The following is a 72,089-nucleotide window of genomic DNA, read 5'->3' as shown; positions in this document are numbered from 1 at the left end:
TTTATCAGTATTATCATGTGATAATAATAAAAGTAATACTAATTAAGTATTAATTAATATGATAGTATATTGTTATGAAATTAATTAACTTGATCATATTTTTAAAATTTCTACTTAAAAGTTACATAATATATTATTAATTAATAAAATTATAAATCTATAAAATCATTTAATATAATTGGATAAATTAAAATAATAAAAATAAAAATATAATTTTATAATAAAAGGTTAAATTGGAAAAAAAGTCAAGAGCGCTTAGAAACAGTGACTGTTGTGGCTAGGGTGTAAAAGGGTAGTGACTTTTTCAGGAATGGGGAGGGACGAGATCTCTCTTTTGGAAGAGTAGTTGGTGAAATTGTCAATTAAAAGTTCGCTTGTTGTTTCGAGTGATAGCCCAACGTTGTTATGTTCTGTTTGGACGAGTCAGTTTTACAATGTATATAGTTTTAGAGCACAAATGAAAAGTATTTGGAAGACAACAAAAAAGCTTGATATTCAATTGGTGGGGAAAATTTTATTTTTCATTACTTTTGATGATGAGAACAATTTGGAACTTATTATGAAGGGATGCCGTGGCTTTTTTGTAAACAAATTGTTATTTTCTTTCGATTGACTGCTCCCATTGAGCGATCCCAGATTTGAGTTGTTGTGTCCCCTATATGGCTTAAAAATCGGTCCATATCCATCGGATTGTGATAAAAAAGATCTTCTGCATGTGATTGACATGACTTTTAGGGGAGTTATCATATCTGAATTCAAAGGTGATTTCTATCGGGTCAGGGTTCAAAATGATGTGCAGAAACCCTTGAGAATAGGAGTTTTGTGGTGGTGGATTCTGAAGAAAAGGTATGGGTACCTTTCAAATATGAAAATCTCCCTATCTTTTGTTTTGGGTGTAGACATATGGGACACGGGGTTAAGGAGTGCGAGGTTTTATCCAGCATTGAGAAAGAGAGATCGGATGGGGATTTCTTATATTCTGTGGCATTAAAGGCAGAATCAAATTTGATAGGGAAAGAAAGTCTACTCTTTAGCTTTTCACATAAAAAAAATCTATGAAGCAGTGCCAGTACACGGGTGGGGTGGAGATGGGTACTAACGGTGAGGTGAATGATGGCAGCAGAGACTTGGTGGTGTAAGATTCGAGAGATGGTAGAGTGTCGAATGGAAGGGTGGGGTCTAAGAAGTCCTTGTTGGAATTGGGTCCTTTTAGTTTGCGACAAAATTCTAGGGATTTTGGATTATCTTTTTCTCCATCTATTCAGGGTTAGCTGGGGAAAGGATAATTCTGGTAATTCTAGATTGAATGAAGATTTGGTCTTTGATAGTGGGTTTCTAATTGTGGGCCTGAGAGTTCAATGTGGGTATTAATAGAAAAGCCGAAAATACTCAGTTGGAAAAGATTGACGAGAAATGTAATGCTTGATAAGAAGTATACTGGTAGTATAAGGGGTAAACATAAATGTGGAGTAGAGAGCAAAGAGGATTATGATTTTGCATTCTTGATAAGACTGATTATAAGAAAGCAAGAAATATGGATAGCATCTTTGATTAGTTCAAATCGATGTTGGGCTGTTGGGAAATTTGGAATGTTACTCCACTTTTTTCATTCCAAGACCGAATTATAGAGTCAGTATAGGGGTTGATGGTAAGGAGAAGTTGCGAGAAGATGGGGATAAAATAGACGAAAGATAAGAGGTGGATTTTTTTGTGATTAGAAATGGGATAGATTTGTATAATACTCAAATTTTATTGGTGACTGCCAAGGGGCAAGCCGGTCGAACTCAATAAAATTCGTAAGTTGGAGCGTCTGTGGTTTGGGGAGTCTACAGGCCGTTAGAAGACTTTGTCATGTACTGAAGGTGTATAATTATCAATTAGTCTTTTTTATGGATACTAAAATTAGTGTTATTCAAATGGAAAATGTTAGGAGAAGTTTTAGGTTCTTTGAGGGTATCGATGTGTCAACTATGGGTTCTAGAGGTAGACTATGCATGGCATGGAGGGGGAATGTTTCGGTTAGTCTTATCACTTACTCGGGTAATCACATTGACGTTGAGGTGAAGGAGATTGATGAGGGATTAAGGTGGCGGCTGACAAGGTTTATGGTTCACCATATAGTAGAAATAGAGGAGAATCGTGGAATTTGTTACGTCAATTAGGGTAGGATCAGACTTTGATTTGGCTTTTTTGTAACGATTTCAACGTGATCATGTATGCTTTTGAGATGGTTGGAGGTGCTTCGAGGGATGAACGGAGGATGGAAGCTTTTAGGGAAGTTTTAAAGGATTGTCAATTAATGGATGTTAGTTATTATGGGGTTTGGTATATTTGGGTCAGGAGGAATTTATCGGAGACTAATATAAGAGAACGTTTGGATACAGACGTAACTAATAGTAAATTGATGGAGAGGTTCCCCAATGTGACCATACATCATCTTACTCACTCTTTCTCTGATCATTGTCCCATTCTTGTTGGTTTAAAGCAGGATGTAATTAGGTAGTTTGAAAAAAGGTTTTAGTTTGAGGTTTGGTGGGTTATGAAAGAGTATTTTAGTGATGAGGAAAATCGGTTATGGTTATCTATGGATAGAGAATTTTTGGGTGGACTTGACCACCTGAAGATCAGTTTGATGAAATAGGCAGATGAGATTCGTCATAAAAGGAACGGGCTCAAAAATTTTTTACAGAAAAATTAAAAGAATTGATGCAAGCTGAAGTTGATAATGAAGGTCTTGCACAAATGATTGACACTAAGATTTAACTTAATTTAGAGGTTGACAATGATGAATTGTATTGGTTTCAAGTGAGGGAAAAAAATACTAAGTTTTTCCATAATGTTGCTACTAGTCGGCATCGAAAATTTTTTATTATATGCTTAGAATATGTGTCTGGCAGGGAGACTTGTGAGGAGGGGGAAATGGAAGCAATTGCTCGGAGGTATATTCAAAATCTTTTAGTGTCGAAAGGTGTTGGGAATTCGTCCACATCCTTTCGGGGATAAAGATGTGTATTACAAATGAAATGAATGAAAGATTATTGGCGAGGTACACAGAAGATGAGGTTGTCTCGACCTTCAAGGGTATGAGGCCAATGAAGGCCTTTGGTAAGGATGGATTCCTGATTTTGTTCTATCAAAAGTGTTGGTTCATCATGGGAGGTGACGTTTTTGCTTTTTACTTAGAATTCTTAAATAAATTATGGATATTGGGCCTTTGAATGTTACTAATATTGTGTTGATCCCTAAATGTGCTCATCCAAAAAACTTGGCCAACTTTAGACCTATTAGTTTGTGTAATGTGCTTTATAAACTAATTACTAAGATGACTATGAATCGGTTTAAAGATGCGTTAGAGTTATGTATTGATAGTGTTCAAAACACTTTTGTCCTAAGAAGGTTGATTTTGGATAATATGCTCCTTGCCTATAAGCTTTTGCATACTTTTTGTTATAAAGGATTAGGGAAAATAGAGGTTCATGGCTTTAAAGCTAGATATAAGTATGGTTTATGATAGAGTCAAGTGGCAATTTTTTAGGGAGATGATGACTTGAATGGGATTCGATGGTAGATAGATTGAGACCATTATGCGGTGTATTTCTTCAATGTCATATTCGAATATAATCAACGGTAAATTAAGGGAAATATTTCTTCTTAGTAGGGGACTTTAATAAAGTGACCCCCTAAATCCTTTTCTTTTTTTGATTTTCAATAAAGGTCTATCTACCTTTATGTGATTAGGGGTGGAGGATAGTTTGATTCGTGGGCCAAAGGTGAGTCGAAGGGTTCGCAAATATCGCATTTACTTTTTGCGGACAATTGTATTCTTTTTGGCGAGGTTATTGGTAAAGGTGCGTACACTTTGAAGGTATCCTTAAGAAATATAAAAGAGTTTCTGGTTAATGAGTGAAATTTGATAAGTCGACAATTTTTTATAGCACCAATACTCTCGATGGTAATAAAAGAATGGTGGCTAAGATTCTTGGGATGAGGTCTTCAACTAATCCCGAGAGGTACCTTAGATTGCCCAATGTAGTTGGGAGTTGTAAAAAAACTGCTTTCCAAATTCTTAATGACCATTTTAAGCAATGGATTGATGGATGGAGTGTTAGATTTCTATCTCATGGTGGAAAATAAGTGTTTATTAAATCTTTTTTACAAGCTATACCTACTTACTCTATGGCATGCTTTCTTCTTCCTAAATCTTTTTTGTGATGAGTTGGAGAGTGTTATGGGGAGATTTTGATAGCAAAAAGGGGCGAGGATAAACGGGATCTATTAGTGTGGCTGGAAAAACTTGTATGATTCGAAAGAATTTGGAGGGATGGGGTTTCAAAGTCTAGCAAGTTTTGTACTGCTTTATTGGTAAAGTAGGGTTGGTGAATTCTTAATTATTCTAATTCTTTGTTAGCTCGTGTCTTAAAAGAAAAATATTTCTCAAATTCATATTTTCTTAATGTAGGGTTAGGTAATTTACCTTCCTATACCTGAAAGAGCGTTTGGGCTGCTAAAGGGCTTTTGCAATCTGGTCTCTGTTAGAGAGTGGGCTCAGGGGAGCAGATATCTATCTGGGAAGATGTTTAGTTGTCAGGTTCGATCTGTCACAAAATAAATGAGCCTCTCTAATTTGGGTTGCAGACTTAATTGATAGTCAAAATAAAGAATGGAAAGTTGAGTTGATTAAGGCTACCTTTTCTGAGGCAGTTTCGGCAAAGATTCTCCAAATCCCTTTAGCCCAAGAAGTTCACGATAACGTGTTGGTTTGGCAAGATAAATCATCTGGGAAATTTATTGTCAGGAGTGTAACACCCCTAACCCATATCCGTCACCGGAATAAGGTTACGAGGCATTACCGGACTTATACACTAACATTTATACAAAACCGAGTCATAAATTTGCATTCCAGATCATTTCTTTTCAAATTTCACTATAAAGTCCCTAATACAAGCCTTTGGGGCCTGATACATGCTTTGGAAGTGATTCAGGACTAAATTGGCAACTTTGAAAATTTTTCCTTGAAGATAGGGGCACACACCCGTGTGGCCTGGGACATGGCCGTGTGGCCAGCCCGTGGGCAGATTTGACTCGTAAATTCTTAGGCATCAAAGGGGCACACGACCTAGGATACCCCCATGTGGCTAGGCCGTGTGGTAATCTAATTTTTCACCATTTTTAGGCCATTTTCACATGATTTTGACACACGACCGTGCTTAAAACACGTGTCCTTCACACGACCAAGACACACGGCCGTATCTTTTGCCCGTGTACTATCCTGAATTCACATTTAAGGATGCAGGGGACACACCGATATGCAAGTCGTGTGTCTCACACAGTCTGATCACGCACACGTGTGTTAGGCCGTGTAGACTCAAAATGAGCCTTTTGTCTCAAGTTTACCAACCCAGCATAACTTAAGCTTCAAGCTAATAATTTCCTCAAGTTTTAATTCAACCAAAACTCAGTTAAACACACTTAATACATGTCCAATTAAACATTAAATCATCTAAGCAATGTACCCTCATGGATACCACAATTCATATTGAAATTATACTACATTATCATACTAAACAAATTCATGTAAATTTAATTTCTAAAATATGCATATTTCATACCATGCTTCAACGTCTTTCATGTTCATTCACTATCATGTACAAAATAACACCTTAACAACCTAGGTACATGCCCCATTTTACCAAAAGAGAAGTATTCACCACTTTGAGTCCGGGATTGGCTTAGATGCTAAGTCCTTAGCTTTTTTTCGTACCTAGTCCTTCGCACGGAAACAAACCGTACGCTGAGTATGTATCCAGTGGCATTTCTATAAACCAATACTTAATTTATGCATTTATACTTAAACATTAGATTTCAATAAATAAACATATCATGAACATTCAATTAATTGTCTTCATTTCATAATAACATTTATCATTAGAATCGAAACCAGTAAGATAAGATATACAATTCAGTCAGTATCATTCAGTCTTCAGTGCAGTAATTTACTCCTATGAACATAACTCGAACCTGAACAGATACACGGATCCAACCCACACACCGGAATAATATATAGTGTTTCATCGGCCGAAGCTGGAATACACCGTAACAGTAATAATAATGATAATAAAGATAAAGATGGCGTTACAGAGTACCTCATTAGAACGAATCGAACAAGAATAAAGAAGGCAACACTCATAGTGTCTCATCGACACAAAGTCGGAATATCCTTGAACACTTCCAATCCTATGGCATGTCAATTATATCAGACTAGCCCGATACTGTTAATAGGGTATTCAATTCACTTTCAATTCATCATAAAAAATAACTATACATTTCAATTCAAATATTCATAAATCAACACCATACCACAATATATATACTTACCTTAATTTCAATAGCCATAAATAATATCAATAATATGTATCAAAATAACTATTAAGTTTGGTTATAGAAGTACAAACCGTAATTCTCTAGTTTATTCGTTATCTTCACTCATTTTCTCTTTTCCCTTTTTTGATGACGTTTTTGGTGCTACTTTAGCAATTAAGCTTCAAACCTCAAAACCCTATTTTTCCTTTTCTTTTTCTTTCTTTCTTTCTTTTTTTCCCTCAATTTTCATTACTTCTCTGTTCTGTTTCTTACTTTTGTTTCTTTATTCTTTTATTATTTCTTTTATTTATTTTACTTTATATTATTATATTATATTTTTAATTATAATTATTATTTATTAAATAATAAGTAAATACATATATATACATACATTTATACCAATTAAAATAATACACATGTATTTATACTTACCACACACTTGTCACATAAGGCTTATTTGCTAATTTAGTCCCTTTAATTTTCTTTAGTCTATAATTAAACTTTTACCCTATATTCAATCTAGTCCTTTCACTAAATTAGCCTTAATTCAAGCTAATTCACTTAACCAAAGTCTAATTAACTACACTACTCTTCGTAAATATTTCTAATAAATATTTACGAATTCATTTTATGGAAATTATGATCCGAAAATTTAAATTTTTGATATCCGTAAATTTTGGGTCGTTACACAGGAGTGCTTACAGACTTTTACATTAGAAGAGAGTTCTACCTAGTACAGACATTTTGCAAAATAACATTACAAGTTTTTACAAAAAATTATGGAGACTACATCTCCCCTCAAAAATAAAGATATTGATATGGAGAACAACATGATATTATTTTCCTACTCTGGCTAACTTATTTCAGATAAGGTTGGTGTCGGATGCTTAATGTCCTAGATGCAAAGGAGCAGTGGAAAATCTAACCCATGTCTTTAGAAAGTGTCCTACTGTAATAGAGGTCTGGAAAGAATTAAATTGTGACTGGGTTTTATCTCACTCAAAATCGAAGTATTGGGATTGGATTACCTAGATTTTCTAGAGTAATACAAATGAGCAAGCACGATTGGTTTGTTGTTCTATCTGGTTCTGCAGAAATTAATGGTTGCATGATAAGAAACAAAATACTGGTAAAAGTATCGCTGAATGGATATGTGAGTACCTTAAAGAATAAGAGTAGGTAAGTGCATGGAAATCTACTATTGTTAAAGGCATCGATGAATGGCGTCCTTAGGTTGTCCCATATGTTAAATTCAACTTTGATGCGGCCTTTAATCAATCTTTAAACATTTCGAGTTCGGGGATAGTGGTGAGAAATCCTCGAGGTGAGATTGTATTGATTCAATTTAAAATAATATTTTGTAAATCAAAATACACTTAATAGCATACGCTTTTTACTAGAAACAATTTGAGATGAAATTTTGGAAAAAAAAAGAATGTACTCAATTTAAAGTTATGCCAAAATCATCTTTTATTTTGAAAAGAAATCCTCCTTTCACGTCTCATGTTTAATTTTAAAAATTTTGCTCGTTTTGGAATATTTTTTTGAATTTAATCTTTAATATTTATTATAATATTGAATTTGACATTTTATTTTATTTTATTACTTTTATAAGATTTATCATATTAATAAATAAATAATTTAATTTTTATTAAAATATTTGATTAAAATATTTGATTAAAAATTTACTTGATAAAAATTCCATCATACTTATAAACAAAAAATTTGTTTCTATTAAAAACTTTAATTAAATGAATTTATATAATAAATAAATTTAGATTTTATATTGTATTTAAATTATTATGTCTCCATTAATAAAATAGGAAAACTTTTATATTACTTTATTTTTAAATAAAAACTTTAATTAATTATTTAATTTAATATATTATCTATAAGCTATTACGGTGAATTTTTCAACTATTAAACGTTTTTTATAGTTAAACAAATGCTTTAATGATGAATATAATTTTTTATTAGCATTATATTTTAATTATCGATATAGTTTATATACGTAAATTAAATTTATTAGATATTATTTTAATTAAGATCTCTTTGCATCAGTTACATCAAGAAAAAACTATATTGTAAATGGTAAAAATATTATTATTATTATTTTTACACTAATTACTATAATTTAAAATTTTAAATGCTTAAAATCGTGTATAATATTAGGAACAAATTTATAATATATGTAAAAGCAAAAGTTTTGGAAAAACTTTTAAACTAATAAGAATATTTTTATTGTTAATTATATTACTAAATTGACATTAGAATAATAGTTTGTCGGTATTATTATGTGATAATAATAAAAGTAATACTAATTAAATATTAATTAATATGATAGTATATTGATAGGAAATTAATTAACTTGATCATATCTTTTAAAATTTCTACTTAAAAATTACATAATATATTATGAAGTAATAAAATAATAAATTTATAAAATCATTTAATATAATTGGATAAATTAAAATAATAAAAATCAAAATATAATTTTATAATTAAGTAAAATTAAAAATGTAAGATTAACACTATATATATAAAATATAATATCATATATTGGTAATCTAATTTATGATGTATAAATTTATTATCACTTAGAATTTAAATTCATATTAAATTACACTTATTATTTTAGATTTGTTACCTGTATAAATATATACATTAGTAAGGCATTTTCATTCAAAATAACATCTAACTAATTTTGGAGAAAAAATCATATTTTAGCACAATTTAGTAGACTTTCTTGTCATCACCCAAAAAAAAATATGATTTTCATTATTATTAGATTTGTTGAAAAAAATAGAAAGAATTGCTGGATGAAATCCAAGTTTGTGGATAAATGTGGACAAAAAAAATTAAGGGATTAATTAAGAAAGATTATCAAATTGAAGGACTAAATATTAATTTATCCTAAAATCAAATTTCAATATATTTTATAATTTTCAACTTTTTAGATTTTTTATATTTTGAAAAAAAAAAGTGATGTCGTGAACGAAATAATTGAAGTAAATCTAAAGTTGAAGTCAAATCGAATTAGGTATAATGATTTGTATGCTACCATGAATATTAAAAGAGAAAATAATTATAAATAATAAAATTTGAGGTTTATTATGAGTTTAATTAAGAAATTTAAAACTGACTCCATTAATTAAACAAATCTGAATGAGTTTAAAGTAATTTTATTATATTTATTTGATTATCTCGAATGGATGGAAACCTTAATTTGGAGTCTCAAAGCTGGAATCAATGTCGAGCCTTTTGCAGTTGAGTTGGAACATTAAGTTAAAAGAAACATGGGACCCTCAATGTTCCCGGAAACAAAGCCCATGTTGCTTGCTCTATCACTGTCTTTAATCTTATCAAACACTTTTACTTTCTTGTCTATCTCAAATCTTTGTCATTTTTTTAGGTCCCATCTCACCCTCCATTGCCACCCACCTTCTTTTCCCTTTCCTTTTATTTTATTCTATACAATTTAGAGAAACAAATTGTTCTTAAAAAAAAAACAGTGATCAGCTTTGATTTCTTTCATGTAATGTAGATAACATTCAATATACAATTTATCAACTAATTTTATGCATATTATTTCAAAAACTTTTTTCACTATTTTATAAATTACTTTTATCCATCATTCCTTTCAACTCTTAAAATAGAAAAAAATACATTTAAGCACGCTTAAATCTACATCCTCTCAATTGATAACAATACGTCAAAACTTTCTAATTGAATTGATTTTATAATCTATACTTATATATAATAATATTCTGTACACAACCAGTTAAGTTTTTAGACTCCATAAATATAGTCAATGAGTTGGCAAGTGCCTATATGGTATATTAAATATATATATATATGAAAAATAAGAAACACATGTCAAATTTTTAAGGTTATTTGTGGAATTAAAAAAATATAGTGCCAATATATCAAACATTAATTCTACTTATATTTAAGCCTCTTAACATTAATTTAAGCGTGCATTTTATAAAATAAATTTTTATTAAAAAATAAATAAGATTTAAAATTGAGACATAATAAATTTTAAAATTTTAATTCTATCATTTCAATTAAAATTACATTTATTTTTGCTTGAACAATAAATATAATTATTATATAATTTTTTTCTAAGTGTGTTATAATTTAATATTATTTTATAGATTTAATTAAATTTATAATATATATTTAATGTGGAGGCAGTTGATAATTAAGATATGATTCAAAACGCTTGTCTCTTTTGTAGCTTAATTATAATTAAGGTTGTTTTAAAATCAATCACTTCTCATTGTAAGTAACTAACAACAATCACAACACCGTTTTACTTTTACCGGTAAATTGTTCGGAAACAGTTGGGAAAGCACATCCAATATTGTTATTTTCTCACTGTTTTAGTTTGAGGCACAATTAAGTCTTAATTTGATTGTTATTGATTTTATTATTAACATAAGATGGTGTGGATTCAAGTGCGTTAAAATGAATTAATTTTTTTATTTAAAGGATAGGAAGAGTTATGATTACGTAATACACTTCATAAATTTAAAATTTAGTCATTATACTTTTATTTTAAAAATTTAGTCTTTTCTACTTTTTAGATTTCAAAATCTAGGTCCAATTGTTATTTTTTAGTTAAATTTATTAGTGTAACATTTTGAAATTAAAAACAAAACTCATTTAGTATGTAATGGGCTTGATTTTAAAAATAATTTTCACAATATTAACATTTTAACTTAAATTTAAAATTTTAAAAATAAAAGGACTAAATTCAAAATATACCAAGATACATATTATTCTTTCTTTTTGAACTTTAATGGAGGGCTAGTAGCTCTCCACTTATAAAGCCCTTCAGATGATTTTCATTGTCCCTCTGGAAGAGAATTTATTTACCCATTAGTGTATATATTAATCTTAGGGTTAAATTAGTATTTAGTCCTAAATTTAATAATAAAACTTAGTCCTTGAAGTTTTTTTAATCCAGTAATTTTCGAACCTGGATTTTATTAAAAAAGTTAATTTATATTAATTACAAAATTCAAAGGTTATTATTAAAATTAAAACTGTTGATTAATTAAAAATGAAGACAATTGATGATTCCTTTATTAATGTAATAATCAACCATAGGATTCCTTGCCTCAACATGATTGCATTGCTCACTAGTGCATCATCATGAAGTAGTAGTACTGGCTCATTTCTCAAAAAAAGAAGAAAAATTAGTGTGGGCCTTTTACTTTTACTTTTACTTTTTACTTTTTGCTTTTATTTTTATTTTTATCCTGCTACATTTTTACTTTTGCTTTTCAGTATCCAACCTTTCGGATTCCATTTTCTTTTTAACATTCCAATTTTGGCATTTTGTTTCATATTTTTCTTGTATTTAAAAAATTATTGTTTTAATCCTTTATATTTGTGTTCAGATACAAACTCATTAATTATTTACCCGATTTGTGCACAAAGAATGTTTTTGAAGTTTAAAACAACTTTTATTTAATACAACTACACTCTCTTATTCATAAACAAATAAATAATTTTTAAAAAAAGTTAAAATCATAAGTTATTGTATTTTTAATTTAAAATTTAGTTTTTATAAATTTAGTATTTCTACTTTTTAGATTTCAAAATTCAACTCTAATCGTTAAAAATGTTAAAATTATTTTGTTAAATTCAAGTCCATTACAACGTTTTTTTTAGTTACATTACTATTAAGTGGATATTTTTTTTATTTCAAAATGTCACACTAAATTTAACCAAAAAATCAATATTAGCAATCGGACTGAATTTTTAAAATTAATATATATATAAACTAAATTTCAAATTTGTGGATAATACAGGAATAAGTAGCATATTTTAACCTTTTAAAAATCCTAAAAAAAGTACAAGTAGCTGGTTTCATGTGGCATTAAAAATAAATTTTAAAAAATTGTAAAAAGTTAATGACACTTTATTTTGCTTTAAAGGCATAATAATAAATTTAGCTTTTATTTATTTTCTTAACTAAATTTGACCTTAAATTTTTTAAAAGAGTCGAATTGATCATCAATCTTTTAAAAAGAGTTAGATTACTTTGTTTTAACGGATATATTGACTAAAACGATAAATTTTTAAACATGACAGCTCGCATAAAAATTCATGTGTACTTCAAACTATTTGTATTTGAATTTTTATGATTTTTTTACATATTTTATAAATTTTTGAATGTTTTTATATTTTTTAAATTATTTGTTGACATTACATAAGCATGAAGTAAAAGTGGATTACCACGCAAGTTGCCACACCAATCTCGTTAAAAAATTAATGTTCTACTCAACATTTCCATTTAGAAAAGAAAACATGATTGAACTCTTTTTAAAGGTTAATGGCTAAATTTAATTAAATAATAATAAAAAATAATTGACAAAACAATATAAATGTTGAAGATTAAATTCTATCATAATTTTTAACTTAAAATTAATATTAACCGATGAATACCAAAAGAGTGGTGTGTGATAAATGTTAAAAGATGGAATCAAAGTGGAAACAATAGGAGTGAATGGAGGAAGAGAAGAGCAATAAATGAGATTGGAGTTGAATTATGGGGACAAATGGGGACTATGTCTTGGGGCCTTGTCTGAACAAACACACTGTCTAACTCAAGAATCATGTGGTTTTGTACTTGGAATTTTGGTTCCAAGTTAAAAAAAACACAATACAAGTTAAAAATGTTTTATTCAAAAACTACTATAGTTGAATTTTGAAAGTTGAAACTTGAATCACTAATTATTTGCTACTCATTTTGCCTATACTTTGTTACTGATTTTGTTCATAAATCTCCATGGTCCACCTCTCTTGTTGTTTACCTATTCTTTTCCTCTTTTTCTTTCATTTCAATTTTGTACGTCAATCATATTTTCATATTGTTGGGTCGTATTTATTAAATATAATTTAATAAAATTTTATTTATAAAGATTGTACAATCTCTATACTAGAATAATTCTAGACAATATTCGTATATAGCGAGATTTAAGTCAAAAATAAATTTGAATAGAGATTATATATGCTTTATGCATTACACAACTTGAATTTAGATGCTAAAATTCTTAAAATCTCAACGTTATCGACTAAATTATTAAGTTTCTAATTTTGCATGGACATGTTTTCTTTGCTTTCATATTATATATGTATTATTATTTTATACACAATAGTGAAATCTTTTTAATGATAATAGTAGAATTAAGGGATTGACAAGTGTCTCGTATATATATACTTGAAATACCAATTAAGAACCTTTGTTAATATCTTAAACTCGCTTGTACAGCGTAAAAAGCTCCATTGCTTGTATATTAAATTATTGTATTACATATTATATATGTATAATTATTTACTATACCGATAGATGTGGTTAAGATTTTATCACATCTGACAGACCAAATAATTATAAAATATAATTGCATTACATTTAAATATGAATTATTTGACACATTCATAATAAATAATACACACAATATTTGTTACCTCACTAATTTTGATTGTGGAAATACTACTGTGAATGAATATCGACCGTTTAAACATTTAATTAAATTTATAAGTGCACGTGTTCTGGTAAGAATCGAATTTGCATCTCGCATTTTGAAATTTTATTTGAAGGTTTTATTGGTGTGAATGGACAGTTGGATAATTGATTAAACTTAAAAACCAACTATTTATTAATCAATTTTTTGGTGGAAAAATTAGGTACAACTTTTGTTAATGTACATATCGGTTTCTTCCATTGTACCCTAAGTCCAATATTTTCACCAACTTTTATAACGATTTTAGAAGCTATAGTCATGTCCATATCAATGCCTGTCGGTTACAAATACCGGCCAATATTTGATACGAATACGATTCAATATAAAAGAAAATTTTATATAGTAAAAATACAATAAAAATATTATTGTTAATACAGAGTAGAAAAATATAGAGGGGAAAGTAATGATTCTAGGAAGATCAGTTTATCTATAGTAATAGAGAGTCGAAAAGGAGTAAGAGGATAAACTGATTGAGATCAGAGATAAGGGATTTGTTCAGAGTAACTTTTAGGTTGAAGAACCAGTCCTTATTCATCGGTGTGATATGATAGGTTTTTATAAGAAAAGTTGTCATCATGCAAAGCATGAAAAACATACATCGTGAAATTCATTTTATTATGTATTCAATTAATATGAGGTTACTATGCCCAAATAGACCCCTTATTGGATTGAGGACCTAAATGCAAATCCCTTAGGAGTAAGTGTTCATCTAATTATCGAGGAGGGAGAGGGCTTGTATATCTAGTGGATGAGATGGGCTTAATAACAAAAAGGCATTCTCCTCTTATTGAGATGGGTGGTAAATTAAAATATTATCTCATATGGAATATGGAATAAGAAAGAAGATTAACACCTTCTATCTTACTAACATGTACATAAGACAAAAATAATTACTATAAAGATAACTTTCATACATAATTAATCACAGCTTACTAATATGGTTTTTATTTTTATTTAGAGGTAACAGAGTTTAAACTTTCGTTGACAGTAAAATTTGACCACTATAATATGTATAACTTAATAATGCAATTCAAAAGCACAATCTTCTTTTTAAAATCCTAGCCAACCAAAAAAATGCCACGTACCATGGGAAGCAAAAAACCCCTTTATATGCAATAAAATTTAATATTAAAAAATGAAAATAAAATTCCCCAATAGGGACAGGCTTGTTAGTTTATAAATCTTGGGATAGAAGAAAATAGGGGAAGAGACAAAGCAAAGAAGACACATGAAGAGGAACAGTCTTGTTACTTTAATTAAACCCTACTACTATAATACCCCATTTGCCATCGCCACTTTCTTTTTCCTTTGTGGGGATATTGAGAGGTGAAGGAAAAGGGGCAATTTATGTAAATTGGCCCTTAATCTCTATCCCCCACCTATTTTTGTCATTTATTTCTTATAATGAATGATTTCTTTTTATACTAGAATTGTAGTGTAGGTCAAAATGACCCGGATTACAAGTGATTTTATCAAAATAAAATCTAAATGAATGAAACGAATCTTTTGAGTTTGGTTAGATTGGTTTTAATCATATATTTTTTATATAATATTTAGAATTATATATAATCTCTCTTTAATTTATAAATAAAAAGATATATATTTTATTATACTCAAATTTATGTTCTTTTACATTAATAATAATATTTATTAATCGAACTAATAACAAATCGACCAACTGATGGTAAAATTATTTGTTTGCCTCATCATGTCTTAAAAGAAGAAGTGATTTTGTCCAGTGGTTTTCGACGAAATTTAAATTAAAAACGCACCGTATTGCATGATATAAGTGAATGATTAAATATAAATGCACGCGCGATGAGTGCGTTTGAAATAGAGATGAAGAGAGTGGCATTGGCAGCTTTTGCTTTTAAAAGTTTACTTCTTTTTTCGAACAGTGTCATGAAGGAATGACTGTCTGCTGCCTGCCTGAATGTTAAATTAAATAAAAGCAAAAAGATAAAAAAGATAAAGATAAAAGTGGTGGAATCTTCAATAAAAGCAAATAATAATATATTCTCTTTTTTTTTTAAATTTTTATAAAAATGCAAATATTTTACAATTTACACATCATTTACAGCTCAAAAGTGAAAAATAAAAATAAAAATATAAAAATGGTTGGGTGACCAAATTCTCTATACTCATCAATCTCGAGCCACCCAACATTGAGATCCTCACATTCTTAATTCCTTTAAGAGATTTTAAAGAATAATTAAAAAAATATTATTTTTGGGACTTTTGCTCAATGGCCAAACTCAGGGAATGTTTGATTCTCCATTCTCCCAAGCTTACCCAACACATTTTCTTTTCTTTTTTAGGTATTTTTAAAACTTTTATTATTCAATATATATTGTAAATGATAAATAAAAACAAATTATAATGTTGATATTTGGAAGTGTGTATTAATTATTTTTGGAAAATAATATGAAATAGTTCAAATCAAAGTGCAATCGATTTTTGTAAATAAACCTTTTAACACAAATGGGTCTTCATTTAAAATAAGGTAATTATTTAAATAAAAGAATTTATCTGAAAACTGGAATAATTCAGGTTTTATTCTCAGTAGTAGAACCTATTTCTTACGTATACACTTTTTTCTTGCCCATTTAATGCTGCTTTTAGCTTGAGAGTTTGCTATCAGCTAAACCGTGAAAAATTAATATATAAAACCTGGGAAATTACCTAATGTGTCCTTGTCTTTGGAATATAAACAATGGATTTGGTTTAGTTTTGTTGTTTTTAGATTGTGGGTATTATATATTCCTTTTTTCTTACAGCTCTCATGTCTGTCCCTGTGACAGGCAAGGCATGCCACTTCACTTTCTAGTACAACCAATAAATCTATGTCTTTTTCTTTTTTCTTTTTCTTTTTCATTTTAACTTGAATTTTTTTTTTCTTTTGCTTTGGGGTCTGACACAAGATTTTAGTGAATGGATTTCTGGCATGGAAAGCAGGAAATAATGGGGTTTTTCTCTGATCTAACACTTCCAATTCGAACTTAGTTTTTTTTTTCTCTTCTGATAGCACTAGCAGTTGAAACTTGAAACTCAACCTTAAAAAACTGTCTTGTTCCCTTGGTTTCTTGTTTTTCTCTCTGTTGAAGTTCAAAATAATAATGGGAATGAGGAGAAGAGAAATGGGTTTTTATTTCCTGGCTTTCTTATGGTTTTGGGTTCCTATAAACGGATTGCTTTCTCCTAAAGGAGTAAACTATGAAGGTAATTAAACAAGGAAAAAAAACAATTGCAGTTCTCTGTGTTAATCATTACTGGAGATATTCTGATTATCAATTTTTTTTTTTGTTTTTACAGTGCAAGCTTTAATGGCTATAAAGGATGCTTTGCATGATCCTCATGGTGTTCTTGACAATTGGGATGGCGATGCTGTTGATCCATGTAGTTGGGCAATGGTTACTTGTTCACCTGAAAGCCTAGTCATTGGCCTGTAAAAAGATTTTCTTTTTCTTACAACCTTAAGCTTTACGAGAAAAGTTAAGTTTCCATTGTTTGAATGAATGAAACTGGTCTTGTTTCAGGGGAAGTCCAAGCCAGAATCTATCTGGTACGTTATCTCCAAGCATTGGGAACTTGACAAACCTCCGGATTGTGTGAGTAATAAAATCGAACAAATTGAAATGTACGGATTTTGTTCTTGGTTGTTTCTAATATGGATGGTGTTATGAACCTTTTTTTCTTGGCAGGCTGTTGCAGAATAATAACATAACTGGACCAATTCCTTCAGAACTAGGGAAGCTCTCAAAGATTCAAACACTTGATCTCTCTGATAATTCCTTTACTGGGGAAATTCCTACATCTTTAGGCAACCTAAGGAGCCTTCAATACATGTATGTTATGCTTCTCCAAGTACGATTCTTCGTTTTTCTTGAAGTTCCATGTATATTCGGATACGAATATAGAGATATGGCTCTCTGAAAGAACTTGAAAGAAAAATTGAACATACTTTGGGTTCAAATTTAACACAAGGGGGTTGCAAATTTTGATTACAGGAGGCTAAACAACAACAGTCTCTCTGGTGCATGCCCATTGGCTTTGGCTAACATGACTCAGCTTGCCTTCCTGTAAGCCTTTTTAAGTCCTATTTTTTTCCTCCTTTTAGATACAAATATTCTATGTATACATTTATATATTAAATCTTGTGTGTTTCAGGGACTTGTCATACAACAATCTGAGTGGACCAGTGCCCAGATTTGCTGCCAAAACCTTCAGGTATGTTCATCCATCTAATCTTCTCTTCACTCTCAAGTCCTATGGTACTTGCAATTGGGTGTGAATTGCATGTCAGATATGAATACGTGCTCAGCACGGGTATAATAGGATTTTCTAAGTTTTTTCATGTATTTGATCATAATTCCATACCCATATGTCGGAGATGCGTATCTGACACCAGTACTTTCTAGAAAGATGAAGAGTTGACACAACATTAGCCCGAGTCCCGAACATTATGTTGATAAACATTTCTCCTTTGTTATGCTATTGCAGCATAGTGGGAAATCCTATAATCTGTGCTACTGGAGCTGAACGAGAATGCCATGGGATGACATTGATGCCAATGTCCATGAACTTGAACAACTCACAAGGTTTTGAATTTTATTTTTTTGTAACTTAGGAAGCTGAAATTTCTATTTTTACTACTTAAGTACTCTTATGATTTATCTGACTTCAACCTTCTTTCGGTTCTCAAGATGCTCAGCCTTCCAGCCAAACCCGAAGTCATAAAATAGCCATTGCTTTCGGTTCAAGCATCGGGTGCGTGTCTCTGATGTTTCTTATACTTGGGATACTATTATGGTGGAGACGAAGGCGGAACGAACAGATGTTTTTTGATGTTAAAGGTTTGAAATAGTTGAACTTTCTGTGTAAGTCTTCATTGATGGCTAACTTAGTACTTATGATCGTAGTCTTTCGGTTATGGATTTCAGATCGGCATCACGAAGAAGTGTCCCTCGGAAACTTAAGGAGGTTCCAATTCAGGGAACTTCAGGTTGCAACACATAACTTCAGCAGCAAGAATATACTAGGCAAAGGCGGTTTTGGGAATGTGTACAAGGGAGTTCTGCAAGACGGAACAATAGTAGCCGTTAAGAGGCTTAAAGATGGTAATGCCGCTGGTGGAGAGATTCAATTCCAGACTGAAGTTGAGATGATTAGCCTTGCAGTGCACCGGAATCTGCTTCGGCTTTATGGATTTTGCATAACTCCTACAGAGAAACTTCTTGTTTATCCCTACATGTCCAACGGTAGTGTCGCATCTCGTCTCAAAGGTAATATAAGAAGGGTTTCCCGGATTTTGTATAAGTCATAACTTGACAATGATGCATTTCAGTAGTTAAACTGAACATGTGTTGTTCGTGACAGGAAAACCGGTGTTGGATTGGAGCACAAGGAAGAGAATTGCTCTAGGAGCTGGCAGGGGATTGCTATACCTTCATGAGCAATGCGATCCGAAGATAATCCATCGGGATGTCAAAGCAGCAAATATATTGCTTGATGATTATTGTGAGGCAGTGGTTGGAGATTTCGGGCTAGCGAAGCTTTTGGATCACCACGATTCACATGTTACAACCGCAGTGAGAGGCACCGTGGGACATATTGCTCCAGAGTACCTCTCCACAGGCCAGTCTTCGGATAAAACGGATGTGTTCGGATTTGGAATTCTCCTCCTTGAGTTAATCACAGGTCAAAGAGCACTAGAATTTGGCAAGGCTGCTAACCAGAAAGGAGCAATGCTTGATTGGGTTAGTATAATTTCTCTCAACCTTCAATGGACATAATTCGTTATTTTCTATGCTTTTCCATTCAATATATGAAAAAAAACACTGAAAAATCTAACCATACTTGTGTCAAACATCATATCCGACACTCACAAATCCGAGTAACATTCTATGACTTGAGCACTAGAATTTGACATGAATACCATGTGCAGGTAAGGAAAATTCATCATGAAAAGAAACTTGAAGTGCTAGTTGACAAGGATCTTAAGAACAACTACGACCGGATCGAGCTCGAAGAGATGGTTCAAGTAGCATTGTTATGCACACAATACCTTCCAGGTCATAGGCCGAAAATGTCGGAAGTGGTCCGAATGCTTGAAGGTGACGGCTTAGCGGAACGATGGGAAGCTTCACAAAAAGTCGAATCAACCAAATGCAAGCCTCCTCATGAATTCTCATCGTCGGACCGATATTCCGATCTCACCGACGACTCATCATTACTCGTTCAAGCCATGGAACTGTCTGGACCAAGGTGAACCAGAACCAACCCCTTATAAAACGTAACTATAAATCTTTTCTTTTTTTTTTTTCCGGAGATTTCAGTGAGACTTAGAAAATTATAGCTAAAACTCCTATAGTTGCATAATAGTGGGATAGCATAGGATCAAAGGGCTTTGATTTTTTTGGTTTTGTTTTTTTACTGCAAGTGTACAGAGTTTATGTGTAAGAAGGACATTATTGAAGATCTGAGAGACTGTATTGTGGATTTTTTGTGTAAGATCAAACATTCTTCAATGGGGTCTTTGGCTGTAATTTTAAAAATTATATTGTAGAGGTTCTTATGCTTATGTAACTTTATTCCTCCCTTTAATCTAATTACGGTATTTAGTTATTTTTATGAAGTTTGGTATTTTAGCATATACAATGTTGTATATGTGTGCTACCACCCTTTCAAATTTTACCACTACTAAGGGAAATAAAACAATTGTTGTGAAATAATAATTTTAGAGTATTTGCAGTTTGTGTTAAAAAATTGCCCCTTTAAAATATTAAATGTTCACAACTGCGAGTATAATAAATTAATTATCCAAATCTCAGATTTTAAATTCCTCAAGTTTTAACATTTTGGATTTTACTGATATAGAAATTATTTTAGTTGTAATTATAATTTTTTAGTGGTTAAAATAATTTTTATCATTTCATCAATTTTAAAGGATATTTTTTTCAATTTTACAGAATTAATATTTAATTTTACCATATATTAATTTATAATTTATTATTTATAAAAGGATTAAATTATGAATTTTCTATTTTTGGAGGTAGAAAGTTGTTGTGTACACCTAGATTCGGGGTCACCGTTCAATCAATTGATGAATCCTATTCTATCATTCTAACTTGATTTGAAATTTTCTCGAATCGAGTCAAGTCAGACGGAATTCGAATTGAATATATTTGTTCAAGTTAAATTTAAAAAAATTACTTTGGATCCTTGTAACCATTGTCACCCACCATAATCAAATTTGTTATTAACTTTCATCTCCTTATAATTTATTTATTAATATTTTATTTACGGGTTAACTTCTTTGCTTACTTAGTTGATTTAATTATATTCTAATTTTGCCACTATATATTTTGAAATTAAAAATATATTAAACATAAAAATGTGTGATTTTTAATAAAAGTAATCTTAAAGATAAAACGTGAAATTGATACCAACATAAAATTTTAATGCAAATATTTTATGGCATCATCAATAATTCAATTTTAACATAAATTTATTAAGATTTAATATAATTAAACAATTCAATAATATAAATAGAACAAAATGTGAAATTTAATTTAATAATATAAATAGTAGATATAAATAAAATTATTACTATTTAAGTTTAGAGATTTTTTTGGATGATTTTGTATTTTGGGTAAATGGTGAAAAGTAAAAGTTTAGGGGAGAAAATAAAGAGTTTTGAGAGTTGGGGGAGTAAAATTTTGGAGGGAAATTAAATGGGAGAAAATATTTACAAAAAAATTAGGGGGAAGATGAGTTTGGGGTAGATGGTGGTAGGATTGGATTGGATGGGATGGGAGTAAAAGTATTAGGAGGAAAGTAAAAAGGTTTGGAGGCTTAGGGTAAAAATGTAAGATATTATAGTTTTACTCCTCCGATTTTTTTTTTCAATTTTTTTGAGTCGAATCGAGTTTTACTCACCTTAAAGATATTGTTTTACTAGACAGTAAATTGGATCAATAAAATAAAATTTAAAGCACTTAAAATTGCACTAGAAATTTTTATCACATATGTATACATGTGAAAATTATAGATTTAAAATACATATGTGTGCTTAGAAATAATAATAAAATAAAATTTTGGTTGAGTGATAAATTTAAGGTTTTATGAATTTAATTGGCGTGAGTTCAAGTCCCATCAAAAAGATATTTTTATAATTTTCTAACTAAATTGGTATCCGATTAACCTGTGACACCAACTCAATCAGAGGTTATAAATTATTGAAAGAGAAGATTTTCTTCCTCATTAACATCACTAAACTATTCGAGTGTTATAAGAGTTAATTGCATTAGACATTCTGTAACATCTCTAATACGTATCCGTTATTGGAATAGGGTTATGAGGCATTACCGAACTTATACATTAGCATTTGTACAAAACCGAGTCATAAATTTGTATTTCAAATCAAAACTTTTCAAATTTCATCAAAAAGTCCCTAATATGGGCCTACGGGGCCCAATACATGCTTTGGAAGTGGTTCGGGACTAAAGTGGAAACTTTGAAAATTTATCCTTGAAGATAGGGACACACGTCCGTGTGACTTGGGACATGGCCGTGTGGAATTCTGACTTGCAATTTCTTAAGTACAAAAAGGGCACATGGCCTGGGCACATGCCCGTGCGTCTAGGCCGTCTAATACACTGATTTTTCACCATTTTTAAGCCATTTTCACACGGTTTTGACACACGACCATGCTTAAAACCCGTGCCTTTCACACGACCAAACACACTGCCGTGTCATTTTCCTGTGTACTATTCTGACTTCATATTTAAGGATATAGGGGACACACGGTCATTTCACACGCCCATGGGCTGTCTGTGTGTCACACACGGCCTAGACACACGCCCGTGTGTCTTACCCGTGTGGACGAAATAAAGCCATTTCCTAACCCTATTTCTCACCCAAGCTTAACCATTTTCCTGCATAAAAATTTACATACATATACCAACCAATTTAACCAATTTCCATCATTCAATCTAACATTTCCAACTCTTAACCATACCTTGAAGCTTACCTTTACTTTGATTTGTAAATCATGTTTTATGAAAGGTGATTTGTATCTTGTTGAACATTAACATACCATATTACCTCAAAATACATAGTACTAACCATTCCAATGGCTAGGTTGTAAACAAACATGTTACTTCATCATTTGGCCTCATTAGCCTATACATGCCATTATATAAAAATGAGTTTATTGTTTATACCAAAATTAAGGAGTTGATAGTGTGATGATAGCTCCGACCCAATCCAACCTTCACAAGCTTCGAGCACTATAAAACAAGGAAAAATAAACCTAGTAAGCATTATATGCTTAGTAAGTTCATATAACTAATTACACTTACCATTCATATATATAACAAGTAAATCATACATAAGGCAATTTATCCATCAATTTAGCAGACTAGCAAATATGACCTATACACAATCATTCAACCAAATTGGTTAGTACAAAAACATTATTATGCATAAATGAGCTCATCATGTCATTTCTTCTTATTTAATTTGTTAATACATTTCCGTTGAATCTTTGAATTTCCGATGGACCTTTCCTTTTCTAGTTGTACATTCATAGTGCACATTCCCTTTTCAAGTGGTATACACGAAGTATACATACCCTTTTCAATTTGTACACACAAAGTGCATATAAACTTTTCAAGTATACACATATAGTGTACCTTTCCTTTTCAAGTGATATACACAAAGTATACCTTTCATTTTCATATGGTATACACAAAGTATACCTAACCTTTCCAAGTGTACACACAAAATGTACATAGCCTTTTCATGTGGTATACACAAAGTATACCTTTCCTTTTCACATTCAATAGTCGAAGCTATCCCTTTTCACATTCAATAGCCGAAGCTATCCCTTTTCACATGGTACACACAAGGTGTACATTTCCTTTTCATAATGAGATCAAAATATTACCTTTTCAGGACAACCTTTCTGCAACATATGCAGGATCTCATATACACGGTAATCACCTGTCCAATCTGAAATCAATATTCAACGGATTCATGTAATATTTCATCATTTTCATGTAAATCACAAATCAACATTGGTTTATTACATGTACATACCAATTACAAATCATAATGCACATAATTCAACAATCAATTCAACACATTTATATGCTTAATTTAGTTATACGAACTTACCTTGACAATTGATCGTATTTACTATTCCGAGACTTTTTCTTTCCCTCGATCTTTTTCTTTATTCAACACTTCCAGATCTATATAAATAAATTTAATCATCAATTCTATGATTTTTACATTCAATCAAGCCCATTTCACATTTTAGGCAAAAATACCATTTTGCCACTAACTTTTTAATTAAATTCCAATTTCGTCGCTAGACTCGGAAATTGAAATTCATGCAATTTACTCCTTATTCCAAGCTTATTCAAAATTCCAATATAACTTTTACAGAACATGTATTTCATAAATTTTAGAATTTTTCTAAGAATTTCATTACTTTGCAATTTAGTCTCTACACATGTTTTCACTAAAAATCACTTTGTAAAAGTGATTTCTCTATCAATAACCTTTCATTTCCTATCATAAAATTTCAATTTACAGCATATTCATCCATGGGTAATTTTCTAAACTTTGATTTCCTTACAATTTAATCCCCCAAATAGAGAAATTAAGCTTTCCCGATCATAAAAATATCATTAAAAACGGGACATAGAACTTACCAAATCAAGCTTTCTCTCTCCTAGGGTTTCCATGTATTTTATGAAGAAGAAGATGATATAAAATGGGTTTAATTCTATTTAATTATTTATCATACTTTATTTAATTCAATTTTCAATTTAGTCCTTAACCTTTTCAATTTTTCCATGGATGACTCATTAAAATATCTACATATTTTTCATAAATGGTCTAATTTCTATATTAGGACTTATCACTTTTAATTTTATAACTATTTAATCCTTATAACTTTTAGAATTCAACTTTGACATTTTATTCAATTAGTCCTTTCTCGCAATTAGACACATAATTGATAAAATTTTTCAATAAAAATTTTCATGTAATATTCCTATCATAATACCTATCATTTTATGAAATTTAAATAATTTTATTTTTCGGACTCGGATTTGTAGTCCCGAAGCCACTATTCGATTTCATTGAAATTGGTTGTATACATCCCAGATTATGATTCTTATTCTCAATTAGTCTATTGATTTTAAAATATTCTAATTACATTCATAAACTATCAATGTTATATCAGTCAAGTCCTTTTATTATTGAAATCATTAATTTAACCATTAAATGATATGTAAAATCTTACATGACAATTTAAAAGAAAATTTTAAAGAAAGTAAATTGTTGTTGCATAACTTTTAAATTAAAACTAATAAAAAGTAAATAAAAAAATAGAGTAATTGATAATTTCGTAAAAGTTACAAAAGCTCAAAATTAATATTTTTACAATATTCATTTTTATAATATTCATTTTTCTTTAAAAAATTTCATTTTAAATTATGTCACATAAAATCGACGTTTCATTTAGCACTAAATTAACGATTTTAATAATGGAATGATCTTATTGATATAACATTGATAGTTTGATGATGTAATTAGAATGTTTTAAAGTTTGATGACCAATTTAAAATAAGTCATAATTTGGGAATGTTTGGTGGGCTAAAACTAAAGAAAAGGCCAAATTAAAAAAAATTAAAGAAATAAGTCGATTTCTAATATATTTAAAGAAATAAGCCGATTTTGGAGAAAGAAAGCTGATGTGGCTGAAAGTGTGCCTTGTAAGACATGCTTTCAAGCAATAGTAAAATTTCCCCAATGGTCAAAAAAGTCAAACGGGCAAATTATTTTCAACGACTAGTTATTTGCTATATAAACCCAAGTCATTTTCCCCCTTTTGCATTCAAATCTCATTCTCTCAGTTCATCCATTCTATCAATTCTCTCAAGTTTTTAGTTTTCAATTTTTCATTAAATTTCTCTCAAGTTCTTGTTGTTAATTATCTATTTCTTAATTTATTTGTTTTAATTGATTTTATAATGACAATTCCTCTTATTCATTTCGATGACAACCACATTTTTGGCGTCCAATTGAAAATGATAAGAAAATATTTTATTTTTTAAAATTTTAATTAAATTCATTATTAAGTTGTTAACATTATTAAATTTATAATTTTTTTTATAATTATATAATCAGGTCAAAGATCGAATTTTGGAGACGTACGTACACAATCTATCTGCAAGGGCACTGGGTGTAATTAAATAAGACTTGCAAGAAGCGACATTTTTGCACATGTCTCGTATGCTTGGGGGTGTAAAGTGGATCCCACACTTTTTAGCGCATTGGTAGAAAGATGGAGATATGAGACAAACAAATTCCATCTTTCATGCTGTGAGTATACAATCACATTCAAGAACGCATCTTTACGACTCGATTTACCAGTGGATAAGTCAATCGTTACGGAATCAGCAGTCATTGGCAGTTGGAGCGGCACTTGCAAGCAACAATTAAAGAAGGTGTCAGGCAAGTTTTTTCATAGCCAGATAGTTATGAAATGGTTGGAACAAAATTTCAATTATCTCGACAACTTCGACAGTGCCCCTGAAAGACAACAGTATGCCTGAGCATTCAACTTGAGGTTAATCGGGGGTGTTCTAATGCTCGATAAATCTCAAACTTTGGTACATTTAAGATGACTACTATAACTCGTCAAATTAAAAGAAGCGAGCCGACTTAGTTGGGGATCAGCCATGTTAGTTACGTTGTACTGAGAGAAGTGTCGGGTGACACAACCACAAAAAATTAAAATTGGTGGTTGCATACTCCTATAGTCATGATACCAACTACTATTTTTACGTTCCCGAGTCGACGCCCCTTATACTTTTATACTCATAAAAAAGGTAAAATTCATTTGATAATATAATTATCATAATATTTTGTCATTATTATATTTTTGTAATAACATTATTCGAATAGGTGGAACAATCGCACAAGTCATATGGGATTAGCAAAGGAGCTTGAAGATATTCGACTATTGTTATATTAACGATCGGAAGCCAATGTTAGTTTTTGAATTTTTCAATTATATAATATTTATGTAAGGATTTGAAATTTAATATTATATAGATAATAATATTTATAATTTCATACTATAGTTTGAATAGATGCCATACATTGATCCAAAAATTAAAGAATGCATATCGACCGAATTTTTTTACCAATCGCAATATCTGGTACGTCAAGGTAGCATTGATAGTTTACGTGTTAGGATCGACCCGATTAAGCAACGAACAAGAAAAATAGCAGAATAAATTGAGAAATTGAACACACAAATTTAACGTGGCAAAACCCCTCCAAAGAGGATAAAAAACCACGGGCAAAGATAATTTTACTATAATGGCAAAAGAATGAAGAGTACAAAAGATGGAGATAAAGACTAAACCCTGAAAACCTGAAAACAAAAAACTCTCAAAACGTAAACACAAAATTCTTTAAATGTGTTATGAGTTAAAATCTCTAATGGGTGTGTTTTTCTAAGGTTGTAAAAGAGCCTATTTATAGGCTAAATTTATAGGTCAAATAATAATAAAATAATCTAAATTAATCAATGTTTGATTGAAACATGTAAAAAGAGTTTAACTGAAAGATTTTTTTTCAAATTTGACTGAAAATAGGAGTCATATTTAACATTATGCGATGATAGAGATGCACGAAATTGATTAAGTGATGCGACAATACGGGCTTAGGCAAACTATTTTGCTGTAACCCCAAGACAGCGAAGACATGCACAATGTTAATTTGCAGGTGATAACTAACGAAGATTAGCGTAAATTCCATGAGCAATATATCAACATTTGAGAGCATAGGTATGATTTCATACCTATGCGTGAACCAATTCTCACACCGGAATTGGCAACCTATTCAGACTACATGCCATGGTTCAGACATCACGACAAACCATATCTATTACCGGAGGAGACAAGGAATAGGCAACGTCATACTAGGAGGCTAAGACGATCTCACATCAATCCTAGGTCAGGAATGCATGCCTTGACAGAGTTATCATCAGCTCCAACCTAGTACGAGGCACTAGTGGTTATACCACCTCCCCGTCAATATGGTTCATTTTCTTCTGGTGCTTTCGCTAACCCTGTTACTTTTACACAAGCACCACACTATGCACTACTGTACCCTACATCAACACCTTTTGTAAGAATGTTTTCTGCACTAACTCTATCTCCAGCACCTACAGGGCGCATTTTCAGTGAATATTTCTGCTATCTCAGCTAAAAACGTGCCTTGTAGGGCATGTTTCCCCCTTCTATTTTCAACCCTGACTAGAATCGTGAAAGTTTTCTATAACCCAAGAATCCCGGGATAATTTTTAGATTTAGCTGGTACATTGTTTGTTTGTTTTTTCAATTCTTTCCCACTAAGATGCCAATATAAATAGGGATTTTGCTCCCCTACTACATCACCTTTCTAGGCCACCATCCCTCAATCCTAAAAAATTCTCTCTTAAATTTTTTTTTTGTTGAGTGTTGAAATTTTTGGACAAAAAGATTTATTTGTGTTTGAGGGAGATAGTGTGATAGTTTTAAATTATGTTTGAGTTGACGATGATGCGGTGGCGTTCGAAGACCTACACATTTCATTTGTCGTGTCAAGATGGAACCATTACCTTAAAAGTCCATCACATTGCAACTCAAGCTCTAAGATCACGGTACTTATACGGTCATGGGTTAGAGTATAACTCGGGAGCTAGTTGACGGTGGTTATGTGATCACGAGTTCAAGTTTCATGATACCAGAAGAGGATGCTTTATAAACTCGATACATAAGTTTCAGACCATAATCATAGGGAAAAATTAAGGGGCTTTCCAGTATAATCAACTTATTCTTTTTCTACATCTCCACCTAAGTTGTATCCTTAACCTACGTCTTGCCTAAAACCTGTGATAAAGTTGGATTGAAAAGGGCTCTCAAAGGAAGAGTGATTGTGATAGTTGAGAAAAGGTGAAGGTCTTTTCGGGGTGACAACGATTGTTGTGCTTAAAAAACTCATTAATAACTACAATTACTGTCACTTCAACGTGAGTTTTACTTTCTCTTCACTGCCATAGTCACTCCCTCCCCGAGAGTCCTCTTGCATCAAACTCTGTTACTGGTTTCAGATAAGACCGAGGTTAAGGATACTGCTTTTGTTCGAGATAGAGAAATAAAATATGTTGATTATATTGGAAAGCCCCTTAGTTTTTCCCTATTATCATGGTCTGAAACTTATGTATCGAGTTTATAAAGTATCCTTTTTCAGTATCATAAAACTTGAACCCATAACCGCATAACCACTGTCAATTGGGTTATTATATAATAAGAAGTATTGTTAGAGAATAATATACTAGACTGATCCGTCATGAAAATGCATATTGTATTATTATGTAATTATAACGACATTTCTCACAGTGATAATCATATGTATAATCTTTAGACTTGAGATCATCATTAGTCTAACATCGTGAGTCGTATGTTTTAAAATAGTCAAAATTCTTCCATAAATGTTTAAACATCGTGAGTCGTATGTTTTTATAGTTAAAAGCAATATATAAAATTTAGTTATTTTGATAAATATTTAAAATCCATCAAACATTAAAATTAATAATCGAAATTTATTTTGAAATTGCAGGCATCGCAATGGCTTCATTAGTTATGAAAGATCCTCACATATCTAACACAGTTAATAATATGGTAATATGTTGTTATTTGTTAACCAAAGGTTCTATTAAAAAAAGATCTATGTAATTTACGAAAATAAATTATGTTATTATAACTATTTTCTATAATTTAACATTGTCAGGGCCCGTACTGCGCATTAAGGGGCTGGGTTAATAGTTTAGGATATTCCCCAGATGCACGACTGATGCCCCACTTGGAGTTAGCTGGATTCGGCTAGCAGCATTGATCCGGACGTTTGATTTGCGGTACGATTTAATATCTGTATTGGTCGAGTGTTAGCGCCTGGAGACCCACACTTTTCATTTTCCGTGTAGGAGACTGTTGCTCTGGCCGAGTGTTGAATTACAACTTGGGCTTCCAATCAACGGGAGTGCCATAACAGGCGTAAGTGCGATAGCTGAGCCGACTACACTTTGTTATAGCCTACTTGGAGCCTCACCCAGCGATGATGAGTCTAATTTTTCGGGTTTGAAATTTACATGGCTGAAAGCCAATTTTGAGCATTTATCAGTTAATGCCATTGAAGAAGAGTTGATGTGCGCAGCTCAAGCGTACATTATGCATATTATAGGGGGTGTACTGATGCCCGAAGCGAACAACAATAGGGTTATCAATTTTCATGACATGTAATTACTTTGTATATCTTACTCGAACCGTGTTAAATTTTAACCATGGTATTAATCGTGCATTTTATATGGATGCCATATCATAGACCAGAAATTGCTGCTATTATACCCTCGTATGCCTACATTCATTCTCAATTGTGGTGCACTAACACACCAATTATCAATTTCAATGAAGTCGAGTGGTACCACAGGGATCGAGTACTACGACAGTTTAGTTGCATCCAGTATATCCCGGATCCACCAATGTAGGTGGGGAAGGTTCACGACATCAACAAGAGAGGAAAACATGGAAGTCATTGGAGGGTTGTGCACCAAAAATATATTGCAGTGTGGGATAATCAGATTGCTTGAAGACCTCAGATAGATATGTCTTTCGATTTGCAACCATCATTAAAGTACATACAATGGTACTCTAGTATGGGAAAACCATATTTACTTAGTGGGCGGTCGACTGTAGTCCCCCGTACGTGCAGTGACCTAGGGCATACGAGCCAGCGGCCAATATAAAGGCCGAGCCAGAGCCAAATCCCAAGCCCGAGCTAGAGCTTGAGCCTGAGCCCGAGCCACAGCCGGAGGTCGAGTTCGAGCGATTGCATTCACATTCGGCTGATAGTTTTTATCATCTAAATTTACAGGGCAATGACTATTTCTTAGGCTCGTTAGGGGGCGGATACCATTACGCGTTTGATATCTTTGAGTTGTATCCACCGCAGTACAGCACTTCTCTCGGCCCGTATCCATCGCAGTACTCCACTCCTCTTGGATTGTAGCCACCGCACATGGCACTCCTTTCGGCTCAAATTCATCGATGCCATTCGAGCCATATGATTTTTATTCCATGTTTCAGATACCCTCACTTGTGACTGAAGAGGATGTTGGTCATCACAATCACCCACAACGTGAACGTCGACCTCCGCAGAAATATACCCCTAGGACCATACTATCAAACCATCAATTTTAGGGGTTTCTTGGGTTTTGATATTAAAAAGTTTGTATTTTTTGTATACATTTAATTAGATTAATTGGAACAAAATTTGACCATAACTTAAATTAGAATAATTTGGATATTTTGAACATTAAAACACTAAAACTTGTAACAAACTTAGTCTTGTAATATAAATTAAATACATTACAACATTAATCTAATTGGAACAAACCTCGCAATATAATTTTTTTATATAAATTAAATACATTAAAACATAAGGTTAATTCCTACCCGATCGTGATAATTGTCCAACATAATAGTTTCGCTACGGGCATTTACTCCGATTATAACCAGTTAACTTGCATAATCCACAATGCTTACTGTCGAATTTCTCCCTAATGTCCATTTCATTACAAATTTTGGATGATTGCAGACGACCTCTCGGATTCTTGCGTAGCCCTCTGTCTAGGAAAAGCTCGAAAGTCGTCGGAGGCACCTCCCACATAGACAGGTTAGGTAGGACAGGGAACTCATTTTCCCAGACACGCAACGTGCATTCTAGTGTGGACACATCATCGATAAATTATTCAACATTAAGGTTCACTTTAGCACATGCTGCCACGACATGCACACATGGATAATAAAATATTTGGAACCTCCTGCAATCACACCGTCTGTTCCGGAGATTAACTCTATAAGACCTAGGTGGTATATTGGGTCGACGACCGATGGTATCTGCAACACCCCAATTTTTGGGAATTCTGTGAATGTTGGTATAGGTTTAATTATGTTAGTGGGCCTCTAGAAGGCCCAAGCTTAAGATAGAACCCGGTAATTTTAGTTAATTTTTGTTCCATAAGAAAAAGGGGGTGAAATTATGAAATAGAACCTATGTGAAAATGTTTTAAAATGCTATAGGCTAAATTGAAGTGGCCAAATAAATAGGAATGCAAAATAGAAGGATTTGCATGACAAACCTCCCATTTTACATGAAGTGGCCAGCCATCATGTTGTTGTAGACAATATGAGCACTTGATATCCATAATTCATGGTACAAATTGATAATGGGTTAGGTTAAGTTCCATGATAATGGATTAGGTAAATATTCCATGATAATGGGTTAGGTAAATGTTCCATGATAATGGTTTAGGTAAATGTTCCATGATGGGCATTTCATGTATTTTGTATTAAAGAATTAAATGGATGAAATATGAAATTTTATTAAAAGAAAAAGGGGTGAAAAGAACAAAGTTTTGTCCATCTTTGTTCATCATAGCCGAAAGTTAGAGAAGAGAAAGGAGAAGAGAAAGCTCTTGAATGTTTGGTCACTTGGGAAAGAAAATTGAAGGTAAGTTCATGGCAGTTTGCTTCTATCTTGATGTTCATGAGTTCTTCTTGATTCTACCTTAACTCTTGAAGCATATTTTGGCTTTTGGTTGTGTTGTGAGCATTTGGTCATGAATTAAAATGAAGGAAATGGTTGTTGTTTCATGTTCTTTTGATGAAAAATGGAAGATAGGTGAAGTTGAGCCAAACAAATGAACATGCATGTGCCTTAGATGCTAAAGGGAAAAATCGGCTAACATGTTGTGCTTTAAAATGATGAAATGGAGATTATACTTAAGTAAAATCATAGATATGTGATGATTGATTGGTGATATACATGTTTAAATAACATGCATGCAAGTTATGTGTGAAAGAGTGAATTTGGTAATAAATCTGCTTGGGACAGCAGCAGTAATGTAACTTTGGAAAATCACCATAAATTGTGGGAGATGAATTAGAAGCTGAATAAATTATGTAATTAAAGCTTGTTGAGTCTAGTTTCAAATAAAATAAACGAGAACATATTTTGAATTCTGTACAATGAGAAATTTGATTCGTAATTAAGAGTGGTCAGATTAGTCAAACAGTGAAACATGCGAAACTTTGAGAAAAATCTGGTATTGATTGGCCAAACCAAAAATTCTGAAAATTTTATGGATATAATATATATGATTCTATTTTCAGGGAAAATTAACGGCACTTGATTTGGAGTTTTGTAGCTCCAGTTATAAATGATTTAGTGACTATTGTTCAGGAAGACAGCTTGCAGTGAGATTATGATTATGTGGTAAACATTGACAAAAAATTGTTAATGAGTTGCTTATTGATTTATTATAAGCTTACTATGATCTGTAGGTGTGGTTGGCCGAATATTGTAAGGGGTTAATACGTAGTTCGTATTTGAATAGTTAGATTAATGTGTTAATAATCCCATTGTAGGCAGTTCGTGTGTGGATCTCGTCACCTTATCGTCGCAAACAGGTGTGTAACTAACACCGTCTTTCTTAGTCTGGATCGGCAAAAGTCGAAAAGTCGAAATGCCGAAAACCGTATTTTGTAGATTTGCGAAAAGCGAATGCTCATGAGGTAAATCGATTAATGTTTTTGGTAAGCTGCAAAATTTAGACTGCAAAGTGCATGATTTCTGTGCCCTCGATATTTTTGGGCTTAATGGGCCAAAATTGGAATGATGGGCCAACGGGCCCAATTCGGTAAGAACCCTTGGTACGTGATTTTGTTAGTACGTGAAAAGTAGGAATATGCATGAAAAACCCTAAAATAGATAAATTACTGAAATACCTTTAAAAGTGGAAAATTTATAGTTTTACCCCTAGTAGATAAATTATCGCGATACCCTTAGGGTTAAATTAACCTAAATGCATGTTTGACTGTTGTTATTTACTGCATGCCATGTTGTTATTATCGATGCATAGGATTGGGATATTGACGGAGGAAGTCATCGAAGTGGCTTGTCCACGATCGGAGGCTTTGCCTCAATTTATCGTTAACCGAGTAGCAAGGTCAGAATGTAGAGTGTTGGGTGGGTGGGTTGAGTTGTTCCCACATGGAGTGTAGGGTGGTACGAGTAGAGTGTAGTGGTTGGTGGGTTGAGTAGTCTCCCAAATGGGCTTGCATATGTTATTGATGTTGCATGTATTTTGAAATGGGCCTATGGGCCATACCGTTATCTGAATAAGGGCTAAGGCCGCTTATTGTAATCAAAAGGGTTCGGTCCAAGACCACCGTTATCTGAATGAGCTTAGGCCCAATAGGCTTGAGTGACTTGGGCTTTGAATGGGTTTTCCTTACACATCGAGTTTCCCAAACTCACCCCTTTTATTTTCATCCACGCAGAAATCCCTAACCATAGTGGGCTTGAGTCATGAGGGAATTCGGAGTGGCCACCCGCTCGAAAGTTTGGTTTTCTTCTGGTGAACTGGACATCCTATTATTTACGTTGAGGTTTGGGTTTTTAAATGGAATAAGGCCGCTTAATTATTTTTGATGGTTTTAATATGTATTACTAAGATTGGTATTACTTATTTTAACTGTTGAAATTGGATAGCTTTAGGGCGCATTTTTAAAAAAAAAAATAATTAATTTCAAAATAACACGACAACAAGCAAAGCTTCTGCAATGAAAGTATTTTCCAAAATTAATCACTTTTCCTAAAAATGACTTAATCAAATCTGTTTCCTAAAAATATACATGACATTAAGGTGTGGCAATGGCGGTGTGCATGTCTAGGATTGGATCCGGAGGGAGCTTGGTACTTAAGTAGTCCGATAGACTCACCTCCTTTTTTCCGGTTTCCTACCTGGTGTACAGCTTCCATTCACTTTAACCTATAATGAAATTATCTTTTAAAACACTAAGTAGGTTTTTCTGGATCAACAATATAAAATGTTTTGAACGCTTTGATGTGGTATGTCGGATCTGGCCATAACGTCTAGGCCGGGTTTGGGGTGCTACATTTAGTTGTATCAGAGCCTAGGTTACAACAACTCGGCTGTGGATCGGGTCAAAAAAGGGTTTTCAAAACTTTATGCTAAAAAAAAAGAGGGTATTTTTTTAAAAAAAAAACCTGACTTTTGAAAATAAATTTCCTGTTTAAAGGAGATAATCTCCGAACTTGTTTTTTTTTAACACAAATGTTTGGAAAATGGATTTCAAAAAGCCTAAATCTTTTAAGTTTATTTGAAAACTGATGAGGTGGCACACTGAATCCCTGGCACCAAGGTTGTAAGTACTATTCTGTTTTATATACTGAACTGTACTGTAGTTAGTACTAAACCTTAGATATAGTACTATAGATAATATAGCGTAAAGGCTACGAAACTGAGACTGTAGGGTAAACTAAGCCCTAGGAAACTGAAACAGCAGCTAAACTGTGGTTACACGAGAACAATTCTGAAACCTTATCTGTTCATAAGATATTCTGTAATAAACAGTGGAAACAGTAAACTAAATGCATAAAATTCGTAATCAGATAAATTGATATGAGTACAAGAGCTACTCAGAGAAGAGGCCGTGGTCGAGGCCGAGGTAGTACTCAAGTTGGATCTTCGTCTTCTGAACACATACCCGCTGGAGTAGCACGACCACTACCGGTGGATGAGAATGGGTCGTATGATCGAGCTGCGGGTGATAACGCTCTGTCCCAGGCCATGTTAAGAGTTTTGAAAATGGTGGCCAGAGCTAATATCGGGCCCATGAATAGGGGGTCCATTTCTGAGCGACTCCGGGCCAACGGAGCGGAAGTTTTTAGGGGTGTATCTAGAGTAGCCCCAAATGTGGCTGAGTACTGGCTGGAAGCCATGGAGCGGATTATGGATGACTTGGACTGCTCAGTAGAGCAAAAGTTAAAGGGAGTAGTATCCTTACTACGGGACGAGGCGTATCAGTGGTGGATCACTGTGAGAGAGGGTACCCTAGCTGAGAAGGTAACTTGGAAGTTGTTTAAGCAGTCCTTCAAGGCGAAGTATGTCGGAGCTAGCTATGTGGATACGCGAAGGAAGGAATTCTTGAACCTGACCCAGGGTGGTAAGACCGTTGCTGAATATGAGGCAGAGTTTCTATGATTGAGCCGGTATACTACTGGTATTGTCTCTACCGAATACGAGCACAGTGTTCGCTTTGAGGATGGCCTCAGGGATGAGTTAAGGGTGCTCATAGCTCCGCAAAGAGAGCGCGATTTTGTTACACTGGTAGAAAAGGCTAAGATAGCCGACGAGGTGAAGCAAGCTGAACGAAGGAACCTCGGCAGGGATCAAAATCGGTTCAGGAGAGATGCTAGACCAACTGGTGCTACAAACCAGAATGTTAAGAGAGTTGGGATGGAGGAACCAGTTCGAGCGGTTCCGGTGAACACTATTAGACCACAAGCTTGTGGAGATTGTGGTAGAATGCATCTGGGGGAATGTTGGAAACGTTCTGGGGCTTGTCTTCGTTGTGGATCAAAGGAACATAAAATCAGGGATTATCCTAAGAGGCCAGCTCAGGCTCAAGTGGTTGAACAAAGGGCTGTGTAACCCGTGCAAACAGCGCGAGGTGGACCGTCGCCGTCGAGAGGTCATGGCCGAGGTCGCTGTGGCAATGGCCATGGACGTGAGGCACCTGGCAAGGGTACTGTTAACACTGAGGCTCGTCAACCAGCTTTGGTATATACTGCTCGTCGCCGGGAGGAGGGTGACGACCGACGCCATAACTGCACGCGTTTTTGTTTCTAGCATGCCGATATCGCCTTGGTGGATGTTGGATCTACTCATTCCTATGTTGCATGTGCCATATCTGGGTCGTTGGATGTGCACTCTGAGGAGATTGTGAGTGGGGTATCTGTACTAAGTCCTTTGGGTCACTCAGTTAGGGTAGATAAACTGTATAAGGATGTACCCTTAGAAACTCAAAGTAATATTTTCCCTGGAGATCTGATGGAGTTACCGTTCGGAGAGTTTGATCTCATTTTGGGAATGGACTGGCTTGTTAAGCATAAAGCGACTCTGGATTGTGCTGCTAAACGAATGGTGTTAAGGACCACAAAGGATGAGGAGGTTATGGTGATAGGTGAACGAAGGGATTATTTGTCCAATATGGTGTCGGCATTAAGAGCCAAAAAGTGGATTCGGAAAGGTTGTGAGGTCTATTTGGCATTTGTAAGTCAGTCAGAAGAAGAGGGACTGACAGTGGATAAGGTTAGGACCGTAAAAGAGTTCCAAGATATTGAAGGATTCTGACTTGAGACAATCAATATTGAAGGAAGCTCATGGAAGACTTTGTGCCATGCATCCTGGAGGGAATAAGTTGTATCACGACTTATGAGAACTGCATCGGTGGCCTGGGCTTAAACGAGAAGTAACTGAGTTCGTGGGAAATGTCGACATGCCGCAAGTGAAAGTGAACATCAATTTCCTTCTAGATTACTACAACAGTGAAAATTCCATTGTGGAAGTGGGAGAGAGTCACTATGGACTTTGTGAGTGGGTTATTTTGACACCCACCAAGAAAGATTCTGTGGGTAGTGGTGGATAGGTTAACAAAATCGCCCATTTCATACCAATTGCATCGATTACTCCCGCAAAAGTTGGCTAGGTTGTATGTGGCAGAGATAGTGCGACTACATGGAGTGCCAATGTCGATTATTTCCAACTGAGACCCTAGGTTTACATCTCGGTTCTGGAAGAAGTTGCAGGAGGCATTGGGTACACGTTTGGATTCCACATCGCTTTTCACCCACGCATGATGGACAATGGAGAGGGTTATTCAGATTTTGGAGGATATGTTAAGGGGTTGTATCATCGATTTTCGTGGGAGTTGGGAGGACTACTTGCCATTGGCGGAGTTTACATACAATAATAGCTACCAAACAAGTGTTCAGATAGCTCCATATGAGGCACTTTATGGGCGGAGATGTCGTATGCCTACGTGTTGAACAGAGTTGGGTGAACGACAGGTGCTTGGACCGGAGTTGGTGGCAGATACTGAAAGTAAGGTTAAGTTGATAAGAGATCGATTAAAGGAGGCATCTGATAGACAAAAGTCGTATACGGATCTAAAGCGCAAAGAGATAGAGTTCACGGTTGGGGATATGGTTTTCTTAAAGGTTTCACCTTGGAAGAAGGTCTTGAGATTCGACAAGAAAGGCAAATTGAGTCTGCGGTTTATAGGGCCTTATCGGGTTCTTAAGCGGGTAGGGCCAGTAGCGTATCAGTTAGAGTTACCACCAGAGTTAGACAGAATCCATGACGTCTTTCATGTGTCTATGTTAAGACGATATCGATCGGATCCCTCACATGTTGTGCCAGTGGAGGAGATTGAAGTAAGGACTGATTTGACCTTTGAGGAAAAACCCATACAAATTTTAGATCGAGAGGTTAAAGTTCTAAGAAGGAAGTTGGTTCCGTTGGTAAAAGTACTGTGGCGTAATCATGGAAGGGAATAAGCTACTTGGGAATCAGAAGAGACTATACGTCAACAATACCCTCAACTATTTGGATCAAGTAAATTTTGAGGCCGAAATTTCTTTAAGGGGTGTAGAGTTGTAACGCCCCAATTTTCGGGAATTCTGTGAATGTTGGCATAGGTTTAATTATGTTAGTGGGCCTCTAGAAGGCCCAAGCTTAAGATAGAACCCGGCAATTTTAGTTAATTTTTGTTCTATAAGAAAAATGGGGTGAAATTATGAAATAGAGCCTATGTGAAAATGTTTGAAAATGCTATAGGCTAAATTGAAGTGGCCAAATAAATAGGAGTGCAAAATAAGAGGATTTGCATGACAAACCTTCCATTTTACATGAAGTGGCCAGCCATCATGTTGTTGTAGACAATATGAGCACTTGATATCCATAATTCATGGTACAAATTCATAATGGGTTAGGTAAATGTTCCATGATAATGGATTAGGTAAATATTCCATGATAATAGGTTAGGTAAATGTTCCATGATAATGGTTTACGTAAATGTTCCATGATGGGCATTTCATGTCTTTTGTATTAAAGAATTAAATGGATGAAATATGAAATTTTATTAAAAGAAAAAGGGGTGAAAAGAACAAAGTTTTGTCTATCTTTGTTCATCATAGCCGAAAGTTAGAGAAGAGAAAGGAGAGGAGAAAGCTCTTGAATGTTTGGTCACTTGGGGAAGAAAATTGAAGGTAAATTCATGGTAGTTTGCTTCTATCTTGATGTTCATGAGTTCTTCTTGATTCTACCTTAGCTCTTGAAGCATATTTTGGTTTTTGGTTGTGTTGTGAGCATTTGGTCATGAATTAAAATGAAGGAAATGGTTATTGTTTCATGTTCTTTTGATGAAAAATGGAAGATAGGTGAAGTTGAGCTAAACAAATGAACATGCATGTGCCTCAGATGCTAAAGGGAAAAATTGGCTAACATGTTGTGCTTTAAAATGATGAAATGGAGATTATACTTAAGTAAAATCATAGATATGTGATGATTTATTGGTGATATACATGTTTAAATAACATGCATGCAAGTTATGTGTGAAAGAGTGAATTTGGTAATAAATCTACTTGGGACAGCAGCAGTAACGTGACTTTGGAAAATCACCATAAATTGTGGGAGATGAATTAGAAGCTGAATAAATTATGTAATTAAAGCTTGTTGAGTCTAGTTTCAAATGAAATAAACGAGAATATATTTTGAATTCTGTACAATAAGAAATCTGATTCGTAATTAAGAGTGGTCAGATTAGTCAAACAGTGAAACATGCGAAACTTTGAGAAAAATCTGGTATTGATTGGCCAAACCAAAAATTCTGAAAATTTTATGGATATAATATATATGAGTCTATTTTCAGGTAAAATTAACAGCACTTGATTTGGAGTTTCGTAGCTCTAGTTATAAATGATTTAGTGACTTTTGTTCAGGAAGACAGCTTGCAGTGAGATTATAATTATGTGGTAAACATTGACAAAAATTTGTTAATGAGTTGCTTATTGATTTCTTATAAGCTTACTATGATCTTTAGGTGTGGTTGGTCGAATATTGTAAGGGGTTAATACGTAGTTCGTATTTGAATAGTTAGATTAATGTGTTAGTAATCCAATTGTAGGCAGTTCGTGTGTGGATCTCATCAGCATATCGTCGCAAACAGGTGTGTAACTAACACCGTCTTTCTTAGTCTGGATCGGCAAAAGTCAAAAAGCCGAAATGCCGAAAACCGGTATTTTGTAGATTTGTGAGTGTGCGAATGCTCGTGAGGTAAATCGATTAATGTTTTTGGTAAGCTGCAAAATTTGGACTGCAAATTGCATGATTTCTGTGCCCTCGATATTTTTGGGCTTAATGACCAAAATTGGAATGATGGGCCAATGGGCCCAATTCGGTAAGAACCCTTGGTACGTGATTTTGTTAGTACGTGAAAAGTAGGAATATGCATGAAAAACCCTAAAATAGATAAATTACTGAAATACCTTTAAAAGTGGAAAATTTACAGTTTTACCCCTAGTAGATAAATTACCGAAATACCCCTAGGGTTAAATTGACCTAAATGCATGTTCTTGTTGCCATCTTGAGCAACCGCAAGGAGTAGGATATGAGTATATTTTCCATATAGCCAGGTCCTATCTATTTGCACAAACGGCTTGCAGTAGGGAAATGCCCACATACATCGATCAAACGTCTAGAACAACTGATGGAAATTTTTTTTCCCGGTTGTAGTTAGTCATCCGGGCTGTAATAAAGTCGTGTTTGTAACTTAATGACAGTCCCCAGTACGTACTCTTGCATAGCGGCTATCCATCCCTGTAACTCATTATACGACACATCAAAATTCCCATACAATTGCTCTATTGCCATCTGTTTAGCTATCCACGCCTTTCGATATGATACTTGATACTGAAATCATACCTGCATTTTGGCAATCAGTACTGAAACTTTAATGGTTGGCATGTCATTCACCTTTGGCATAATACATGTACAGATAATTTTGGAATCAAGTTTTCGATGATCTTCTGTCATATGTATTGATGTGCATGTGTGAGGCCCAACAAATTTGCGTATCTTCTACATCTGTGAATTTTGAACAAATGCAGCTCGAACCTGCCAATCGTAGCCTTGCACCGACTTCCAACACTCCCCAATATATAATGTCGGTTTAGACACTGCAACTTTGTAATCCACTGATATATTCATGCTATACCGCTTAATAGATTCCAATAGGTTCTTGGAACCGATGTCTTCCAAAGTTTCTCTAAAATGATTTGGTGCTTCCGTTCTATTAATATCCTTCTAAGGGTTAAGTATTGCACTTTATTCTTTCTAATCAGTTCATGACCCTTCCACAACACTTTTTGTATCTTTTGATTTACGGTAATAAGGTGTTGAATAATGTCTTCTTCTAGTTTCATTTTGTGCTATTGCACTTCTCTTATCATCTTATCAACTTTTTCCCTTTGTGCTAAAGTTAATTATCTCATCAGGCAATACCAAATATGTTTCCATTTTTAACAATATGTATAATGTAAATATTTTCATTGTTATCACTAATTAACAATATGTATAATAGTTTTACTAACATAAAAACTTTCAAATATATTAAAAAATTTAAAACATAACATTCACAATAAACACATAATTAATCTAAATACAAAATTTACCAAAAATCACAATAAACAAAATAACTTTTAAAACAAAACATAAAAAAACACTAAACAAACTATATAGTACTAATAAAATAATTTTTTCTTATTGTAATCTATTCTATTTAAAAATAACAAAAAGAAGATACATTTTCTTTCTTCTCTTCTCCTCTCTTATTATGTATTTTTTTACCGGAAAAATTATTTTTCTTTCTTTCTTCACTTCTCCCTCTCTTATTTTGTAATTTTTTTTAGTGGTGTGTGCCTCTATTTAACATTGATGGCTTAAATAGAGGGTTTGGGGGAGTAGGTGTCGCCTGTGCCACGTCAGCAACTGGTGCCGCCTCTGACAGAGGCTTCACCAGTGCTGCCTCTGGCACATCCTACTCTCTTTTTTAAATTAATATTTTTTTTAACTGGTGTCAGAAAAGTAAGGTGATCACACCTCTGTTAGAGGCGGTACCACCCTACATGTACCATTTTAATATATAATTTTATGTTTGTATTATTTTGATGTTTTTTTTTTATTAAATTAGTAAAAACCCCTTATGATTGTGGTGATGAGTTAAGTAACTTTTTATTTATGCAATTGTAAGATGGTAACATTTTGTATGTAAACTATAATTGGAAGATTATGACATAGAAGCATGTTATACCCATGTTGTAAATTTTTTTGTATTTGCACCTATAAGTTTAGATGATGGCTGGTTTTAATTCAATAATTGTAAATCATTGTATGAAACTAATATGTTGTATTGATTATTAATATAAAGTATCAGGTTTTATTCTATTTTTGATTTCGAATGTGAATTGTTGATGCAATAAATTTCTGAGGTTGGTAGCGTGGAATCAATTTGCAAGTGTTGCTTTGTGATTACTAGTATTTTTCCTACATTATAAAAAGTGCAATAAACTCATTTTAAAAATGACGTTAGTCCCATGACTCAAACGACAACATTTGAATAGTTTAGTAATTTAAGTTGTAATTTTTTGAAATTAAGGAGCAAAGTGTAAATTAATTAACTAGAACTTTTCTTTTACGAAATAAGGGCATTGGGTAATTTGAGGCAACTAAGCTATAGCCCGTAGTGTTTCTAGTCATAAACCCTAGGACGAGGATACAGAGCAACAAGGTGACTGATGGCGTGCAATTCGTCAACCTGCAATTCTTCCGGTTGCTATAAAGGGTACGAGGAGGAAGAACAGCCTAAACCAAATACAAAAGCAGCGGTAAATGGGGGCAACAGTTGCCAAAACCTCTGCGTGAAGTGCAAGGTCAACGAACCCGTGTGCTGCGGTATCGGTGGGGAAAATTCCAGATTTTGTAAGGATTGCTTTAAAAACAATCTCTATGGAAAGTTCAAGCAAGCTGTTACTTATAACGCCATGATTACTCCTCCTGATAAAGTTCTCGTTGCTTTCTCTGGTGGAACTTCCTCCAGGTTTCTCTTTCACTCTCTCTCTCTTAATTTGAAGGATTTGGGTAATTTTGCTCAGAATGTTTATTTATGTTTGTGGTTTTAGGGTAGTTTTACAATTTGTGCATGAGATGCAATATAAAGCGCAGAAGAATTATGATGCTAATAAAGACAAGTCATTACCGGTTTTTGGTGTCGGAGTCGCGTTTATTGATGAAAGTTCCACTCATTCATTTACTTCTCTACACATTGAGAAGGCAATTGAGGATATAAGATTAATTGTGTCAAATCTAGCCCCACCGTCGAAAGAGTTGTTTGTTGTTCCAATTGAGAGTATTTTCTCTTCAGATGGCATTGATGGTAAGGAGAGATTGAAGGAGTTATTAGATGCTGTTAGTGATGTTACTGGGAAAGAAGATCTTCTAATTCGTTTACGGATCTTGTTGTTGCAAAAGGTTTAATACTAAATTTTACCTTTGAGCTGTGAATGTGTGGAAAAAGATATGGAAAATTGACTACTGTTTCTGTCGTAGATTGCTTCTGAAAATGGGTACACTAGAATCGTGCTAGGAACATGTACGTCAAGGATTGCTTGCCACGTCATTTCTGCCACAGTGAAGGTGTGTGTGTCTTTGTTTGGAAAAAGCTATTTCTATTTTCTATGGTGAATGCATCAAACTTATTTTATCAGTATAGTAAAGCTTAGATGGTCTTTAGCTCAAGTTGTGAAGGGGTTATCTGAAGGAGCTTTGAGGTTGATTTGAGGTCCTATGTTACTCGGGCTTAGGTGTGAGTGTTGGATACGGGTTTATGATCAAATTTGTCTAAGTTCATGTCCCCGTATCCATGTGTTAGACACAAGGATTGAATATGACACAAGGATTGAATATGAGGCGGAGCAGTATAGTTGTGGTCAATATCTTAGAAGGGTAACATGCTATCTAGAATTTGGAGGGGCAAATTGCTAGGCAAACTGGTAGATTAGAGGAGTTGCTGTAAATTGGTTCAAAGACTAGCATGATAAGTGCAGTTGTAAAAAATTTTGATCACATTCTGGGAATTTGAGGCTTTTTTGATTTTCTACCTTTGTCATTGATTCTGATTGCTATTTTTTTGAAGTTTATGCAAAAAACATGCATGAAATAAAAGTTGTTGTGCTCAGTACTGCAAACAAAAATATAAGTTGGAGAGGTGTAAATGATTATTTTTGACTTCTTATTAAACTAATTTTATATTATCCGGTTAGTAACAAAATATATCATAAGTTCAGCTCTTGGGGTGAAATAGGCATGCCAGGGATCACTAGTCCCATGATCCTCCACCCTCCTGCACTGCTAACCTAGATATTTATTCACAATTCATTGCTCTTTGAGTTCTCATTATGATTCACCACCTATCTAATTTGATCACTTTGCTCTTTTCAGGGTCAGGGTTATTCTTTATCAGCTGACATACAGTATGTTGATTCGAGATGGGAGATTCCTGTTGTGCTTCCACTTCGTGATTGTCCTGCACAAGAGCTCAACACCCTTTGCAGCCTTGATGGGTTTGAACCTTACCTTGTTCTTCATATTTGAATTTATTTTATGCATTAAGAAAACTTTTATATACTTTTAGTTGAATTTTCTGTTTTAATCAGGTTTACCTCCATTTTTCTCCATTATGTGACAATCATATAATTTCATGGAAGTATATCTGTGGCATATCTGACTAATCATCTGATTTATAACTAAATGATTGGTCTAAACTCATTTTGGCAGCAGTTTGAAGATAGTGGAGTTGCTTAATGGTCCATGCTCTGGCATCAATGGCCTGGTATCATCATTTGTTAAAGTGCTGCAGGTAGAACTTGTTGGAGTTTTCACATTTTATTATTCTGTATTTTTATAGTGCCTTTTGGGGGCATATTCTTTGCATAGTCTTTTAGTTATGGTTTATCTGCTCATGGATAGGCAGAGTGCTATGTCTAATTGAGCAGCTAAATTTCACCTTTGCCCTCCGGACCCCAAAGGAGAGTTTCTTTAACCTCATTAATATTCATGCCATCCAGGAGCTTATTTTACATAGAAAAGGAAATTTCGTTAGTAGCTGTTGGACGTTTAAAAGTGTGACCATTATCAGTTTGTCTTTCTGTAAGTTCCTTTTAAGTGAACTATACTCGCAGGTTTCTAATTGAAATGCTGTTTCTTTCAGGAAGAAAATCCTTCTCGAGAGTGCACAATAGTAAGAACAGCTGGGAAGCTCACTCCATTTCACTTCAACAGGGTTCCGGAAATCCATGACTCTAATGTTCCTTCGGCAACTCGTAGACATCAAAAGAGATATACTCTCAAGCCGAATGGATCTCTCTCATCAGACTCATTTTGTCCTATTTGCAGCAGTCCACTCAAAAAATCAAACTTTCCATCAAGTTTGAGAAGTCATGGAAATCAACAAAATCCAGATCTTATTGCTTCTGCTTGTTCAAGTTGCCAGTTTCAGATACTTCCTAAAGACCCCTCATTGATGGAGGAATTTCTCTCTGTCCTACCGCAACAAATGATTACCAAAGCAAAGCATGGTGATCAAGGGGATTTCAGTTTGCTAAGGTGAGAGATTAAATTTTCATTAATACAAACTTTTTAAAAAAATTGTTTATGATTCACGTCAGCTTCAAATTCATGACTTTGCTGCTCTAGGTGCATGTAAAAATAGTTTATATGCTGCATAAATTGTGGTCCTACAAAGAAAAAGTATCATATTGCCTCTTCAAATGATTGTAGGGAGCAAATACAAGAATTTTTGCTTTCAGATGGCGAAAATGAAATTTAAATGAAGCCTGCCTGTTCGCTGAGTTGTAACCATCTTTTTTCAATGGTTCTGCATAACTGGTTTTTGGGTTACTCCTGCAATATGCATGGGTAGGTAGTACCAAGGGGATTTAGCGATTGTTAGCAAAAACCATCTTTTTCCGGTGGTTCTTCAGTACGGGGTTTTGGGATACTGCTGCAATGTGCATGCGTAAGTAGTCCCAAGGGGATTTAGCGATTGCTGGCAAAAACCACCGAGGAAGATTACTAGCTAGTTGCTGCTATAAGGTTATTGGCTAACATGTTTCAAGGACTGCTGGGTCTACGTAATTGTTTGATGAGGTAAGAAGCATAATTGGCATTGTTATGCGTTGTTTCTTGTTGGTAGATGGGGAAGTTATTTGCGCTTTTTCATGTTGCCGATCTAACCATAACCTACATCAAAGTTTATTTGAATTAATTACAAATAGTTCTTGCAACATGTTACACTTGAGTTTTTAAAATTAGAAGCGTCGGTCTTGGTTTTGCTTTAAGTTTGTCATTTTTTTTTATAAAAAAAAAAATGAGGTCTTGTTTCGAGCATAAGAGAATAGATTACATGGACAACCTTTTTCTTCCAGAAGACATCAACAAACACGCCTCTGGAAACCCCCCCCCCCCAAAAAAAAAAAGAAAAAAACAGTAAATCGAGTGGTAGACAATTGGCGCTGACAAGCGCATTCCATGACCATGATTCCAAAAAAAGTTAAATTCTGCTATCAGTCCCGATATTTTGCAAAAAATGATGATTTAATCAATTTACTTTAATTTGATCATTTTAAGTCCTTGTGTTTTCTAAATTTAAAATTTAGTCTTTCCTAAACAATAACTGTTACTCATTAATTTAAGTTTTGTTATTTTTAAAATATAATGTGTTAAATATATTAAATTAATAAATTATTGATTATTATTTACGTTAAGATTGAAATTTTAAATTTAAAAATTTTTAAAATTTGAGAAGTATAAAATTAAGATGATTGAGTTGGAGAAAATGGACTCAAATTATTTTTGTACACATAATATATGACTAATAATTGAATTTAATTAAATAGATTTAATTGTTATCGTTTGTGTTAGGTTAGAATTAATCAATTTGAAAAGTATAAAGATTAGATTGATTAATTTAAAAAATACAAAAATTAAAATCGATCTAGTAAAAGTAACGCTTCTAAATCCATAACTTTTTAAGCCTAATAAAAAACTTGACGTCCAAACAATATGGAGGATTGGACACGTGAAGCCAATCTTCCTCGTGAGCAAAGAAAAGCGGCGCAAATATAGAAGCTTCACAGGTTAAATTATCGAAACAGAGCACAACATGGACCTTAATGAAAAAAATATGACTCTTGTGGTTGACTACGACCCATCAACGGTCGAGCGTCAAACAACTCCATTACGGTCAAAAACGTGTCGGTGGCGGCGATTCAGGTATGGTTCCCTTTTTGTTGATGCTTTGTTCCAAGGTGTGATGCCATCAATACTAAAACCAAACGGAAGTCGAATGAACTTGGAACTATGAGATTAAAAGAGAAGCTCGGGGCAGTTGAAAGAGGTGAACAAAACTCGAAACTCCCAAATCAAATCTTAAACCCTAGAGCAAAATGAAGATGAAGATGAAGGGAGCAAAAACTCTCTCAAGCAAAGGAAAATGGAAAGAAGAAAAATAACAAAAGACGAAAACAAGGGAATAAACAAACTAATCTCAGTTGAAATGGATAAGGAAAAACAGTTCAGCTGAGCGAAATGAAGGTCAAGGAGAAAAGAGTCATTCATGACAATGGGAGGAGAGTAAAAAAGCAAGCATATTCAATTTTTAAACTTGTTGAATATGGTTGTATGAATGTGTAAAATTAATCAACTAATTAAAGTTGGGAAGTTGTTTATATTATGTTTCCTGATCTATGCTCTATTTGCACTTTGGAGCCTCTTTAAATCGCAGCATTGCTGTAAATAAAAAGGGAAGAAAAAAGCTAAATCCATTCATTGATATTGCTATCATTCCCCATTAGCCACCAAGAAGTGAAGATCAAACCCAGCTCCCGAGTAAACCAACGGGCTTAAGCTTAAGAGTCAAGCACACCTTAACTTGTTGAATCCTATCCAACCATGAGCCATTGAAGCAATAAAAACTAGTAAAGCAGATGGCGAAGGTTCTGCTGAACATATTTAAGGACTATTTGCAGCATATTATTGAGCTGAAAGCGTGGAACAACACAAATCAAATAATGAGATATTAAATACTTTCAATGTGATCTATTTAAAGATATTTTTCTGTAGAAGACTACAAGATAATCTCGACAATTTCAATCAGGCTATTTTTGAGGAGATAGAGATTCGTATTAATTTTAACAAAGCAAATCACTTTATGCTTATATAAACAAGTAAAAATTGTGTTGATTTATTATTTTTGATAATATAGACTTAATAATTGTAGTAAAATCTTTTAATAAATTGAAAGAAAAATTTTAAATTACTATTTCTTTAACGAAACTCCATACAATACTTTTTATATCAAATGATTCATGATCATCTAAATTTTATAGGAGCATTTGTAAAAACATATGCTTGTAAAAAATATTCGAGATAATCAACAATAATATTATCAAGACCTTTCACATATAAAACTTCAAAATTAAAAGTACATAATTCATTATACCATCTAATTCTCCTAGGTACGCTTTCTAAACTTTTATTAGTAAGAAATTGTTTAACTGCTAATTATCGCTTTTATAATAAATTTTTCAGTGCTAAATATATAAGAAAATTTTTATTCCTTTTTAATTATGAATAACTCTTTTTCATATATAGCATAATTAAATTCATTTGGTTAAATTTTTCTAAACTACATCCACATATTAATTCTTCAATATTAACTGTTTTAGCTTTTAAAATACATCCTAATAATTTTGTGATGCATCTGCTTCTAAGATTAATTTATCACCTTGTTTAGGTAAATAAACTTTTGGAATATAATCTAATTCGATTTTAAATTCTTTATAATTTTTGAATCTTTTTAGACTAGATAAAAGGTTTATTTTTTTTAGTTTTCATATAACTTACCCATTTTTTCATATAAGTCAGAAATAAATTTCTTCCATAATTAACTATTCCTAACAATTGTTGTTGTTTCTATTAATCCTTTTTCCAATAATTCTTTAATTTGTATATCAAATTCATCTATATTTTGTTTAGTATAGATCATAGGTTTTACTCTAATAATTTTATTGGAATTTTCCAATTTAATTTCACAATATCTAGGATTATTCTGCCATAATTTTAATTGTTCTTCACTAAAATTATTTTCTAATATTTTAAACAACCAATGATCTGCTTTCTAGTTGTTTAATCTGTTCTTTTCTTGGTGGTGTAAAATTTTATCACACACAAATTTATAATTTTCAACTAATGGTATTTCTACGTAAGTTTTTTCTCATCGATAATATAATTAAATTTTATCTATATAAAATGATAAATGTTGAAATATAAAGTTATTTCCTAATAATATGTCTCAATGCATTGCAGAAAACATAGTATTGTAGGTTTTACAAATCTTACATTATTTATGTAAATTGGTACATTTCTAGCCTTAAATTTAATTATGGTTTCATTACCATCTATTCCTATGGCTCTTATTGGGTATTTCATAGGTTTCCATTTTTCTACAGGAATAGCATTTTCTCTGCAACTATTTGTTGTAGCTCGTGTATCTAATAAAGCTTGTAAAGAAAATGTTTTATATTCTAATTGAAATTTAATTTCAATATATGTATAATATTTTCTTGATTGAAAATTTGAAAATGTAATAACATCACTATTTCCAATTTACATTTGTTGAATAATTGTTGAAGTTTGTATTTCTTCCATTCTAGTGTTTCTAGAATTTCTACTGGGTTCAGTTGGAAATATAGGTATATAAACTGTTTTCATTCCTATTGTTGTTGAACTTGTACTTATATTATACTCTTCTTCTTCTGTTTGAGTATTTGAGGGTAAAACTAAATTATTTGAGGGTAAAACTAAATTATCTTTTATATTTGTTATAGCATTATTTTTAAAATATAATCTATCTCCTGACGACATATATTCTATAGTACTTACAGGTTTTGAAGTACTAGCACTACTTATTCTATCTATTATCCAGTCTCTTGGTATTGATAGATCCCTTAAATTTAATTATTTTGGTTGTATTTCTGTAGTAAATTTATTAGGTTCAAAAAACTCAATGATTTTATTATTAATTTCTTTAATTTTTACTTCTGCCATATTCGTATATTCATTAATAGAAGTCCAACTTATTGCTAGATCTTCTGCTAAATCATTTATTTCAGAATTTTTTGTCTGAATTCTTAAACATAAACAATCTTCTATTAGAGGATCTGTAATAGATATAAAGTAATTTGGTTTAACTTTAAATCCTATTACATCAGTATGTAAATTAGATTGAATATCTTCAAAAGTTCTTTTATTGGATTTTCAAATCTTTTATCTAATAATACTGCTATTATAGGTATATCATGACCTTTTCTAAATAAAGCTCTTGTAACACCTCGCACTGAGTCCGTTATCGAGTCGAACACAAGGTGCACACAGACTTAACTTAATTGTTTTCACAATCCATTTAAAATTTCCGCATAAGTCGGTTATCGCGCCACTGTCGCCTTTAAAAATCATATCTTGAGTTTCAAAGCTCGAAAATCAGTTTCGTCATTTTTCCCTGAAATTAGACTCATATGTCCATCTATTTTTTCTAGAATTTTGGTCGGGCCAATTAGTACAGTTTATTAGTTAAAGTCTCCCTGCTACATGGATCGACTACACTGACCTTCGCAGACACGACTTGGATATCTCCTGCACAGACTTCAATATCGATTCCGTTTGTTTCTATAGAAACTAGACTCAAAGAGGAATCTATACATATATATCAAGACTCGTAATTATCTCTGGTTAATTTATAATGAATTTCAAAGTCGAAACAGGGATCCAAACTGTTCGCCCTGCTTTCACGAGAACTTTAATGTCTCTTAACATATAACTCATATGACCCTTTCGCTTCTTCCATATGAAATTATATTCATCAAGGTTCATTTACATAATTTATTCACTATTTAATTCCATTCCTAAATTTTTAGTGATTTTTCAAATCCACACCACCGTCATTGTCAAGATCTGCTTTCAAGGTAAACTTTACCTATTTCGTGGTTTCCATGGACCAACTAGAGTTTTGTCATACATAGGTCCACATATAATCATATTTAGCCATTCCAATGGCTGATCATTTGCCCAACACTTCCATTCCAATCCATAGTCACATCATGAAACCATACATATATACATAAACACAAATGGTCTAATGCCATACTCCACTTTTACGAGCCATTTTCGCATGGCTGTACACACATACATCACAAAACGTACTTGAAAAGAAAAAACAGCAAAGGGTAGTCCTATACATGCCATATCCAGAGTTCAACTAAAAGAGTACCAAAAGGGCTTTGATAGTGTGGATGACTTCGACTTCGATGATCCCGAATCCGATAACTAACGAGCAAAATCTATAAAACAGAGAGCCAAAGCAACGGGGGTAAGCATTTTAATGCTTAATAAGTCTCAAGTAATGAAATCAGCTTTGACCAAAGTATTACATTCACATAGCTAAATGGATCACTTTAGTAATACACATTCTCATAATCATACTTACTTCACACTTCATCAACATATACACACACAAGGTGTCAACCTATCTAAGAGCCGAAAGTTCGTTAGTCGATTGAACGAATACTATTTCAAACGAATCAACTTTTCCGATGCACATGCAAACATACCTTATCGTTTGGGTTTTTCGAGCGTATTAATTGAATTCATTGCAGCACAAAACGCTCACCTTCAAACCAAGTTTCTTCGAAATTTAGCCGGATATAACCACAAGCACAATTGCCTTCGGGTCTTAACCCGGGTATAACAACTCGCACAAATGCCTTCGGGTCTTAGCCCGGATATAACCACTCGCACAAATGCCTTCGGGTCTTAACCCGGATATAACAACTCGTACAAATGCCTTCGGGTCTTAGCCTGGATATAATCACTAGCATAAATGCCTTTGGGGCTTAGCCCGGGTATCATTCAAATGCTCATGCACACATATATCAATAATCACGACACATCCATATTTCACTTTCACATTAAGGCTCAAACACAAAACATTTATCAAACCTTTCCAATTTCGGCACAATAGCCACACACAAAGAGCATGATTTCAATTGACTTTACAACGTAGTCCCTACGCACATTCGGCTATCCGCCATAATATGACAAATCATTTCAATATAATTCAAGTAGGGTCATTACTCGAAGACTTACCTCGGATGTGGTCGAGCGATTTCGATGGCTATTCGATCACTTTTTCCTTTCCCTTATCCAAATGTGGTCCTCTAAGCTCTTGAGCTAAGTCACACAAATTTAACTTATTAAAGTCTCATTATGCTAGCTTATGGCCGAATATGACAAGGAGTTTAAAAGGTCATATGGCCACCCTTTAGCTCATATACACAATGGTCATGCACATTTTTAATCACATCAAGCAATTCAATACAATTCATTCAAACATCAAAGAGAAGCTCAAGGTACTTAGCCCATATATACATTAGACATTAGAGTCACATGGTACGAAATCACGAATCGAATTCAACATACTAGTTAATATTTCCCTTTAGCCGAATTTTCTAAGTCAAGCTAAAGCCATCAATAGGCTACCTATAGCCGAGCACACACATCAACTTACGTACTCATTCATGTGGCCGAACATACATGTCTATGTTGAGGCCGATTGCAACACTTGATGCATTCTACAAGTATGGTCACTTGTATCGACTAAACACCATTTTGTTTCAAGTTCAAAACTAGGCAAATACACACATATACACTAGTAAATCAAACACTAACATTTGTACCTCACCTTACTACCATTTCTCATTCAAATAACATGAACAACGACCATAGTTTTCTTTTACTTCCTACCATGGCCGAATGCCATACAACACCATACCATGCATCATTACAAGCTTTACTTTTAGCATGCAAATGACATCCACAAATCCACCTTAGCCGAACATTATCTCCATGACATAGTGAAGATTTGAACTAGTTAGAACTCAAGCCAACTACTAAAACATGTTTGAATCTCATGGCACAACATCAAACTTACCTTAATAGTGACCTAGGATAGCCGAATGCTTCACTCCCTTCTTCCCTTTTTCCTTCAATTTTTTTCAGCCAAAGATGTTCAAAGATGAACACTTTTTTTTTTTTTTCTTACCTTCACGGCAATGGGGAGGGGGGGGAGAAGCCATCACTCACCCTTCTTTTTTTTTTTTCCATACTCCTTATTTTATTTATTCCAACATAACCCACTTACAAAACATGTTTCATGACATGTTTTGCCCATCCCCCTTTGTCATGGCCAGCCACTAGTTCTTAAATGGGGAAATTTGACATGCAAACCCCTCATTTTTTGCATGCATGATCAACTAGTCATCACACATTTCCCCATCATACTTTCAAAGTTTACTACTAGGTCCTTTCTAGTGAAATTCACATTTATAACTCTAAATCAAAACATCAAAATGTCACACATGAGTTAACACATTATAGGCATCAAAATAAATTTTAAATTATTTTTATGCCTCGGTTTTGTGGTCCCGAAACCACATTCCGACTAGGGTCGTTTTAAGGCTGTCACAGCTCTAATAGTTATCATTATTATTCCTAAATGTATATATCTAACTTAAGGATATTTTCTTTTAATCCTTTTAATTTTATCTTTAGTAAATAATAAGATTTCTTAATCCTCCTCTAGTATCTTTAGCGATTCAGATACGCTAATTTTTTTTATGTGTCTTTAACTCCATATCTTAAATTTAGAAATTTTATATAATTCTTCTTTAGGAATATGATTTTTATTTATTTTTTCTATCATTTCATTAGAAAAGTCTTTTTCTTCTCCAATTAAATTTCCCAAATTTATATCCTGTTGTTCGATTTAGGAATTTCTTCTAATTGATTATTAGAACTACTTCCTACATTAAACATAAATATATATTCTTCATTATTTGAATTAGAATCTATTTCGATATTAATTCATATAATATTTTTCATGATTTATTTCTCTTCTAAACATATTTCTAAGTCTTGTTCTTCAAGAGTTTTAATAAGTTTCTTTGCATTTTTCCTTTGTTAGGAGAATGTGGTACTATGTGACTTTCTTCATCACATATAAAACATTTACATATTTGTTTTTTTAGATTTTTAGAAGTTTTTCTTCTAACAAATTTTTATTTTTATTATAACCATTATATTTTTTACTTCCGGTTCCATCTAATTAACTTATATCTTCTATTTTTCTTTCTATGTTTTTATAAGTATTAGAACGTATTGATTTACATCAAAATTTCCACTCATTTTCTAAAATTTTAGTACAATGTTTAGCACTTAATTTATTTTTAACCTGTTTAAAGGCTTTAGTTTGTAAACAATGTAAAGTTATTCTTTTTTTGCAAAATTTATTCTATTTCCTATAGAGTCTATATTTTCCGATGCTATTCCACCTTTTTTACTGTGGTTTTCTAGATAATTTACATATTTTTATATACAAATTTCATCCCATGGTTGTGGTAATTTATGAAAATATTGGTTTTTCTAAAATTCTATGTTTTCATTTTTAGTTTTTGATATTCATAAAGAAATTTTTAGAAAATTCTTCTAAATATCTAATATCACATAATTTAATTTTGACAATATATAACTAGATACACTATCTTGACTTTTTTATCAAAATAGCCACAAAATTCTATGTTTAGAATAAAGTTAATTCTTTTAAAAGATCTTTGAGAGTTCCTATCTGGTTTATTAACTGCCTTTTTGTTCTTTTCCTTTATCATATTCTTTCCATCTTCTATAGTTTAAGAAATTTTCCAACAAAATAATTTAAGAAATTTTCTTTTGTCCAAGTATTTTTGTTGTTTTCAACAATAGTCATTGACTGTGCTTAATCATCTATAGTTTTTTTCATAATTTGATATTGAAATATTAGTCAAGTCTAAATATATTCCACCTTGGGCCACATTTCTTTTTTTTAAATCACCTATCCTATGTGGTATAGGTTGATTAGATGACTCTCCCGGATATTCAGATTTAATTTCATTAGTAGCTATATTTTCGGTTTGATTACCAAAAATTCTAGTTGTGTTTTCAAATTTTTCAAAAACTTTATTAAAAGTTCTCAGATAATCATCATAGTGAAGATCCAATTTTTCTTTTTCCATAAGGATATGTTTCTCCAGTATCCATTGGTTTTGATTCTGGAATTTCTATATTTTCTTACTCATCTATTGAAGTATTTTTTTCATTAGATTTATAACTAGTAACCTTTAAATCTTCTAGACTATCGAATTACTAGAACTACTACCGTCTGTAATGTCATAATTTAACATATAATGATAATTAAATAAAGTAAACAAATCTTTATGTTTTTCATAAAGTTGTTCTAATATTATATTCTTTCATTTTTATCCGAACTTTTAATAAATTTAAATTTCTAATGTTCTATAAGTTCTTTATAAGATTGAAAATCATATTTTGTTGACGAGTATATTTTCTTTTCTCGCTTTTCAGATTCTTACCTATTGTATTAGTAGAAGATGATTCTTTTGAAGAAGTGTCTTCTTCCTCGATAAAGTTAATATTATAGTACAATTTCCATAATATAAAGGACCTAAATCTATTTCTTGTTCTATATTTTTGTTAATAAGAACTTGTTCTAATTTATTATTAACATTAGATAAAATTTCTTTAGATTTGTTGTTTAAATCTAATTCGTAATTTCTCCTATATTATTTACTTGCTCTTCTATTTTACTAACATTATTATATAATTTATTAAAATATATAGAGGTTATATCTATTAAACTATTAAAACCTTTACTAAGGGCCAAAATATTATTTTCATTCTTAAGGTCTATATGCATAGTATGATTGCAAATTTTATCTTTATATAAACAATCTGTTATCTTATTTTGTCTTAACACTCAAAGGTCTAAAGTCTCTCACTCAAACATAAACAGGCAACTGTAAGACAGAATAACAAATATATGGGTTTTAAGATAAATAACCATGAAATAAACTGAATTGCAAATTAAATATAAGAACTTACAATGAACATTATGATATTATTTCTCCAAGTATCGTTACATCGGGGGCCTCTGATACCAATTTATGTGTATAATATGGATGAAGCGGAATAAAGAAGCTACTATTTTATTGAAGTAAAGGATAGGTTTTTACAAAGAGAGAAAGCTGTAAGTAAAATAGAAAATTTCTTCAACTATTTTCCGATGCCTTGTTTAGGCTTCTTACATTACTATTTATAACAAAATTCTTAAACTCTATTTAATTTTTCTTCAATCCCGCACAGTGTTTCTGATAATGATGAATTTATTATTGTTTCCACGTAGCCCAATGTTGCATTAATGATTGCTTCCACCTGTCTTGTCACATTATTGATGGTTTTTGTCTTCATCTGGGTGACTTATTGTTTAAGTCATCCCTTGAATGTAGATCTTCCATGTAGCCTTCTCGTTTTTATCCTTATAATGACCCAAAATTTACGGGCATCGAAAAAGTACTTTATCGGGCCTCCGTCTTAGCTAAATGGGTTCGTAAATATTTATTAGGAATATTTTTGAGTCTAGTTGTGTGTTTAAACATGCTTTAATTAAGTGAATTTAGCCTAATTAAGAGAAATTAAGAAAAAGGACTAAATTGAATAAGGGGTAAAAGTTGAATTGCAGATTAATAGAAAGTAAAATGGCTAAAATGGAAAATAAGCCATTTAGCATAAGATATTTTAGATTTTAATCATGTAAATATATATAATTTAATTATACAATATATTATTAAATTAATTAATTATAAATATCATATTATGTATTAAATTAACTTAAAGCCAAGTGTATAATGATAAAATATACAAATGTAATAATAGTATGCATACATTTGTAAGATATTTATTTAATTACTTTTTATTTAAGTAAATATATATTTATTATTTATCATTATTATTATTATTCTATCAAATTATAATTTATATTATTAAATTATTACTATTATTACTATTATTATTAGAAATAAATTAAAATAAAGGCAAAAGTATGGTGATTAAATTATACAAGTGTAATGCATAGATTTATACATTTGTAATATATTTATTTAATTACTTTTTATTTAAGTAAAAATATTTTTATTATATTAAAATATTAAATTATATAAAATAAATAAAATAAGTACAATTGAATGGTGATGATAATAGGCAAGTGTAAAATATATGTGTGTCCAATTGTAATATATATATTTGTTATTAAATAAGATATTTATTATAATAATAATAATAATAAGTCAATTAAGTCCTTTTACTTAATTTTGATGTTTTAGAAGCTTTAAAATAAAGTTTTGTTGAAATTAAGTTGAAGTCTTGGAAGTTCATAGGATTTTAAGCATGGTTCATGTTGGATAAATTGTTGAATTAGGGATTTAATTGAATGAATTTCAAGTTAGGATTGATAAATGGATTAAATTGTAAAAGAAGCTATAAGTTTTGTTATTGAGGGATTAAATTGAAAGAAATTTTAAATTAGGGTTTTATTATGAACACTTGATAGTTAGGTTGAATTTGATAGGAATTTGAATAAGAATGAAATATGAATTAAGTTAGTAAAGTGAATGAGTTAATTAGGACCTAATTGAAAATAAGTTGTAAATTGAATAGAAATTCAATTATTTGTTATAATTAGTGTTGTAATTAATGGTATAATTATTTTAATTTTCGTAGCTAGCAAAGAACCCAAAGCATCAGCATCGAAAGCAAAAGGAAAAGTTGTCGAGGAGTAATCGAACAAGTCTGGGTTTGTATTACTATAATTAAAATTACTTTTTATTAAATTTTTTATATAAATGTTATATTTAATAAATGAGTATAAGGTAAGTATTAATATTTGAGTTGAATGGAAATTGGATTGGGTGGTGAATGTGTATGTATAATTGAATTGTATATTGATTTGAATGTGAAATTGAAATTGAATAGTGATCTTAAATTTGGTATGAAAGTGAAAATTTATTTGAGAATTGGAATACCTTATTAACTAGTCGGGCTAAGTAGGATATAGTTGGCATGCCATAGGATTTGGAAGAGTACGGGATTTATCGACTTTGCCGATCAGGCACTTTATGTGTCGTATATCAGGCACCTCGTGTGTCATATCAAGCATCTCGTGTATCGTTTCTGGCACTTATGTGTCGTATACTGATCAGGTACTATGTGCCATTTTAGACACAATGTGCCATACTGGTGTGTTTGGGTTGGAATTCGTGTATCTGTCAAAGTCCGGGTTTGTTAAAAGGGTGAATAATCGAAATGGGAAAAATTAAATGAATTTGATTGATTGTACTATTGAAAATGTGAGAAAGTTGAATTGTGGATTGAAATTGAGATTGGAAATGAAAGGCATGAACTAAATGTTCATGTAGTGATTGAAATTGAGAAATATGATATGTGAATGAAATTGAAGATTAGCTAAAAAAAAATTATATTGTTATTGTTAATTAATGAAAGTTGAAGAATGAATTGATATTTGAAAAATTGGATAGTTATATGCTTGATAATTATATTCCATTATTATGATTAAAATTTGAATTATGGTAATACCATTGAGTATGAAGTACTCAGCGTACGGTTCCGTGCACAGGTTAATAGGAGTCCAGAGTCCCGGTCTAGCACCCGAACGATCTCGACTCCAGCATAAATTTTGGTGATGTTTTCTTACTTAAATGAAAGTGGCATGTACATAAGTGTTGTAATGGTCACTTTAAAATGTTTTATGATTTTGGTTGTAATAAAGGATATTTGGTCTTTTGGTACTAAGTTAAATGAAATGGTTTGACAAATTTGGTAAGTTTGGTATTAAACCTGGGAAGAAAAATGAATAAAGCTAGTTAGTAAAATTTTATATGATTTTATGAATGTAATTTGATTATATGGTTAAGTCAAAGTTATAGGCATAATTTAGGTATATTTAGTGTGCAAATGTATTGGTTGAAAGATTTGTTTTGGTTTGGTATCAGTTTGAAACTTGCAGGGAATGTTAGATATTTATAAAGGGGTTATATTGAGTTGTAAAAAAAAAATTTACGAAAAATTTCCGAAGTACCCGAACAAGTCCCGATTCGATTCTAACGTGTGATTTGGACCTCGAAGGTCCATTATAGGGACTTTATGATAAAATCAAGATATGTATGTAATTTATTTCGAATTAATTGTAAATTGTCTGATATGTTCTGTAATGCCTTATAACCCTGTTCCGGCTACGGTCTAGGGTTAAGGGGTGTTACAATCCTTCTTGGATATTATCTAGATTCATTAACTCTATTTCATCTAAATGTAATGAATCGGGTGATAGTGACGATCTTGGTGAGTTCCAAAGTTCCCACGTGTTTCTGATTTCATCTATTATTTGTTATGGAAAATCATCGATCTCCATATCAACTATCTTTTTTAATAGTTGTACGGATTCTTCTTCTCTATAATTCTGGATGTTTCCAATACCATTAGCCACTATCCTTCTTCCATCAGTCCAAAATTTATAATTCTGATGTTGAAGTACATGTTAAGCTGTTGTCTTTAAATTAATCCCTGCTTGGGTCTGATAATAACTAAAATTATTATAACACTTGTCAATGTTTTTTGTCAAGTGTTCTTTGTCTTCTTTGACAGCTGATAACTTGGGACTTCCAATCATTCTTTTAATAATCCAAATTTGATATGGCTGATAAAATCTTTCTTTTTCTTTCATTTTTGTTAATCAGCTTACAACTAAGCTTTTAAGAGAAAGACTCTGTCTTCGCAACGCGTTTCCTTGGCAAAATCATCGTCCGGATCATACTTCATTTTGGTTCTACCAAATGGCTACTTATTCTTTTGCTATGCCTAGGCATTAGATTTGGAGGTGCACTATTTATCTTTTCACCAATTATGTATTTTAAATGATTGCTTTAGTTTCATAAGAGGAGCTTTTCATTAAAAACTACAAAATGACAATGAATTTTCAAAGCAATTTATGAAATCAAACGTAACCTGCACTAGAAGAGCATGATTCTTCACTGGTACAGCTTGAGAGAGAGAGAGGAAACATGTAAGTTAAAGTAGTACCATCCAATTAAATCACCTTGCAATAAAAAGTCACTATAATTTACCTGGTTGGGTTGGCAAATCTCTTATATCATAATTCGTTTGAATTGGGTTGTTGTACCTGCCACTATATCAAAGCAACCTTTCTATTTACAAGGCCAATTTCCCAAGTACCTTTGGAGGGAAATTGCATACCTTTCCCCAATTAAAATTGTCAAATCATGACCAACTTTTAATGATGAATGCTTTGGAGAAAGATCTGATTGTGGAAAACGAGAAAGAAATAAAGGTGGATAGAAAACATTCTTAATCACAATTCTCATCATTGATACATCAAGTAAAGAATAATAACATGAAAGAAATATGGCAGCCACACACTTTTACATTTAACTCCTCCCTCTTGGAAGTAACTTGAGCCAACAATCATCCCAAGAATCTGGAGATTTCCCCCACAGCAAATTCTCAGTAAGTGAAATAGAGCACTCCAAATTCTTAAAAGACAAAGGGATGATGCCATATAATGATTTGTAACCAATAACAAAGCAATAATTGTCAACTCATTTGTCCGGTTAATATTAAATAAAAAGTGTTGAGCTAAACTATTCCATAAATTGAATGAGAAATAGCACATAAACTATTCTGATGCGGTCGTTGAGAGCACCAAAAATATCCTATTCCCTGTAAAATAATGAAAAGAAATAGTAAAGGGAAGGTGGTCGAATCCTCAAGGACCGGATTATACGAATGCTTGTCTCTCAAATCTCAAGCGAATCGTGCCCAAGAAAACTGCGTTCTCGAAAAAAATAAAAATAGAATTTAAGAATTGATTTTGGAAGCGAAAATAAAATAAAAACAAATTTAAAGTTTATCAAATTATGATTACGAAAATAATAAAAATAATAAAGAGAGTTTTAAGAGAAAAGAAATTTTATGGAAAGTTCCACCTCCGGTTGTCTCATTCCGCCTTGGGCTCAATCCTTGGCTTTTGGATGATCCTTCTTGACTCAAGTAAGCCGCTTATAGTGGAAGAGGACGCCACGACCACCAGCTCCAAAGATTAGATTTACGATTTTAGGGAACCCGACTCTAGCCAAGAATCTATGCTAGATCAACGCTTCTCAATGGCGAATCCCACGCCATTTTGTCTCTTTGGCTCGCCAACCTCGACGCAGAAGTTAATGAACCGACTATGCATCCTTCCAAAACATACAAAGCGGCCGCCTTTGCATATGCTGAAAAGCTTACTTAAGGGTCATGGACTAAGCGTCGGCCAGAAAAGTGAGAAACGATGAATACTTGGCGAGAAGGCTAAGTACGGATTCTAGGCCTCAAGAACCCTTTTAGGGAAATATTGACAACTTTTGGCTAGAAGGGTTTTTTAGTGGCTCATGATAATGGAGGGAAAGCAAATAAATAAAAATATGGAAAAAAAATTATTGAAAAGAAATATGAAAGAACAAAAAACTTTTGGGGGAGAGTTTTTACAGAAAAAGATGCCCCCAAATAGAGTCACTTCACCCCCTATTTATAGTGCTAGGGAGATAGTCTAATTGAACTTAAATTTTAAAAAGATAAATACATTTAATTAAAGATAAACAAAGATAATTAAAATAAAATCCTAAATTTGAATAATCCTAATAATTATCTTAATATTAATTATCCTAATAGAATAAAATAAAATAGAGTCTTCCAAAATAAAATCTCTTCTATTTGCTTTTAAGTCCTTGTGCCTTCCATGTTCGCACTTTTGGCACCATATTTGTCCTACGTTGCATATTGGCCCATTTAATCTCCAAATTGACGATTTTTCCCTTGAATTTACTTTTCGCCTCTAAATTAGTCCCTAAAAGATAAAAAGACATAAATAGCTCAAATTAGTAGGCTCAAGCTCAAAATAAACACATGATTAATATATAAAAACACGTCATTTTAGAGTATTATCATATTCAAATTTGTTGCTTTGACATCCCAGCATAGATGTAATGAATTCATCAAAAAGAAAGGGTATACTCCTATCTCTCAGAACAAGGAAATATTCACTGTTGATTGCCGATCTTTTCCTCAGCATGTGATGCCCTTCAAAAGCATTATCTGGCATCTCACCATTTTCGTAATCCAAAAAATCTCCAGAATTACCATCTATTTTGTATGGCCAGTATTTCCAAGAAATGTCATCTTCCCTTTCATGGGGAAAGCCATCATCCAGGTAGCTAACTTTAGCTTGTCAAGCATAGCTGGCAAATATCTTGTAGATATCTTGTAGATATATCTTTCCTAAGAATAAGTTGTCGTACCAGTGCTATATAATTGAAAGTTTAACTCAATGAAAAGGGATAGGATTGTCTTGTTTTGTTACTACCTTTATCAAATGGTTGGATATTAAGATAAAGAACGGGCTGCTCTATGTTACTTGAACGCTTCTTCAAGTTAATAGGAGTGCTAATGCTTATAGTTTCCCTGATTGTCCCATAATCTGCAAGGTTTGCAACAGCAGATCCTAAACGTTGACCCTTTGCCATCTTGTCCTTTCGAGGCTCATACAAGTAGAACTCTGAACAATTCCTCTGGAAACCATCACGGTTGGTGCTCTTACGGGACGATTCCAGAGAAAGTTACTTGAAGCCTGAAAGACTCGCCGAACTCGATTTTCCCATTCCTAAAACTAGAAACCAAGGACCCAGAACTCTTATCACCATTTTCCCATTGAAGCAATAAAGATTGAGCTGCTGGCAAAGGCTGCAATGGTGTCCAAGGATTAATTTCCTTTACACATACAATGTAATGAACCTGATATGAGTTGCCTGTTCTGTTCTTAGTTCTTAGGCCAAGAACCATTGTTTGGTCTCTGAAGAAATAATGGCCTTCACTCTGAATCAATATGATCAATCAAAATGGCTTCATGTTTTCAAAAACCATACATTAAATATCTGTATTTAGGGGAAAAGCATAATCAGAAATAGTATACATTGAAAGAGATTGAACAAGAATTACAGTGTTTAAAGCAAATGAAAAATGGAAGAAAAGAAAATGACTTTGGCAGGAAAACCGATTCGCTAACAACCAAATCAGAGAAGAGAAGGAACCAAATTGAAAACAAAATGTGGATCCAAATCATTCTTAACAATATATTCTCCATTCATCAAGTTCATGTATTGCAAATGTTTAATTTATTAAAGCTAAAATACAAAAAAATATCAAATGTTTAATAAAGATCAAAACAAAGGTTATGTCATGCCTTCAAAATGGAGTTTCAGATGTAATTTTCACAAGCATAATGACTTGTGACTCTCCAAAGCAGGCCTGGGATAGGCTCAAGGAAGAGTTTCGAGGGTCAGATAAAACCAGACAGCAGCAGTTGATCAACCTGAGGTGGGACTTTGAGAATCTGAAGATGAAAGAGTCTGAATCCATTAAACAGTATTCTGATAGGATAATGGCTACAGTTAACAATATTAGGCTTCTTGGGGATGATTTCAGTGACACAATAATAGTTAAAAAGGTCATTACAACCCTTCCAGATTTTCCTCACATTCATCTTGGACTATTTCTTCATCTGTTTTTTATTCTTCTAGGAAGTCACATAGCCAACATGAGAAGGTATTTAAATTCATTATTCTCCTTTCGTTGTTTATTTCCAGTTACGTTGAACTGTCTCTATAATGTCTTTGAACAGAGGTTTGAAATTGGGTTGGATTTAAGATTTCTGAAATTGACTTGGCAAACTTTGGTTCTTGAAGCATTACAATAATTTACATTTTCATGCAACTAAGAAATACTTATGCTTTCACAATTCTAGATTCTGCTCTTGGTGGTGTTATTATTTGATGCACATGCATCTTTCTGAAAAGCTAAAAGATTATCAGGATTTTTGTGCTTTAGTTTAGTTTTTATTGTATTATTAATATAGGGAAGGGGGAGCAAACTTGGGACCATTTTTGAGGTAAGATATGACTGGCAATTAGGCCATACCTCAGCTTGAAAATTGCTAGGAGCAATAAGTTGAGCAACATTGCAGTGATAAATTTGTAAGGGAGCAATACGATCCCTTTCTAACCACTACATAAGCCAATATGTCAGTTTTGGGCAGTCAATCAGATTGCAGTTCCTTAGGTACCAGCATGCTTCTATTCTAGGAGGACTGTAGTAGTTCTGGTTAATTTGGTGGCTCATAGTTGTCATCCTAGCAAAGCTAGTATTTCTGAATGTTTAATAGCAAGTCACTATTGACTACAGATTGGATTGGAATCAGCAAATGGTGGTATAGGAAGGCTTGGGCTCAGTCTTCCTTCTGATGGAACATCTGTTGGTGTAAATTTTGTTACAGAGAGGAAGAGAAGAAAATAAAAAAAATTTGTGAATAATGGAGAAGGCTTTTTTTTTTTTTACCTTCACACACACATCCTTTTTAATTAAAAAAAACTTTACAGTTGCCAAACAAGCAAAAAACATAAAGTAAAAAAAAAATTACAGCAGAGAAAACTAACAGCAGCCTATTACTAAAGGCCTAAAGCAACTGACACAAAATATATATTTAATTTCCAATATCAAACTCAAAATACATCAACAACATTTGCAGACTCAGGGGTAAGTCCAGTTGTTGAAGCATTCAAGCAAGTAAATGGGAATACATCTCATTTATCTTCAATATACTTGTCCTCCAATCCTAAGAATCCTGTAAGTCATCCCATGGGTAATGTTTCTTCCTCCTCAAGGGCATGTGTTGCTCTTCCAGTAGATGAGAACTGAATCGTGTAAAAGATAAAAAGACTCCCATAGCAAAAGAGAGGGAGCTATTAGTTATTAATACTACATTTTACTCGTGTTTTTTCAATATAGTTTAAATAATGCATTTAAGCGTATTTGTACTTACGCTTTTCAGGTTGTAATAGCCGCAACGATGCCAACTAAGTTAAGGATCAATCACCATATATGTTTTCTTTTTTTTTTGGTGAATGATGATTTATATGTTTTAATGTTTAAAGAGGTAGACTTTACATTTGTTGGTAAATGTGTTTAAGTTTAAAACTTATTATTTTCAATATCAATCGAAGATTTTTTTTAAAAAAATTGTACTAATAACCTATTATAAAAGGAAAATATCAAGTGATAAAATAGAAAATTTTAAGGAAAATATTATATTTCATGCACAAAATAAATGAAGACATTCATTTATCAAAGTAATGAATGAATTGTTACTTATACTTTATTATGAGAGTTATGAACATCATAACATGTGAAATATAATATCTCTTAATTTTTGGTTTTGATTTTATCGTTGAATTTATCATTTTAAATATTTTTATTATAATATTTATCATATTTATAAATAAAAATTTTAATTTTATTAAAATATTTAGTTAAATAATTTACTTAGATAATAAAATTCATTATAAGTATAATAAGAATTTTGATTCTATTAAGAAAAACTTTTAAGTAAATAATTTACATAATAAATAAAAAAAGTTAAATTTTATATTGAATTACTTTATATTTAAATTATTATAGTCAATTGAATTTTAGTTCGATTGACATCGATATTTTGTAAGTAAATTTGTTTAACTAGTAAAATTGAATTTAACTTTTTTTGTTTGACTTCAAAATTAATTATTTATACTTGAATTTCAATTCAAGTTAGAATTAAGGTTTTTTATTTGTAATTAGATTTTCTTTTAAAAAAAAAAAAACTTGATTTTAGTTTGAGTTGCTCAAGAACTCGAGTCAACTTCATAATAATAGAATTAAAATTTCTTTTTAAAAAAGTCAAATCTAATTCAAATGACTTGCAATGATAAATAGTTGATTTAAGGTCCCTGATCTAGATCTTTTAAACCAAACTCAAACAAATCGAAGTTTGAAGCAAAAGCAAAAAGCAAAAGCCAGAACGTAAAGCAACTTAAATTACAACTCAGTTTGAACAAATCAAAGTTGCATCAGAAGCAAAAGCAGGTCCCATTGGCAACCCACATTTCTATTTCACCCATGATCTTACTTACTGATATCTAAGTGCTACTGATTAAAGACAATAACAGTTTTTATGGAAAAAGAAATTACAGTTATGAAATTGAACCCATCAAGTTTGCTTCATTGATTAAAGACGATAACATTGCTTCAAAAACCAGACACTATGGTTTGAATTGATTTTATCAATTTATTTGCTCAGTACTACCACTTTCTCTAAGGCATGCGGTAATGTATTGGGAGAAGGGAAAGGCAAAAAAAAAAAAATCCAATTAAAAAGAAATATTATAGAATCTATGCTATTCCCCTTTTTATCTGTTTTAGGAGCCAACCAACTTGGCAAACATGGATGCAAAGAACCCAAAAATAAAAGGAAAGGAAAGGCATTGAGATTGGATTATGTAAACCCCCCTTTTGTTCTTTATTGGGGTTAGCTACAAACAAAAGCATGCAAGGATTTGAAGAGAAAATTCTTTTGAAAGATGAAATACCAACAACTTAATATGATGCATTCAAACAAATGTAAACAATCTTAGCTCTATCCTTTATGATCAAACATTTTTCATGTTCAACAACGAATCTTCATTTCAATGGCAAATCATCCGCTGAATCATCCATTCAAGCCAAATGGTATAGACAGTTAATTCACATTCACACAATCAAGTCAAAATTACAGGGAAACACCAAGAATGTTGCTGTGAATATGGGCAATGTAAGAGGAATATATCAAAGGAAAAATGAAAAATGCAACTGTTTCTTATAGATGATGAACCTAAGAATAAACACGCAACGACAACTCTATCTATGCAAGAAATGAAAGTCGAAAAAAGAAATAAAAGATTGCTGATTGTTTTTCCCAGTCCTTTTACTGAAAGATGGTGGAGCACCTGTAAGAACTGAGGAAGCCTGCTGGGAAGAGATCCATAATATGCATCGCGGGTTTAATGAGTCTCTTTCTCTGAGTTGGAGCGACAGAGATCCTCGATTTGGTTCATCACCTCGGCCATTGAAGGACGCTTGTCAGGGTATTGAGCAGTGCAATTAATGGCAAGCTGTAAGAGCTGGACCATATCATCCTCAACATTCTGGTATCTCAGAAGTTCGAGGTCGAACACCTCAGAGGTCCAGTCCTCTCGAACTATGGATTGGACCCATCTTGGAAGGTCTATGCCTTCCTCGTTCAATAAGGCATGTGTTGGTGCCTTTCCAGTAAGCAGTTCCAGAAGCAATATACCAAAGCTGTAAACGTCAGCCTTTTGGGAAACCTTATTTGTATCTGTTACTTCTGGAGCACGATAGCCATCAACACGGTTGGGAGTCGATGTGGGGCCAGCAAGCTGAGCAAGACCAAGATCAGATACTCGAGCTTCGTAGGATGTAGTAAGTAGGACATTCGATGATTTGATGTTTCCATGGGAGATTCCAGGGCCCTTGGAATGGAGGTATGCAATGCCTCTGGCAGCTCCGAGGGCAATGCCGGACCTTGTGTCCCAATTCAATGGAGTCCTTCCAGATCCTCTGTTACCTGAATAGCAATAATGATGATGCAGGATAACAGCTTCAAATAAATTATAAAAGAAAAACTTAAAGAGGTAGGAATTTTGGGGTTTTTTTCCTAGCAGCTAAATGCGCAGCAAATGATGATAAACAGAACGGTACACTCGGGATTCAGAAACTTTTATCAGATTTTCGTTAAAGCCAAATGCCAATTCATTTATATAAGATACAACAAGTAAATTGAGCAACTATGAAGTTTATTTTCATAAGCTACTTTGTTTATCAAACTAATGACTGTATCCAAATCCTAAAGATATAGCTCATGGAAATTTGAAAAGGGAATGTTGGCCTACATGAATTGATTTTTACAATGAGCATGACTGCTACATAGATGCATGGTAAGATTCTATTTCTGGCAATCAAAACAAAGAACAGCAATGATAACACCATCAGTAAAGCAAGAAAGATAGTGCAAAAGAAATACCATGTAAAAGTGAAGACAAGCTGCCCACAGGCATGTAATCATAAACTAGAAGTTTCTCATCTGCACTAAAGTAGTAGGCCCTTAATGGGACCAAGTTCTGGTGATCCATGGAGCCGACTACCTCCATCTTCTCCTTGAATTCCTTTTCCGACACTGTCACATCCTTTAACCTCTTCACTGCGACAACCACTCCCATTTCCAAAGTGGCCTTATACGTGGTCCCGAATGTTCCCTTCCCCAATACCTCAGCAGATGCCCTTAACAAATCCTCCAGATCAAAAACCCTCGACGCCTTCCCGAAAAACACCAGATTCTTAGTCCCACTACTCTTAGCTTCCTTATTGACTACCCCAGATAACCCACTGCTTCTATTATCACTCTCCCCTGCTGGTTTATCTCTTGGAATTTCAACCACAGACTGTTTTGGAGGGGCAACATCCCTTTCCTCCATTTTTTTACCACTCTTTCTTCTACATAAGCAGATCAGTAGAATCAGAATCAATAAAACACCAAGAACACAACCAATGACAATACCAGCAATTGCTCCACCAGACAATTTATTGCCACTACTTTCAGTCCCATTACAAGGAACCAAAGGCTTCCCACATAAAGAATTCCCTAGAAAAGCACTTTGAGGCTTATTTGATAACCCTTTTGGGATTGAACCATTTAACTGATTAAAAGAAACATTGAATTGGACAAGTGAAGGCCCTTCAATATCAGGGATCGACCCAGATAGATGATTGTTCTCCAGATATAAAGTACCCAACCTAGTCAAATTGTTAACACTCTCAGGGATCGAACCAGTGAAATTATTGCTTGCTAGATTTAGCCTTATAAGGTTTTGCAAAGAGAACAAGAACAGAGGAATGTCACCAGAAAATCGATTCCCTTGTAAGTAAAGGTTTCGAAGGGAAGTAAGCTTGGCAAAATCAGCAGGGATAGACCCAGAAAGAGCATTGAAACGAAGAGAAAGAGTTTGAAGCTGAGTTAAGTTGCCAATACCACTAGGAAGCTGACCTGAAAGTCCCATTCCAGGGAGTCTTAACTCGACGACTCTGTTCTGAGAACAGTTTACACCAGTCCAAGTACATGGACTGCTCGAAAGATTCCATAAAAGCGTGCGTCCACCAACAGCTCTTCGAAGTGCCACCATGGCTGCCCTATCAGCAGCTAGATCTGAACCCACAGTCACCAACCAAGTTGCCCATAACAACAAGGAGAAACTGATTATACAACGAATTGGCTTCATTTTCTTCCTTTTCTTCCTCGAGAACAAAAAAGGGTCAACAAAAACAACAGAATTTTGCGTTGATTCCCAATGCCGCAAAGGGTTTTTCAAAGGTTAAAAGATTGAAATGAAGATGGGATTTTCATGGCTGATAGTTATTTGAAGCTCTGGAGTTTGCTGTACATGAATTGTTAAAGCTTTTCAAAAAAAAAAAAAAAACCTTCAATTCTTTTCTCTTTTTTTTTACTGAGAATTGAAACTTTTAAGAAAGTTTATGAAATTCAGATTCAAAAAAAGAGAATTAAAGTTGTTGAAGAGCATTCACAGATAAAAACCCTGTGGAAGAAAAAGAAGGCGCTGGGCTGGCTACCTTCCTTTTACTTATTAATTAAAAATATTTGACCTTTTTTTGTAAGGTAATAAATCCAGTGATTTACGTATGATGTAATTTCAGAAAGCGTTATGTCCGCTTCGATAATTTCAAATTTTTTCAGTTTCGGGTCGGATCCTTTTCTTGCATTAATGGATGGGTTCCGGGTCATATGATTTTTTAATTATTTATTATTATTTATGTTATGGTTGGTTTATTTACTAGAGCTGCTGCTATTTTTAATAATCTCACAAAGGGACTTTAAAAAGTTGGATGGAGAATTAAAGGAAAAAAAAAAAACAATAAATTTTTGTGTTTTGTCGGTTGGGACATCGAATAAAACTTTAGGTAGGGTGTGCTTTCAACTGTTTTATTAGTCACATTAATAAAATTAAATAAAGAAAAAGGAAAGAAATCTTGACTGGATCTCTGATTGTAAATCATTACTTTCTAATTCTGATCCAAACCCTTAATCACGTTATGCATTAAACTTTAATAAATAATATAAATAAATATTTTTTAATAAATAAATATTTACATTTAATTTTGAAATTATACTCTCAAATCTTAGTCAGCCATTAAAAATTCCAGCAAAGATATTACCAACTGTATTGTTACAGCTCATACCTTATATCCCTTTTTTATTCAAGTATTTATGTTAAGACATTTGGATAGAATACATATGAGTTTAAGAATATGATTTCAAATATTAAAAAAAATTAATCATGATGTGCGGTATAGTAGTTGTTCACCTCATTTTTAAATTATGAGGTCACAGTTTAATCTCTACTAATGAGAATGAGACATATTTTATAATCAATTGTTTATCTCTTACGAAAAAACTTGTAACTAAGAAATTAATTACTAATTCCAATAATAAATACCCTACTTTTAACAAAATATATATATATAAAGAAAAGGCTCATAAAAATTAAAATACTAGTATCAAATATCTACCTATATTTGATATTACCTACCCAATCAAAGTATGATATAAATGCATCACCTCCTTGCATATAAATTGTTACTTTTGACCAACCAAAACCTTTTACCTTTTACCTAAAACTTATAAGAATACAATATTGAATACATTAATTTTTAAAAGTTTTGAGTAGTTTTCATATTCGTTTACAGTTCATATTAAAAATTTATAATTGTTTCTTCTAATAATATTGTCTTTTAAGATTCGAACTTTATTATCCCCTTAATAGCATAATGTGTCTTTGTTTAAAATCTTTTTAATACAAATCATTAATATCAAAATTTATAAAAATATGTTGATTGAGTCTTAACTCAATTAAGCATTATTGTCAACACAAGAGGACATGAGTTCGAATACGCTAAAATGCATTATTCTCCTATTTATGAATTGGGAGGGCAGAACCTATAATAAAGTTATTTAAAAAATTATAAAAAATATAAAATGGTAATATATAATTAAAATATAACAAAATGCATAAACATGAGTGTGAAATTACCATACATAAATGGATGAAGAGGCTATTAATTTGATCGCAAGACTAGCTTAAAAGAGAGCTAAAACGTGAAGGTTTGTATGTTCAAAAAAAAAAACGTGAAGGTGTGTGTGCCTCTAGAGCCGAAACCCGAAAACGACGTGGTTTGGTTATGTTCAAAATTCAAAAACAGAACGCTCTGAAAATTCCTCTCTCCTTGTACGTAATAATATAACTAAAATTAAGTATTAATTTGGTGAGAGATAAAAAATAGTTAATTTATAAAACTAGTACAAACATGTTTAACTAATTTTTATGATTTATTTTGTTTTTACATTTTAAATTTTTAATAATTTATTTTCTTTAAATCGAATGGACTGATAAAATAAAAAACCTTAGTTTTAAAATAGTTTGTTATAATATTAAAAATAGACTTAATTCACAATTTAATCTAAACATTTTTTTCTCACTTTAATACTTAAATTTTAATTTCGTCTCAGTTTACTTTAAAAGTTGCCAATTAGAATGTAATACATGCCACATTCTTATTGGATACCAGCAATTTTCGAGTACCAAAGATGGACCAAAATGATAGTTTAAGTACCAAAAAGAAAAAAAAAAAATTAAGTATCAAAGTAGAAAAAAGATATAATTCAAAGGTCAAGTTGTGAATTAAACCCAAGAAATAATTAGTACAAGTTCAAGTAGCAACTGAAAAATGGGTGATTGTGTAATGTATGAAGGTGTTCCCACTTTGTTGAGCTTGTTCACCTTAAGTGGTATGTAGTCGTTCATAAGGTGTAAATGTTGAGAATTCCTTGATAGGTGATTATAGATTGCAAAAACCAAATCATCCAATAGATTCTGAATCAATCTACTTCGGAATAAACGATTTTTTTTTAAAAAAAGTGGATGTGAGGCAAGGCAATGGTGGATTTCTTCTTTTGGGATAGTGGGTATGGAACAGTTACAGCAATTGCTTGCCCACCTCGACTCGCACCACTATATGAA

At 32.6% G+C, this 72,089-nt stretch overlaps 3 protein-coding genes across 4 annotated transcripts; 2 read left to right on the top strand and 1 right to left on the bottom strand.

Annotated features, from left to right (window-relative positions):
• Positions 1-16,540: 16,540 nt before the first annotated feature.
• LOC108453482 (protein NSP-INTERACTING KINASE 1-like) lies at positions 16,541-20,483 on the top strand. Its single transcript, XM_017751606.2, has 11 exons — positions 16,541-17,117; positions 17,211-17,343; positions 17,435-17,506; positions 17,600-17,743; positions 17,906-17,977; positions 18,066-18,125; positions 18,399-18,496; positions 18,602-18,751; positions 18,839-19,180; positions 19,275-19,654; positions 19,843-20,483. The coding sequence occupies exons 1-11, from the start codon at positions 17,015-17,017 to the stop codon at positions 20,164-20,166; spliced, it is 1,878 nt and encodes a 625-aa protein (XP_017607095.1). The 5' UTR covers positions 16,541-17,014; the 3' UTR covers positions 20,167-20,483.
• Positions 20,484-42,517: 22,034 nt separating this feature from the next.
• Positions 42,518-46,297, top strand: LOC108450229 (cytoplasmic tRNA 2-thiolation protein 2). Of its 2 annotated transcripts, none has more exons than XM_017747758.2 (7): positions 42,518-43,051; positions 43,134-43,482; positions 43,561-43,647; positions 44,452-44,573; positions 44,791-44,869; positions 45,221-45,615; positions 45,790-46,297. In XM_017747758.2, the coding sequence occupies exons 1-7, from the start codon at positions 42,750-42,752 to the stop codon at positions 45,836-45,838; spliced, it is 1,383 nt and encodes a 460-aa protein (XP_017603247.1). In that variant the 5' UTR covers positions 42,518-42,749; the 3' UTR covers positions 45,839-46,297. The 2 variants fall into 2 exon arrangements, with proteins under 2 accessions (XP_017603247.1, XP_017603246.1); XM_017747757.2 differs by having other exon boundaries at positions 44,788-44,869.
• A 20,303-nt stretch (positions 46,298-66,600) lies between these two features.
• Positions 66,601-69,700, bottom strand: LOC108453484 (probable inactive receptor kinase RLK902). The gene is made up of 2 exons (XM_017751608.2): positions 68,024-69,700; positions 66,601-67,567 (listed from the first exon to the last, which is right to left on the bottom strand). The coding sequence occupies exons 1-2, from the start codon at positions 69,273-69,275 to the stop codon at positions 66,984-66,986; spliced, it is 1,836 nt and encodes a 611-aa protein (XP_017607097.1). The 5' UTR covers positions 69,276-69,700; the 3' UTR covers positions 66,601-66,983.
• Positions 69,701-72,089: the final 2,389 nt, after the last annotated feature.

The sequence above is a fragment of the Gossypium arboreum genome, chromosome 11 (genome assembly GCF_025698485.1).
Source record: "Gossypium arboreum isolate Shixiya-1 chromosome 11, ASM2569848v2, whole genome shotgun sequence".
NCBI lineage: Eukaryota > Viridiplantae > Streptophyta > Magnoliopsida > Malvales > Malvaceae > Gossypium > Gossypium arboreum.
Note: the sequence above shows the minus strand (reverse complement) of the source record. Positions and strands in the feature narration are given on the sequence as shown.

Excerpts from the sequence above, each read along its gene's own strand:
- LOC108453482 (XM_017751606.2), top strand. The coding sequence starts at position 17,015 with ATGGGAATGAGGAGAAGAGAAATGGGTTTTTATTTCCTGGCTTTCTTA. Across the intron at positions 17,118-17,210 it reads TAAAGGAGTAAACTATGAAG|TGCAAGCTTTAATGGCTATA; the intron begins GTAATTAAACAA and ends TTGTTTTTACAG. Across the intron at positions 17,507-17,599 it reads TTGACAAACCTCCGGATTGT|GCTGTTGCAGAATAATAACA; the intron begins GTGAGTAATAAA and ends TTTTCTTGGCAG.
- LOC108450229 (XM_017747757.2), top strand. The coding sequence starts at position 42,750 with ATGGCGTGCAATTCGTCAACCTGCAATTCTTCCGGTTGCTATAAAGGG. Across the intron at positions 43,483-43,560 it reads GGATCTTGTTGTTGCAAAAG|ATTGCTTCTGAAAATGGGTA; the intron begins GTTTAATACTAA and ends TTTCTGTCGTAG. Across the intron at positions 43,648-44,451 it reads TCATTTCTGCCACAGTGAAG|GGTCAGGGTTATTCTTTATC; the intron begins GTGTGTGTGTCT and ends TGCTCTTTTCAG.
- LOC108453484 (XM_017751608.2), bottom strand. The coding sequence starts at position 69,275 with ATGAAGCCAATTCGTTGTATAATCAGTTTCTCCTTGTTGTTATGGGCA. Across the intron at positions 67,568-68,023 it reads CTTGTCTTCACTTTTACATG|GTAACAGAGGATCTGGAAGG; the intron begins GTATTTCTTTTG and ends ATTGCTATTCAG.